Genomic DNA, 72089 nt, shown 5'->3' with positions numbered 1-72089 from the left:
AAAGTAACATTTTCAAGAGCAATAATAGGCTTATTTGGAAACGCCTCTCATAGGAGCTGTGGGTAGTCGTAGTTATTTCTTTCCTTTTGTATTCAGGGTGTTCAGCCCAACTTTTGCGCATTTAGACTAATTCTAGAGTAGGCTAATACAACAACCTGACTTCCACTTTAATCCAGTGTTCTCCAAACATCTAGCCACAAAACTACCCAGAACAGTTATTTATTAAGGTGTAAGCAAACTGTTCTCCAAGCATCTAGCCACAAAACTACCCAGAACAGTTATTTATTAAAGTGTAAACAAAAAGAGTGAACCCCCTAAACCCAACCGACCAAACCAAATGACCGACAGTTTATGAACCCGATAAATCGAACACAACAGTTCAGTTGATCGGTTTAGTGGCAGTCAAATCACCAAACAGACTGATCATGGTTAAAATATACATAATTTGATTATAACCTATATACCTAGATATTTCTCTTAATAATTAAGTTTTCAACTATTAAAACTACCATATAGATAGAAAATATTTGTTTTCAAATAGAATTTAGATATAATTATATGATGTACTAATATTTTTTGTCAAACAAATAAAATTTGATTTAACCGACTAAACCAAACCAAACAATAAACCAAATCCGATTTGTTGTGCAATTTTGTGTACAAATCAACCGAACCAAACAGCGTATACCCTGTTTAGAAAGTTGCATTATACTTAAATAAAATAAAAACAAAAGCCTAACTCCATAAACAACCCACACAATCATCTCAAAGAGATGAGATCATTTTCAATATTTGGAGAAAAGGCATCATTATATGTTAGAATCTATTATAAACAAGGCATAAGTTTATGCTGGCAACCATCAGTCTCACAAATAGAATTTAGGTTTATCCCTAAAATTGAGTCTCACAAATAGGATTTAGGTTTATCCCTAAAATTTCACATAGACCTTGTTCGAATTGTTTTTTTTTTTTTAACTTAGAGTGAGAAAAAAATAATGGTTGTTGATGATTTTAAAGAGGTGATGATTATTTTTGGTAAAAAAACTTAAAGGGTATTGATATATATAAATAAAATAATAAATAATAATTTAAAATATAGGGTATTTTAGTGTTTTGGTTAATGAAATAAGTGATGTAATTGTTGAGAAGTGATTGATTAAAAATTTGATTTTGTTTGGGTTATTTAAAAAACCTAAAGAGAACAAGGCCATATGCGCAACATATAGGTGACTAGCTATGTTGCACCGATACGGGTTACGATAAGACGTTATGGAAAATTTTAAAAATATATAAAATGTTTAGGACAAACAAACTATTAAAAACATTATATATATAATATTTATATAAATTTATTATTAAAATAAATAAAGATAGAAATTCATATTCATCTTTTATAATATTCATTACAATTTAAAAATAAAAATATAGTTATTCATCATTAAATTATAACATACTAACAAAATTGATTAAATAATAAACTAGGAATCTTATTTAAGACAGCAAGCACACTAGGCTAAATAAGAAACTACAAAAGAATCTTATCTAAGACAGCAGGCACACTAGGCTAAATAGAAACTATAAATCTTATCTTAGAGATCTTTTTTTTAGCACGGGTTACCAAGGGAGAAGAGAAGAAGACGAGCGGCGGCGATGACAGTTGAGCATGAGAGCACGAAGGCAGTAAGAAAAAATTTACAGCAGTGAGAAGAGTTTTTTTTATAAATAAGAGAGAATGAAATATTAGTTTAGGAATTAATTTATTTTATTAATATAATTTCTCAAAAAAATTTATTTATCATTTTTATTCTAAATTTTTTATTTTTGAAAAATTTACCCAAAATGTATCCAAGCCGTATTGGATTAGTCAACCCTAAAAAAAGTCAAAGAAGTCAAAGTTACATATTTTACCGTATCCAATACCTGTTTTTCCGTATCGTATCTGTCTCGAATACTCAAAAAAATATTCTAAGTATCAGTGCTACTTAGGTCACTAGGCTTTCCTCATTGCGTGAACTTGCAATGTGTAGTTACATGTAAGCTTGACAATTTAATTTGTCCCGATGGTATGGATCTGAATTGTCTTGTGTGGGACAATTTTTCCCGTAGTTGATCGGGATAAGGCGAGAATGGTGTATTTGCATGCCCCGCATCCGCTCCATAAGAAAAGTTACCTCTTACAACATAAGAGGTTAGGAATACATTCTCAGTCATATAAGTCATTGTTTAAAAAGAAAATAAAAAAGTGTCAAGTCTACTAAGCTTAGGAAGCTGATAATGCAAGAGACCCAAACTGAAACCAATCAAATTGGTGTAACACAACCTAAATATAGCAAAACATTCTCGCACATTATGCAGCTTTGCAACCAAGAAAATGAGTCGTTTACGCCTAAAAAAGGCTATTAAAATGATTTAAAAAACTAAAAACAAATCGAAGTCCAAACTGAAAAATCAAAAATGTTAACAAAACAAGGAAGGAGACCAATAAAGATATTAAAGTTCAAATTAGAAAATGTGGCGATCGACAAATTGCTTCATTGGTCAATTTCTCAGGAGTCAACTTTTTTTTTTGTGAGAATTAAAGGAGAACTAGCATTCAACTTTTTTTTTTGTGAGAATTAAAGGAGAACTAGCATGACACGCCACACAGCCATGGCCCCCACTTAAGCTCAAAGCGCTTCAGATGAATCTTTTTTTTTTTGTGAATGAAGGAAAACTAGCATGACACCCCACAGCCATGGGGTTCGAGATATTTTGGTATGATTATATTTTTCATTTATTGTTTAGTGATCATGTTAACGAATAAGCCTATATTATAATTGAGTGACAGATATTGCAATCTAGAACACTTGTGTTGTGTTATCAGATTTGAAATGAGCTTCTTTGAAAGCATACCATATTTCTTTAGCAGTTCATATAGTTAGAAGTTGATGCAAACCCTTAATTGGGTTTATTGTGAGTGTAAGGGGGGAATTGAGATACTTCATCAGAAAGGGAAGATTGAGATAGAATTTATTGGATAGAAAGGCTAAGAATTTGCTAAACATTATTATTAAAAAACTTATCTTGAATTACAATGGTCTTCCTGTATTTATAGGCTAATTGTAATTGATTAAAAAGTATACTATTAATAAGATCTATAATCAAACTGTTCCTAAGACCTTTAATCCTAGAATCCTTCGATGAGCAGGTCATGTGCTCTTAAATGAATTTGCTTGGTCAAATCTTAACCATTCGATTTATCCTTTATGTTTTCATCTCAACCCTTCATAAGTTAGGGTTTCATATGTGCTGGATATAGTCCTTCGTTTCGTAATCTCCTATCTTGGTGGTCATAGGTTGCTCAAGAATGATATAACAGTGTGGTCATCTACATTGTAGGTAGTTTGTCTCATTGAACTTGTATCTTGTGATAGGATTTGAGGATGACTCATTGGTAGATTGAGAGAAGAAATGTGAATACATTTCAGAGGATGAAGCTTGAAAAACCAATTGGCCAAGAGTTTGAACTCAAAAATATTTGAAGTTTAAAATACTTCCTAGTTATGAAAGTTGCAAGGACCAAAGAAGGATTCGTTGTCACTAAAATGAGGTATACCCTGGACCTATAAAAAAGAAACTAGAATGTTGGGTTGAAACTAACTCACACTCACTTGATCCTAACAAAAAAATGGGAGTTGACCTTAAAAGTACTCTAGCGGACAAAGGCAAGTCTACCAGTTACTTGTCTGTCAACTAATCTACTCGTCACACACTAGACCTAATATTTGTTTTGTAATAAGTACTGTGATTAAATTCATGCATAGTCCTACCGAATAACACATAGATGCAGTATACAAAATCTTGAAATATATCTTTCACTCCAGGAAAAGGCCTATTCTTAAAGAAAAGTAATGATAGAAGAAGTGAAATCTACATTGATATACTGTTCATATGTTTGGAGAAGTCTAGTAACTTCAAGAAGAAAGGAAAAAATAGAGGTGTCTCGAAGTAGTGTAGAAGCATAACTCAAAGCCTTAGCACTTGGCATATGTAAAGGACTCTAGTTAAAAGGATTCGAAGAATCTCCAAACTCTGGTTCATTATCTGCATGGTTAAGAACCCAGTTCTGACAGAACTATACATGTAGAGATAGAAAAACACTTTATATTGGAGAAGATTGGAGGCAAAAAATCTTGGTTTCTTACATTCCAACAACTAATCATGATGCATACACCATCGCTAAGGATCTTATACGAACGAGATTCAAATACCTAATTTGCAAGCTGGGCATGTACAACCAGCTTGAGGAGTAATGAGGTGTTATTCTAGCCTGTAATTAAGTAAATACGCTTTACCTCATATTTGGATGTAAAAGAATAAGTATATAATAATTGTATATAAATTAATAGATAACTATCCTCATATATCCTTGATTCTAAAATAGGATCTCTAGATCTCTACCTAAAATATCCCATAATTCTATAGATATATTACATTGTAATTCATATATTTTAAGGGTATGACTCTCACAATAACTTTAACACATTTTTTACCTACTCAAAATTCTGTAAATTATAACCTCTAACCCTCCTGCAAGTTGAGGCTTTTCCCTTTTCTCATTTTCTCTCTTTCCCCATTTCCTTCTCTTTGAATTGTGTTTGTAAGACAAGAGGTCACTTTTGTGAAGAAGATAAAAGAAAAAACACACTTATTAACACCTCAAGTCATGCTCTAAAATCATAAGATTAATTGTTCAATACAACAAACAAACTTTCTCTTAAGAATCCACAACTACAAATACAAAATATTGGTTTCCTAGAAAATGCCTAAACAACCAAATCTTTAAAAGAAAGTCTAACTTTTATGTTCAATTTTTTCTTTCACTTTATTTTTATCTTTTCCACTTGTTTTTTGAATTTTATTTTTTTAACCCAAATGCCAATCTGTTACATTTTGCAGGAGCGAAACAAATATCAGGGGCTTGTTTGATCTTGGATTATTTGAATAATCAACGAATTTTCAAATAATGTCTTTTGATGTTTCTTTCAAACAATCCATATTTTTAGGTTAAATGACCAATTATCTTTTACCTTTAATGATGGTGAAATATAGAAGTATATTTTAGAGTTTTGGGTATTTTAGTTGACTATTTGAATATGTGACTGAAGAAGTGATGGTTGATTTGATAGTGGATTATTTGGAAATAACCCACAGAAAACAAGGCAAAGATTGGATTAATACATACTAGAAGGAAAAGACACAATTGATTTTAATTTTTAAGCTTATGTAAATGAAAAGAATAGTAGCAAGAACATACATGTTCTTCATTGTGTGTATAAGTGACCTCCAGATTTCCACTTCCAGTTGCAGCCCAGACCTATATATACAGGACGTAAACTAATGAGATGTGGATAAAATTTCTCATTTTCTGAACAAGATCATCATCTGAAAGTAAAAAAAAGGCTGGGGTGAAGCTCTACCATTAGCATGAAGAAAAAGAACAACCTTAATTGTTTTATCCAACGAACATGATAGGAGGAATTGTTCCCAGCAAAGAATAGACATTACAACTGATTTATGATCTGCTAGCGTCTGCAAACACTGCAAATTATCGAGACTCCACACCTGAAAACATTGACAGTAAAGACAATCAAAACAGCACTATGCTTTGTATACAAGTAAATCAAGATGATCATCCACAGAAATTAACTAACTCTAATTGAATGATCCATCGAACCAGAGTATAGTCTGTTAGCTCCAACAATTAACGTCACAACAGCATGATTGTGACCCTTAAGTGATGCTGCAGGTTCAAAATTATTTGCAGCAGCATTAAATTTCCATGCTAAAATAGTCCCATCCTGCAAATCGTAGCTTCTTCTGAGAATTTTAATGTCAAAAGATAAATGAACAAAGAAAAAATATAAACAAAAAATCATATAAAAACACCAGGCCTTGTTTGATATGGGGTTATTTTCAAATAACTTCGTTTGATGTAGGTTATGAAAAATAAGGTTATTTGGGGTTATTTGAGTAAACATTAGGAGTATAAATATATAATGAATTAATATTTTCAAAAGAAAACCATACATGGCATTTTAGTATTTTAGTTGATGATTTGAATGATGTGATCAATGAGTATATTGTTTATTGGATAGTGGAACATTTGGAAATAATCTCAAATAACCAAGATCAAACAAGATCAAAGGAATTGTACCAATTCAACATGGCTTGATCTTTAAGTTGTTTAATAAATAACATTTAGACCTCATGTTCAAGACTTTGTTTGGAAATTGTTTGTATTATTAGAAGTCGTGTTTGCAACAACTTTATTAATACAAACTTTAACATTTAAAAAAATAAGCTAGGTTCCAAAATGAGTTAAGGAAGCTAACCAACAAATTCGAAATGTATCAATTATATGTAGGCCGAATTCACATACTAGGAAAAGCAAATTTATATATCCGACTGTAACCCCTTCGAGAAAAGGTGTAGAACAAAATTGAAAGAATAAGAAATTGACCTGTGTGCCAGAAAAGAGCATATCATTCCCCACAACTAATGAGTAGACTTGTCCAACAGGTCCACCAAGAGTCAGCATAGCATTTGTTTGGGTGTTCGATGCCTATAGTAAAGCAATGACAAGCAAAAAAAACGAGATGATTTAGAAGGTCAAGAAATATAAAAGCACTAATTTAATCTTACCTTGACCATATGTGGCAAACCAACAAATATCCAAGGACCTTCATTTAACATACAGCCAATTTCGCCCCCTAAATTGATGACTCCAGCACACTGAAAGGGCAAAAACAATATAAGTTTCTTACTTCATCATGTTTTGTTACTTCTGAAGCCACAGATTATTAAGAGCAACATCTTCCCAAGTAAGGTTTTCAGAACATTTTTCCAGATTTTTCTTTCTCATAGCAGATTTTTTCTCCATACTTCAAAGCAAGGATCAATCAATCTATATTCAATTCAACCAAAAGTCATTTTCTATAACCAAGTAAGACGAGATAGAACTGTAGAATATTCAATTATCAAAAAAAATAGTTCTCAAGGCTTCTTCCCCACACATGAAATTTTACACCCAAAATACGCATCATAAACGGTGATGGAAACTTACTTGACCAGATTGGCAATCCCAAAGTCTGATAGTCTCATCCTTACTTGCAGTATAAAGCTTATCCGAACCAGATGGCATAGTTATTCCCGTAACAACCTAACCAATAGCAAGACCAGTAATTGGCATAATTATAAACCATTGATTTAAATCAAAACAATCAAATTTAGCTCAATAGCTACACCTTCTGGTGTCCTTCAAGCTGTGTTAACAATGAAAAGTCGCCAGTACACCATGAATGCAAATATCTACACTTATCTCTAAAAGAACAACTTCCCTGACTCCAGAAGTTACACAACTTTTCTGTCTTCGTCACAACACGACTGCCACCCCCACCACTATACACTCGTCCCCATGTAGATGTCCCATTGAAATTGGGACTCCGGCGGATAGAATTATGATCATCGGAAAACCCTTGTGATCGTTTAACCAATGAAATACCATCATTGTAGTTTGAATAAGGTGCGGACAACTCTCTGTGCAAAAAAGGACATGAGAACCTATTGCATTTACCCGCCCGCCAATGATAGCAAACCTTGTGATTTCTATTGTCGCCTGACGGTCTAAATCGTTGGAATATTTCTTTGTTCCCATCAACATCCATGACTTACTGTACCGCAAATCAGATATGTGTCTATACGAGTCTAAATGCTAAAAGTGAAGACGTCAAGTGAGTTAAAGACGTGGAGAATGGAGAGTTGAGCGAATCTAACGTGATCATTACAAGAAAAATGAATTATCTGGACAGCTGATCCGTGCTCATATGAGCTGATTCAGATCGGACAATGATTTCTAATTGACGATGAAGGAAGAGGGAACGATATGATTAAGAATTTCAAAGAATTTGGTAAGATTTGCCCTGATCTGTTTTCTTTTGATTGACACAAAAAATCAGAAACCCTAATTCTCCCGCACTTTTGAAGCGCGAAGTGTATGGACATATAGAGAGGGAGGGAAGTGCTGAAATTCTGTTTTTTTGCAAGAGTTTTATTGTCTTATTTTTTTTTATTCTTTTTCTAATTCTTGTGATATTTTTCTTCTTACATGTAAATTTAAAATTAAGTTTTACATAGAAAAGATTGGTCTGAATTGGAAAAAAATAAATTTCAAAATAGGTAGGATGAGCACCCACCAATAAGCAGGTTATTAGTCGATTGTCTCGAGTAATAATAGAGAGAGCGACGTTGGGACAACGACTCCACAGTGACCCTCCACTTGGCAACCAGGTAAAAAAAAATAATACACGGTAAAAAAAAATTATAATATAAAAAGTTAAAGAGAGAAAGTCCCGAATATGTCCATGTTCGGGACAGAATGCTTCCAAAATGACTTATGTTTAGGATAACAGAATGCTCCCAAAATGACTTATGTTCCTGAACATAGTTTTTCTCTCTAACTTTTTACATGATAAATTTGTTTTCTCACTGTTGCTTATTTTTTCCACGTGGTTGCCAGATAGAGAGTCGCTGGAAATTCGTTGTCCTCAGCGTTGCTCTCCATATCCTTATTCTTTTTGCACAAGTTTTTTTGTTGTCTTTTTATTCTTTTCTATTTCTTGTGATATTTTTCTTCTACATGTAATTTTAAAATAAGTTGTACATAGAAAAGATTTGTCTGAGTTGGAAAAAATTAAATTTCAAACATGTAGAATGAGCACTCTACCAATAAGCAGGTTGATTGGTTGATTGTCTCAAATTTTAAATAGGGTTGTTTTTCACGGAAAATACTAATATTTTAAAATATGGTCTTTGATGACCAATTAATCAGGAAATATATCATTTATAATGCTTTTGGTGACAAACTCAAAGATGTTAGTTGGAGATAATGGTTTTGTGCCACATTAGGATTGCGTGTAAAGTTTATGCCTCCGTTGTTGTTGTCAACCGACTCGAAAATCTTTGAGTTGTCGCCTTCATTATCAATCCTTTATGATTTTGTACAATCATTTCGGTTTTAACTTCTTTTAATCCATAAAAAAGTGCAGCATCCACATTGATCTTCATTGAGCTTGGGTCATGTGATAGCCATCTATGGTTAGCTTTTCCTTCAATTGAGAAAATCTCAAAACATTTAAAAAATTTATTAATGGGTTGGGTAAATATGAAATTGGAATTGAAATTGGAATTGGAGTTAGAGTGTAAAATTCTAATTCTTAAATCTGGTAAATCATTTAAAAATTGAAAATAAAATTAGTATTTTAATGAAATTCAAAGCAATGCAATTTTATTATTCTCAATTGCAATTTTTTTGCAATTTTATTATTCTCAATTGCACTTTTTTTTAAGCTTGAAACTAAAATTTCAAATTTTATTTATTTTTATGTTTTTCAATCAAAAATATATAATTATTTTATCATTTACAACGTGGTAAATATGTTGAACCGATAATATTTGTTTTTAATTTAAGAAATTAAAATGTCGAACAAATATTTTTTTTATTTAGTAAGTTAATATTTCGAATTGATAATTTTTAATTTGGGGAGTTAACATGCCGAACCCGATATTTTATTTTTTATAATTTAGGAATTTAATCTGCCGAACTGATATATTTTTCTTTGAATTTAGTAAGTTAACATGTCGAATCGAACCCTCGAAAAAACATCTTAACACTTGAGTTATTCTAATAGGTTGTGTCAAACAAATATCTTAATAATATAGATAATATATATTCAAATTATTTTTATTATATATATTTTTTGAAACATAAGAATTGAAATTAAATTATAATTGTATAATTTTTTAACTATAAGAACGGTTCAATGTCAATTCTACCATTCTACTCGAATTGAAATTTGAATTCCAATGATAATTCTAATTTCACTCCTTCAGACTATTTAATTACGTAATAGTAATTAAATCAAACTTTATTGAATTTTATTCTCCTCAAATTATTTCAGAAGTCAAGCGACAAAACGATTGATCAAGAAGAATTTGTTGTCAACAAGTTCCGACATGTTTCTGACCACACAAATATTTTCACATAATAACATCAAATGTTTCGTTGCTTCCTCGCAAGAATTACAAATCCTACAATTAGACATGGAGGATAATTCTCTGTTTTCTACAATTCTCAGCAGTTAGGAGGCAATTATTACATGCCCAATTAATTGTTTTGATTTATAGGGGTCATGGAGCTTCCAAATGTATTTTCATGGGTTTTTTTTTGTCAACATTAATATTAAGTTGTTGTCTTCTATCCATCTCTTCCATTAACCGAATATTATAAGAGTTAATGAGAACATCCCTTAGTGTATAGTCTCTCAAATAATTTTATATGTAGTTTGTCTAATACTAATAGGAATGAAAATAATAGGCTTGGTTAGATTAACATCAAATGTATCAAGTGAGTTTATCCATTCTCCATGTGCATGACTAGGTGTGGCTATTTGGATTGACAATCATTTTCATGCACCATGATGATGAGATATATAGATAGCTCGGAAAGTAATTACTTTTGAGTACACGACGCTAAAATTCAATCGGGTTTGAAGCCTGTTTTGCTAAGAGGGCTTGTTTCCAAAACCAGAGGTTTTTAAACCATTCCAACATCCGATTTTCTTTTTCAACAAAGTTTATGTTTTATCATCCAATGAGTTTTCAATTTGTTTGTCACCAAAATGAGTTAACTTGGGTTTGGAGGGAGTCTAAGAAAGCTATTGTAGCTTAAATACTGACATAAGATGCATCAAGAATGCTTGAACCAATGATTTAATGAGTATATTCTTCCTTATTTGGTTGAGGAGACCTTGTTTTCAGCCAATCATCTTGGATTGAATCTTGTCTTTTAAAATTTTCAATAAGTCATTTTCTGTGGTCCCCAATTGAGTGCAATTGTTGTCTTTTATAATGCTAGCCAACATGCTGAACACATCACACATTTTCCATTGAACATTGGAAGGATAGGATGATCATTGAAAAGGTCAGATCCTTATTACAGGTCAATCGAGATTTCTAACATTTTCTTTCAAATTTTAGAATTTGGAGCTCCTTATTAAAGTTATACAAAATGAGATTATATCTTAACGATTTTAAACACAGTTAACTTATTATCTACGTGACATTTATATATAAATAAATAAATAAAAGATTCATGTCATAATTTAATTAGATTTTGATCACCAAATTTCAGATAATCAAGTAAAATATCTCAATTGAAATTCAATAATTAAATTAGTAACATAATTTTTTTTTTTATTTGTTTATAAATGTCGGGTATATAATAAGTTAACTAAGTTTGAAATCATTAAGACATAATCTCATATTGTATATTTTAACAATAAAGAGTCTCAAATAGTGAAGTTTGAAAGAAGATGTCTAAAATTCCAATTAACCTAAATAATGAATCTCATTTGACAATTCGGTCCAAATTTAAATATTATTAGATTTAAATATGTAATTGTTGATCATTTCATTATATGATAATATAGAAAGAAATAAAAAAAAAGTGTAAAAGCCATAAATTGATTAATATTAACAAGAAGTTCAATAACCATGTAACAAAATATCAAAAAAACACAAAATAATTTCCCAAACTCTTAGATAAAATAATTGATACCCATTATTAGGTGATGGAGACTGTCACGTGCATCATATATGAATAATAGAGCATATCTTTTTCCAAAGTCCAACTTCTCTATTCAATTCTATAATTGGGTGGTCAACAATTCTGTAATGTTGGATTCAGTAAGAATATTTTTGTAGTTACTATGGATATGTTAAGAAATCACAAATTTCTAGGAAAGATTAAAAAATATATATATAGAATAATGTGAAACTAAAATAAAATTATTGAATAAAATAAAAGAAATTCCGCTAGTGGTTGTGGCCTTGTCTAACATAGACAAGCAACAAAAATATTATGTATTACAAATACAGGAAAACATATGAATTGAAACACTATTTATTATAGGATTTATATGTAAACATATTAATTGTAATCTCTTAACATTTCTCATCAAATTCAAGGACTTGTCAGGATTTGTCGTATAGTTTTAATACTAATAATCATTTTATTCTCTCAATTTTTCATGTCTTGTTTGTTTTATGCTTTCGAGGTTTAATATTTTTGGTTTTGTTTCTTGTTTAAGCTTGCTTTTTTTTATTATTATTTTTTTTTTTTGTTAATAAGGTTTCATCTTTAGTTCTATTGATATATAATTTTATCGGGTAAAAATGGTTCCCAAAAGACCAAATGTCACATGTTCGATTTTCATTTATAACGCTTTAAATTAAAATGAGTGTCATAGTTGTGGGGTCATTTAATCCTCATATGTTAAAAAAAAAATAGTTGTCTTTAATGGGTAAAAAATAAGGTTAGATTAGTGAGAATTTATCCCACTTAAACTTTTATACAAAAAAAACTAAAATAACATTATTAAATAAAATAAATGAATTTTGTCTCCTATCATATTTTTTAGAACGAAAAATGTGGTCTCAAGGGGTTTAAGCACACATAACTCGCAAACATACTTCACAATTTAATCGGACACAAAATTTGTCGTCTAACGGATTCGAACCTAAAACCTCACAAAGAGGCTAAGAATATCCGTTTTTTGTTATCGCTAAACTAGAGGAGGAGATAAAAATGTTATGCTAGAAGAGGAGAATTTTGTCTTTTATGGTTATAGTACCAAAGAAGATAATGAAAATGCTTATGACTTAATAAATAAAAAAAAAAGGAGAAGCAAGAAAAAAACTTATGAATTGATAAGATTATTATTACTCAATCACATAATACATACTAATTGTCAATCTTTTATTGGATAATAAATAATAAAATATATCAGTTAATCAAATTAAATATTTTTTTAATTATATATTAATATTATATTATAAAATATTGTTTAAGCACATATATCGTATAATATATTTTAACATAAACCAATATTGATTTTTTGTAATTTTATCTATTACTAGGACAGAGTGTATGTCAGACATGCTCTTATAAAATCTTGAATTTCAGGTAATCTTGTTGTGATTCCCTATTTATATCGTAAGAGAATATTTTTCTAAGTTAAATGTTATCTTAAAAATATTATATATTAAAAATTTATATTAATTATTAAAAAATAAATCTACAACTTTTACAAATTTATTATTAATCTTTATTAGTGTTAGAAACAAAGAAATAATAAATTATACAAATATCAATCAAAGTCAACAATTTGACAAATACACACCAACCAAATAAATTCAATTCAAATTCTTGTGTTTTGAAAATGTGTAGAATTGTAATTTATATGTTTAAAAAAATATAAATGTAAATAATTTGTATATATATTATTTATATTATTAAAATATTTTTAATACAACCTATTAGGATAACTTAAGTATCAAGAATTTTTTGTGTAGAAGTCGATTCTAATGAAGAAAAAATAATATCGGTTCGACAGGTTAATTTACTAAATAAATAAAAGTATTGGTTTGGCAGGTTAATTTTCTAAGCTAAAAAAACAAAAAATTGGTTCGATATTTAACTTTCAAAATTAAAAAACATATATTAGTTTGAAATATAACTTATTAAATTTTTTTTAAAAAAAACATTAGTTCCTCAAAAAAAAATTATCGATTTAATACGTTAAATGTGCTGTAAATGATAAAATAATAATATATTTTTGTTTAAAAAATATAGAAAAATAAAATTTGAAACTAAAATTCCTAAAAAGAATAAAATTGAGAATTATAAAAATACTAATTTAAATTTCATTAAAATTTTAATTCCAATTCTAATTTTATTTATTTATTTTTTGAATTAAAAGAAACTAGCATGACACCCCACAACTATAACCCGACGCTTCAACTCAAAATATTTTTAGATATAATCGAACCCGTGATATATTAGTCTCTTAAGCCGACTCTTACTACTGTACTACCTTAATGAGTTAATTATAATTACAATTTTTAATTTTAAATGTTCTACCAAACTTATGAATTAAAATTGAACCTTCTAATTCTAATTTCATGGCGTATAATTTCATGGCGTATCATAAGAGTAATTGATGTTGTACAAGAAAATTGCACATTGTTTGCTTTGGAGTTATTTTGAAATTTTGAGTTCTAACATGGTTGAATTTATTTAATTTTGTTGTGTTTTCTAATTAATTTTATTATTTTTTGAAATTTAGGTTAAGTAAAATTGTAATTGCTTAGAAAATCCCTAAGTAGCATCGAATTGTGTAAACCAATCAACTTGAATATGGATGGCTGTAAATTATTTTAATAAAGAGCACAAGGAAATATCCTTCTATTTTAGGTCATATTAATTTAGGTTTGAAATTTTAATTTTTCATCTGCAATGTTAACTTTTATAGTAAAAACTTGATACAATATCCTTAATAATATTGGGGATATTATTAATAATTTTTCATATACCCTTAATAATTGTAATATCCTTAATAATTTTTCATTTGCACTGTTAACTTTTAAATTATTAAACCTTATTTAATATTTTTTATCTAGTGATACCCCGTAATTTTTAACAACGGTCCCAAAACTCATTCTATCTATATAAACTTAACTATATTTTATACAGATTTTTTGTCACTTTAACTAAAACAAATCAAATAAGTTTATTTAGGACATGCCGTAATAATTTGAGCAGAACAATTCAACAATTCATCTACATCTAGAAAGTCGTATGCTTTGGAAGAAGCTTGTACAGTTTGGAAAGGGGTTACAATTGATCAAAAAAATCGGATTTGGGACATTTCCTTTTAAATTGAATATGTGTGCGATTTAGGGTTCAACTGGGAGAGGCTTCAGCCACAGTAACGAATGGTTTATGGTTCGGTTGGCGAGACTTTTGCCTACAACAATGATGATTTAGAATTTGGTTGGGAAGACTTCGATTGGGGAGGAGGCTACAAGTGGGAGAGACGAAATGTAGGGGAAATGAAAATGATAACTTTTCTTTATCTCATGTCTTAAGCAAAATTTTAACTCCTTTTGAGATTTCTGTAATTTTTTAAAATAAATTTAACATTTTTTAACAAATATTTATACTATAGAATTTTGTTATTTAATAAGTTAATTGAACATTTATACAACTTCATGCGTAAATTTGTTCCCATGTGTTAAGAATCTGTTTCACACTTTGTAAGTTAGATTTGGAGCCTAGCTCTTTTTAAATGTTTTAAATATTAAGTGGGTCATGTAATGAATTACCACAAGTTTTGGAATTTTCAATTGATTGTGTGCAGGCTCTTGAGAGGATATTTAAGGTGTGCTTTGAAATTTTATTTCTTTTAAAAATAATATAGAGATGTATAATAGATTCATATAAAATTAATAAAATTAGCATAACTTAGTTGATTAGTTATCCTCTTTATTAGTATAGAGATGTGTAATATACTTTTATTTTATTTTATTATTATTGTCACAATTACTTTTATAAATGATAAAATGTAAAAAGTAAAAAGTAAAGAGTAATTTAAGTTTTATTTAGTATGAAAAAATTAGATTTATTTTACTTTTATTTAATATGAAAGATTTAATTTAATTAAATGAAACCTTTCTAAGTAAAAAGTAGATGAAAAAAAATAAATTTATGATAAAATTTTAGATCGAACTATATAAAAATATATTAACTATCCAACATTGATTTTGATTTAAATTTTGTTATATATATAACCAAAAGTCTTCCTAAACCTCTCAGTATTATAATTTTTTAAATATATCTCAAGTCTCAAACTTGCAAACTTTTTACAAAATTTCCGTATTAATTCCAATATTGGTTGAAATCATTGTTATTCAACGTATTTATCTTACTTTTTTAGGATATTATATAATAAAATTATTTGAAAATTAATATTTCTTTACAACCATAATAATTTCTAAAATTATCAAAATAAAAATTAAATAAAATGATATAAACTATGTAATTAAACTAGATTAATTATTTTTAATTAAAAATTACATGAAAAAAATGTAATTTTGATAAAATTTTAAATCAGGCTATAAAGTGTTTTTTTTAATCAAATTTTCTTAACAAAAAAAATAAATGATTTTGATTATGACAAAATAAATAAATAAATCTTGTAACACATAAGTTAACTTTTACAAAAAAAAAATACAAATAAATGATGTTGTCTCACTTAATTATCTTATTTAAAAAAAAATTGATAAGGATTGAATTTTTGTAGCGAGGTCATAATTATGTTAAAATTATATAAAATATTAATCTTCAAATTTTCATTTTATGTGAATGAAATCAATGGACAATATTTATAAATAAAAAATGAACAATAAATTAACATTTTACTATTTACTATATTTAGCATATATCAAGATAATTTTTAATTGATTATAACTATAACCCCGAAAATCTTTTATCTCAAAAAAAATTCGAGATTCGATAAATTTTAAAGTTTGTGTGTCGAAAATCTTTTATAATAAAACATTATTTTTAAAAAATCATAGAAATATGTTCCGACATTTTAAAATCAGTTATAATAATAATAATAATTAATTTTTAATCAAATTTAAATAAATTTTTAGATTTAGAACAATCAAATTATTGTTTGATTAAACGAAATCTGTATTTTAAATTAACTAAAAATTATTAATTAAAAAAATTATTTATTTGATAAAAGAGTTGCTAATTATTTTCTATTTTAAAATTAATAAAATATTTTGTATACGTATACATACAAATACAAACGTATATTTGATCATAAATTCTTTTGAATTTGATGTTGGTGATATTCGGAAAAGAGTTTTTGTACTATATCATATGTACCTATTAAAGAACGGTCTCTAGTATATAAAATTTTGGCATTTGAAAAATTAGTTTTATTACGTTTTATTTAACCAAAATTATACTTAATGTTATAGATATGCATACGTTTTTCTTGCATTTAAAATTATAGAATAATATTTAAATGTTAGTACTTGCGATTGATGTCGATCATTGTTGAGGAGAGTACCTGAAAAATATCAGTTTAAGGTATTATGATATAAAAATAAATTCCAAACAAACCCTTTATCAAAATATTTTATGAAAATATTCTAAAAAGTATTTTAAAATTGTTTTATACATATATTTTTTTATTTTTACAAAATATTGGGGATTCAATTTAAAAAAAAATGAAATTCAAAATTTGAACCAAATAGACTTTAGGATCGGCCCCTTCGGTCTAGGGGACCGGCCCCTCGGTCTCGGGTTAAAACCCTCGGTCATGGTCTGAGACCTCTCAATCGAGTGTGGGAAACCCTTGGTCGAGGTGCAAAGACTTTTGGTCTTTGTCTAAGGATCCTTGGTCGGGTGTGGAGAGTCCTCGATCGAGGTGCGGGGAGCTCTCAATCTTGGACTAGGAATCTTTAGTCGGGTGCGAGATTCCTTAGTCGAGAGCTATAAGTCTTAGGCTAGGAATCCTTGGTCGGGTGCGAAATTCCTCGGTCAGGGTGCAATGAGCTCTCAGTCCTAGGCTAAGAGTCCTTGGTTGGGTGCGAGATTTCTCGGTCGGGTGCGAGGAGAGTTCGGTCGTGGCTAGAATTCTTTGGTCAAAATCAAGCCCAAGCTAGATTTTTCTCGGTCGGGTGTAGAGGAGGGTTCGATTTTCTCGGTCGAAAATTGAACTTAGGTCAAGCCCTCGGTTCGTCGTCAAGAACATCAAACTACGAGTTTGATGAATTCGACTAGAGCCCTAATTCTTCGATCCAAAGGCATGGAGAGTTTTGTCTAGTCTCAATGATCATTCACAACATCATCCCGATGCATCATTCGATTGGGATGATGTTCCATTCAAATCAAACAGTTATGAAGTGAAAAAACGTATTTTTGTTTTGTAAGGTTTAAAAACATGAACACTGGTTGTTCATTTTGACTAATTTAAGAAATAAAATTTATATTTTATAAAATAAATTGTTTTTGATCAAACATGACCGGGATTGCTTGCAATTGGTCTAGATATACTCTTAACATCTCTAGAAACGTGTTGGGAATGTTTTTGTGTCGTTGTTTTATGAGTTATACATAAACCCAATTTTCAAAATAAATTTGGGTATTTTCGATTTAGATTGATTGATCCACTTTAGTTTTGACAGAAAACTTATAAATTATCTTTGTGTAAGACTAGTCGAACTGAAATGTAAAAATTACATTTTGAACTTGTAAATTGGATTACAGTATGATTGGAAGTTTTATGAATGCCTAGATTCGAGCTTTACAGCCTTACACAAAGACTCAAAATTTTCAAGAAAAGCTAAATTTTTTAGTGGCGGATTTCGTTTAAGATTGATTAGGGACTTAGAATTATGATCATTACCTTAAGTTTGCCTAGAGGAAGCTATTTATAGCTTCAGAAGGTCGTTTAATCGACCAAGTGCATCGAATTTCAATCAAAACCTATTAATGGTGTTTTGTCTATTCTTCATTCAATTGTTCGACGTAGGTGATGATGAAGCCTAGGGTTGTAGGTGAAATGATCATCGTGTTAGAGTGATCATTTCGACTTTCAAATTAGCCATTTTTGTTGAGTATCGGTCGAGTTCCACTTTTAAAAAATCAAAAGTTTTGGCCAGTCATCATGGTTGTTCGTCGTAAGAAAGAAGACAAACTAGAGGTTAAACGTCGTCGTTTTGGGCTGAAATATGAGCGCTCGGGCGTTTCTTCCACGTTTCGTCAGTGCGTCGTTGCGTCTAGGTGTTCCGTCAACGCTCAGGCTAACAACGTTGAACCACGTTAATTGTTCCGCTGTTTCGCGAACACGTGCTTCTTCCGTTGCAGCGGGCGACACTGCTAGCTGATATGCGTTGAATTAGTTTTCAGCGCTCATCCAATGATAGTAGGACATGTTGCATTGAATCTTCCCGATTTTGGCTGTAGTAGATCACGCTCCATTTTCAACCTTAGAGTTTGTTTGAAATTAATTTTTCATTCATCTTTTTTGCTTTATTTTCCACCTACAAAATATTTTTAATAAATATGAGATTTATTTATTTTATTTTATTTATATTTTGGGGAGTTTTATAAATAATTTATTTGGGATAAAATGGACACAATATTTATCATAAATTATTTATTTTATTATCTTTTGATCCCTTAAAATAATTTGAGATAAAATGAAATATAATATTTATCCCAAATTATTTTATTTATTTTTTCTGGCCATTATTTTAATTAATTGGAGTTTAATTATTAAAATAATTATTTCAATTAATTATTTAATTGTGTTTTTTTTCCTAAATTTTAATTATTTTGATTTTATTTATTTAAAATTTATAAATTTGATCGGTAAAATTTTAGTGCTTACAATTTGGCTAGCCTTGACAATAAGAGTGTTCGTTGGAACAAGAAGTGTATATGATCCAATCTAGATACCAATTTGATGAGATGAGTTTGCATGTAGTGTTTTAACCTTTTGGTGACTCATACTAATGTCCAACATACTTTTTAACTGAAGTATACTTAAGTTCACATTCAGTCATTACTGATATAGTAAACAACTTTTAAACCAAAAAGCTTCCCATTGTTGTTTCCATTATAGTGAGATATAATATGAGAGGCTTCACATGTCACATTTAACTACCAAATTTCAGTTAACCGAAGGTTAAATTAGTGAAATAAATATTTTATTTATAAATAACACGTAGATAATAAATTAATGGCGTTTTGAAAACGTTAAGTCGTTTTTAATAACTTTAACCAAAATTTGTGAAATTTTAAAAAAAATATATTTGAAATTTCAATTGATTTCAATAAAGAGCTCAAATTTCATAATTCAGCTTACAAATAGTTAATAAAAAATTCAATAATAAGAGTGATTATTAAGAGACTAAAATTTTATCCCGATCTGTTGGTTGTCGTCTGTTGTGCAGTTTGCTTCTCAATCAGGCTGGTCTGGGTTGGGTGACTTTTGTTGGCTCCTCTATTGTCATCTGCTGCTGTAGATTACTGTTATTGATTTCTCCTACAGGTCTGAATTGTTGCTGGTTGCTAAGGCATTTGGTTATCTGCTGCGCAGGCTGAGCCACGATCAGTCTCCGCTCGACCAGCCACCACTCAACCAGCCTCCTCAACCGACCTAAAAGCACAAGGAAAAATAAAGGGAGTCTGGAGAAATTGGTTGAAAGGGTTGCCACTTATTCTCGTTGTCGACTAGTCACAAAGCTAGTCTATCAACCGGTTGTGCCCGTCTCCCGACTCATCTCCCAACCGGCCATGACGCCCCTCTCCTAACCGGTCATGTAGCCTTCACCCCGACCAGCTTGGCTGATGTCAACCAAACCAGTAGCGCTACTCCTTCGACAGGCCATGTCTCTGCCACCCTGACCAATCATGATGCTATTTTTCCAGTCGGCTCACCTCAGCCACTACGGTATGTCACGACATCCTCACCCGACCGTTCAAATCCCCGATAGTTGTGGACCATAGGACGAAATGAAATCGTAAATCTGGCGGGTATTCGAAACCAAATTCTCAAGTCCCTTGCCTAGTGAAAGGAGCGAGCAAATCATTTGCCAATTCAAAATCCAATTCGAGCAAGATTGGAACTCATTCGACAAAGCCAAATACGAGGAAATCGTTCTATGGTTGGTTATTGTCATTATGGAGTTCTACAAATGCCTCAAAACTTATACATACACTACACAAATAAACGCAAATCGAACATGGCAAACCAACAAGGTTTGGGGCAAAAACGAGATAGTTAATGGAGGCAAGCTCAATGTGGATTATAGCCTAAAAATTAAAACGCTCGAATACCCACTCTAAATCGAACTCCCCATAGAAATTAAAGAGGGATGCGTCAACACTTAGAAGCGAGTTATCGTCGGTCACTTCATGGGCACCCACAAGGCCCCATTCCGAGCAATTAAGGCCGTCATTTTCTGACAATGAAGCAAAAATTGACTCAAAAAAGTCAAAGTCAACGATTTTGGCTATTTCTTCTTCACTTTTGGCACGGAGCCCGAAGCCCAAGCTATTGTCGACTCATATTTCACCTTCATGTTCAGCTTATGTTTCAAGCTCGCCAAATGGAATGAAGAAATGGACATCAATAGCAACCCGACATAATCCGAACAAATGTGGGTGAGACTGAGAAACATCCCACTGCACCTTTGTAATGTCAAAGCACTTTCCTGTCTCATTGGACTCATTAGAAAGCCGTTTAAGCTCGATCTCGACTTTGACTCTTTTGAACGGGTCACGTTTGCCCGCATTTGCATTTAGATCGACTCAACGAGTACAAAACTAGAAAAATTTGAGCTAAGATGCCGGAATGGAAACATGAACACCATTGAGGTAATGTACGAGCAACCGGAAAAAGAGGACGGGGATAAGCAAAAGAAGCTCATGGCCACCCCGAATAAGAGAATGTTAAGGTGGTCAAGAAATCTTATATCGAAATTCTCAAAGAAAATGAAAGCCACAACGAACACGTGAATGAGAACCAAACAAATCTGGATCCCATCGAGCCTAAAACCGAGGCCCTTTTCTCACTAATTAGGTTAAAAAAGCCTGGCGTCGACATGGATAATAGCGAAAGCCAAAGCATCTCGAAAACCATGAGCTCCGAAACCAAAGAAAGCTACAACGTTGTCAAAGAAACCACCTTAAGGGAAACAACTCATACGCTTAACTCCAAACTCAAGCTCAAAAGAAAAAAGTGACAATAGAAGCTAGCAAAGACGAAGAAGCCGAAACTCTATCCGGAAATATATCTCAAAAAGACTTAAGGGTGACAAGAAAGAATGAAAGAAATAACAAGGGCAAAGACAAGAAACCAGTCCGAGGAAATCAACCTCTATCGTCTTGTTTAGTTGATTGATTGTTAGTTTCATTCCTTATTCATTTTTGCACTTTGATTTAATGTCCGTGTGCGTTTCTTAGGTCAATTGTGGATTTTCCATGTCCATCGTGTGTTGACTTTGAACAAACTGATATAAGCTCAATTTCAACTCTTATACTCCTTTTATCCTTTTCGGGTTTTTTTAATTAATGGCGTAAATCATCTCTAAAAAAATAAAAAAATAATAATAATAATTACTACAAATATCTGAATATTATGTATTAGTTTTGAGGGGGTTAATTATATTTAAAAATAAATTAAGAGGCTAAACTAAATGATATAATTTAGTTTGTAGCATATTTGTAAGTGCTGACTATCCACTTGAGAAACAAGGTACCACCACATCATTACCACTCCTTCTTCCACGTGTCTTCTTTTCACACAGCTCTTAATAGACTGCTCTTCACGAGATTCTGCTCTCTCTCTCTCTCTCTCTCTCAGCTCCCATCTCTCATCACCTCTTCATTCTCTCTCGTCGTTGCTTTCACGTCTGCGGTCTGTCGGCGATTTCAGAGATATACGAATGAATCAAACCTCTCTGATGTAAATGACCTCATAATACTCCCTCTTTCTCTCTCTATACATCTATCTATATGTAAATATATATATATATATATATATATATATGTATGTGGTCCAGTCTTCTGAGGACGATCATCCATCGCACATCTTCGAATTAGACTTGCGCTTACTGATGCTGTACAACTCCTCGGACCTTTTCTATTTACGAACTTACCGTCTCTCTCTTTTAGTTCGATGAACAGAATGTCGCAATGTCTTCTAACTCTTTTTCTGCTCTCCTTATCCTGCCTTTTTGTTGCTATTACTGCAAGCTCTGGCGACACCGATCCGATTTACATGTAAGTTTCCCTTTTTTTTCTATGGAATTTGCCTTGCAATTGACATCGGATTACTATTTCGTCGGATTTTTTCCTTGTTTGTGGCGGGAAATTTTACTGATTTTTTTCCCTCTCTTTTGATTGTTCGTGGTGGAGAAATCTATTTTTGATTTGTTAATTCAATCGCTTGAGAAGATGAATTTTTGTTTGGTTCATTTTCTGATGCCCTTGTTCAATACTAATTTAGGGATTGGTAGAGTCACTATACAACCCACTCCTATTTGGTTTTTTATTTCAGAATCAGCTTCATGATTTTAGAAAAATCAGATGGAAGAAACAATGACTAACCAGAAAATTACTAGGAAGTAAATGACACCATTTGGAAGAACATTTTTTTCTTCTATTTCTGCGATTAGATACATAAGTAGATTTAAAAAAGTGTTTCCAACAAGGTAGGTCTTAGTCATGTCATGATCTAGGATGCTGGCTGGGGATGTTCACTTCTTCAATACAATAAATCTCAAATTTGTGGCTGCTGATGACATTGATACTGTCTGTATTAAATCGATTAAAGAAAATATTGGGGATGAAGATTAACAAGGTCTTATGAGTCCTGCTTATTGTAACATCTAAATCACAGTATTTTACCAATTGCATGTGTCAAAATTCCTGTGTGTAGAGAGTATTACGTAGTATGAATGTTCTATGATGGTCACCATATGTCCTAACAGTTCATGATAAGGGAACCAAGTACTCTCCCAAGAACTGACATCATGACTTATGGAATCTTTTACTGACAACTTTTGAATAGGTCTCGACTATAAGTATCCAATAGCAGATCATGTGCTGTTGACAAGACAGTTTCCAATAGGGAAATAATAGAGAAATTTATGTGAATGATCTGTAATTTTCAAAATAAAAGAAAGATGGATGTAACCAAGCAAATAATTATGTACTAACATTCTTGAAATTTGATTTTTTTTTCCCCTTGCCTATCCCTCCTGAAAGCTTTTTGGTTGAAACATTTTGATAAATGTATGAAATATAATTGTGATAAGGTTTTCTTGATTGGGAAGTTGAACCATGTCTATTCAGATCTTTTCATTAGTTTCTGGGCATTGTAGTTTCATCTGAATGTGTGATTCTCCAGGTTGAAACTACTTGCTTTATATATCTAGGGTCATGTTGTAGCTGTGTTTGCATCACTGTAGACAATCAACATCTTGGTTCTTTGGATTATTAGTCTGCTATCTGCTATCAACTCTGTTATCTTTTTTTCATAACATGTTTCTTTTAGTTATTTGTTAGTGTGTTACTATATAGTTGCGTTTTATATGTTTGATGGAACATTACTAATTCTGAGAGTTTGTTTGGTACAGTTTTTTCTTTTTGAAAAAAAACGAAATTTTGGAAATACCTTGTGTTTGACGAGAATGTTGATTATTTGGGTTAATGACTAAATCATTTGTCTTTAATATTTTAAAATATTCTAAGATTAAAATAAGGATATTTTACTCGATGCGTTGAATGATTTGACCCATGAAGTGATTGATTATGAGATAACAAGTTATCTGAAGTAAATCCAAATAACCCTTCATCAAACAAGGCCAAAAGATTTCTAAAGTGGATCAAAAGAAGGAAACACATGAATGATTAATTTGATTTCAGATTCATGAATTGCATAATATAAGCTAAAATAATACTTCTTATGTGTTCCATTGTCTCTGTTCTTCTAGTATTTGCTAGTATCAAAATCTGAAACCACTTTTTGTTTGGTGAAGGGTAATCCAAATAACCGATCACCCTTCATCAATCAAATCATCAACCGAATTAACCTTTTATTTTTTTATAACATTTAAATATTAAATACAAATGATATTTCCGTCATTTAACCCAAATAATCAACACTTTTTCATCGAACAATAACTTTTCTTTTCTAAGATGATTTATCTTGAGCAATGGATCCTCCTTTTGTGAATTGCTTCTATATCAATATTTCCTTTTCTTCATTATCGACTTGTTGAATTCATGGTCCATTGTTTCTGCTTCTTGCTAGATCTTGTGTTGAACAATGCAAGAAAACAGGATGTGTGGGGGAGAAATGCTTCCAACACTGTAAATTCTCCCCTGAGGGAAAACCTATAGATGATGGTCCCTGGTATGTGCAAGAACCTCTCTATCAGAGATGGAAGCATTGGGACTGCCAAGGTGACTGCAGGTACCATTGTATGATTGTTCGAGAGTCAGAACGGAAGGCACTTGGCGATGCACCCATTAAATATCACGGGAAATGGCCATTCAAGCATGTTTATGGTATCCAGGTTCGCTGCAAGTTATTTTCTGGTCCTAATCGTTTTAAATAAAATTTTCCTATACTTTTCTAAGAGATTACTTTGCCATTCATCGTCTTCACAGGAACCAGTTTCTGTGGCTCTATCTGCTCTTAGTCTTGCTATTCAATTCCATGGTTGGGTGTCATTCTTCATCCTCATCAATTATAAGTTGCCTGCGAGGCCAGATAAAAAGTCATATTATGAATTCACTGGCTTGTTGCACATATATGGAATTATAGCAATGAATGCTTGGTTCTGGAGTACAGTTTTCCACAGCCGGTAAGCTATGTTATTCTCTTTCTAATCTTGACTTTGCTCAATAAAATTGTTGCATTTATCAGAGTCTTGTATGCCTTTCAAATCAGAGAAAATCACTTATTTTTTGGGTTTTCATGTTGAGAATTACATAGATATATTAACACTATTAGGTATTAATTAGTTTATTATAATTCGAAAGAGACATTATTTCTTATGTTCATGCATCTCGATTAGATTTACTACAACGCCTGTTGTTGTTTTCAACGAGGGTAATTGAGCATATTCTTGGAAACTGGTATTTTTGTCACAATCTCTAACACAATAATGATCTCATTTGAAAATTGTCAAAGTTAATATATGGAAACAGGTCATTTTTGAATTGAATGATGGGATTGAAAAAGTGATGTATGATAGGATGGTGGATTATTTGAAAATAATCCCAAATAGACCACATAAAAAAAGCTCTTAGTTTGGACACGATTAATTTTTTTCCCCTTAGAAAAAAAAGCTATCTCCTATGTACTATTTAATGCTATTATCAGTGAGTTTGTTTAGTAATTACTGTCCTGTGGGTAACTATTATGTTGATTTTTTGGTTCAGAGATGTGGGGCTTACAGAGAAGTTGGACTATTCATCGGCTGTAGCATTACTCGGATATTCCCTCATATTTTCCATAGTGAGAGCTTTCAATATGAGAGACGAGGCCACAAGAGTAATGGTGGCTGCTCCATTGGTTGCGTTTGTAACTACTCACATCCTCTACTTGAACTTGTATCAGCTTGATACTGGTAAGCCCATTTTCGACCTCCTCTTCTTTTTGCTTAAGGGAAAAATTTACTCTTAGGTCTGGTTCGATATGTGTTCTTTGAGATTCTTTTCAAATAACCCACCATAACATCCTACCTCGTCTTATCAATTACATCATTCAAATCAGAATCAGTCGTCAAAGTACCCTTCATTTATTTTTATTATTATCTATACCCTTTTAATTTTTTTCACACAACTAACCCACTTTTCCATTACTCAAACCGAACAAAGTTTTATTGTCCCGTTTGAAAACACCTGGATACACAAACTGAGAAGTTCATTGGTTATTTCTCATCTCGCAACGTTTGTGTTTCTAGTGGGGCCGTTGATAGATGAAAAGGTAGATTATTTGGGCTAAATGATTAAAATTCCTTCAATCACATCATTCAGATCATCATCGGACAAAGTATCTTTCGTTTATTTTCGTTATTATCTATACCCTTTTATGTCTTTTCACACAAATAACCCCAAATAACCCATTTTTCCATAACCCAAACCAAACAAGGTTTTATTGCCCCGTTTGAAAACACCTGGATACACAATTTGAGAAATTTATTGGTTATTTCTCACCTCACAACATTTGTTTTTATAATGGAGCTGTTGATAGATGAAAAAAGTAGATTATTTAGGCTAAATGATTAAAATTTGATTACAACTCTTTCAATCACATAATTCAAATCATCAGTCAAATTACCCTTCATTTATTTTCTTCAATTATTTATTTTCATTATTATCTATACCCTTTTATGTTTTTTCACACAAATAACCTACTTTTCCATAACCCAAACCGAACAAGGTTTTATTGCCCCATTTGAAAACACTTGGATACACAAAGTTGTTTCTCATCTCGCAACGATTCTGTTTCTAATGGGAAGTAGATTATTTGGGCTAAATGATTAAAATTTGATTACAACTCTTTCAGATCTGCATACGAAAGTATGTCTGGCAATTGGAACAATACAGTTCATGATATGGGCAACATGGGCGAGTCTGACGCATTCCCCATCGCGATGGAAACTGTGGGGAGTTGTGATTGGAAGCTTTCTTTCATTGTTATTCGAGGTTTATGATTTCCCTCCATACTTGGGATATGTTGATGGCCATGCTCTTTGGCATTTAACAGCAGTCCCTGTTTCATACCTATTTTGGAGTTTCTTCAGAGATGATGCCGAGTTTAGAACTGCCACCTTATTAAAGAAGGCAAAATAGGATAATCTTGGATATCTCCCACTATTTTATAAACATATATATAATAGATATTTATATATATTTTTTATTTGGGGTGGTTTTTTTTTCTCTTCATGGCTAAGTGTCTCTACTGCAAGAAGATGCTTATTGTCATGAAGAGTTTCTTGCTTTGTTGATTTTTATTACTGGTAGGACATTATATATGGCTTGTTTGTTCTTTATATATGATAGTGTTGTTTCAATGTAATAATAGTGCATCTTTCTTATTCCTGGTTTTCATTTTCTCATTAGCTCGATTGATGTTCTTGCCATAATAGAATGGTAGTTATAACGAAGGTTGTTAAAATTTCAATTTTACTTTTAAAATCTTGCGATTTTATATTAGGTTAACGAGTCTGGGTTTAAGTAAATTTTTATGATTTTAAATTTATGTTAATAAAATTTTAAGATTTTATAAGTTTATAAATAATTTTGATTTTACGATTTAACGTTTAAAAAAATAAATTTATATTTAAAAATTAAAAATTAAAGTTATTTTTATTAAAAAAAAGTATATTTTTTAAATAATATTATTTACTTATTATTATTTTGTAATTAATTTTATATTTAAATATATAAAATTTTAAAATTGGTTAAGTAAAATATTTAATTATATATAAATAATAATAATAATATATATATATATATATATTATTTTTTTTAAATTAAACTCTTACGATTTTAAGTAAACTCTAGATTTCACAAGTTTGTCGTTAGGTCAACAATTTTACTTACGTAAACTCTCGATTTTGAGATTCTTGTTTATATATATAATACCTGATTTAATATATTGAAAGTATATTTCAAGATTAAGGCCCAACAAATAAAATAAATTCTCTTTATCAAACCTTAGTCGGATTTAGTGAGCTATTTGACCTAACTAGATATTATTATTTAGTTTCTATGACCAAAATATAGTATTATTTATTTTAAAAATACATTTATATAATAATATATTAATTTTTTTTATTAATTTTAATATAATTAATAATAAAAATTATTTATAAAATAATAATTAAAAATAATTAATATAAATACAAGGGTAAAATCGTCTTTTACATTCCTTATTATTTTTTGTATCACTAACCAAATACAAAATAATAAAATTTATATAATTTATACATATTTATACTTCCCAAACAATAATAACTTATATAATTTTTTTAAAATTTATATCTATATAATTAGTACCAAATACTAATATATTAATTCTTTTATTTAGTACTTATTACAAATAATTATTAAAAATAATAATAAACTGAATTAAAAAAAAATCGAATAAGAATATCTCTAACTATATGATTTATTATGATATTAGAAGTTATATAAAAACTAATAAAGAAAATCAAAATTAGAAGTAATTTCTATACGTCGGATCACATGTAACGAGCCACGTGTAAGTCAAAAGCCGAGCCGAGCCGACGAGTGGCTCATCCATACTCCACATTCTTATTGAGGTTTGTTTGATGTGGATTGTTTAAAATTATTTTTAAATATATTCTACTATCAAATCTATTATTCTTATTTATTTTACTCAAATAACTTAACCTTTTTCTAAACAATTTAAATAACTTACTTCTCTTCTATTTATATTTTTTTTTCTGAAAAGAAATGAATTTTGTTTATGTTTTGAGTAGAGGAGTGAACAAACAAAGTTTACAAATGAAGTCAAAAGGTTACACTTGAATATTTTAAAAGAGTGTGTAGCTTTGTTTAATTGGCCCAATAAGTGTGCTTGTTGAACAAAACAATTTGTTGAAAACTATTCATTTTCAAAGCTTTGACATTTTCACCAACAAAGCATAAATTTTGTTGTTTATTTCGATATTGATTATTGACCGTTTTTGAACTGTAAAAAAAAGTTTATACAACAGAAAATTTCAAAATAAGGAATGAGTAGACTTTTATTCAAGTTTGTAAAAACAAATTCAATGTCCATTGCTTTTAGATATTAACAAAATATGTTTTTTTTTTGTGAAGTTATTGTTGTGGCCAGAATTTATCCTTTGTGATTACAAATGATAAGGTAGGCTTTATAATCAATTTTTTTGAATGCTCCATCTTCAATATAAAAAAAATTGATTTCTTGAAGTGTACAAGAAAAGGGAGGAGAGACCTCCTTTAGTTTGAGTATTTTTTATATTTTTTTTACAAAATTTGAAATGGTTTCTTATACATTTATTTTTGTTTAAAATTACTTCTTATACATTATTTTTGTTTGAAATTGTTCCTTATACATTTATTTTTGTTTAAAATAGCTAACCTTTTTTCAGTATTACAAAATAAAAAACCTAACTCCAAGTATAAACAATTCTTATTCTATAATCGAAATTTGAACCCACTCGATACTAATTTAGAACCATAATTGCCTAAGTATTCATCAATGTTGCGTTTCTCATATTTTAATTAGAACATGTTTTAACTAATAAACTCATTTCGTCTTCAAATCAAATTACATTTATTCTCACTAAAGAAATAACTGTTCTTTTGGTGTAAGGCTTGTCTAGTCGGTCGATTCAAATATATTACGAGTTTTGTATTACAATATTAAATTTTATATTTCGTAATCTAAATCATATTATTTATATTTTAATTATAGGACTATCGGACATCTTTTCCTCTTTCAACATCAATATTCTTTATGTTTTATAGATAATTTTGAAGACACAACACAAACACACAATATTTAAATATGGAGAAGACGAATGAGTAACAAACTCGTCGCCGCCTTAGTCTGCAACATCGTTGTCTGGAAATAGAAAAAAGTACATACGTCGTCGTTTAGGAATGGAGTGAGAAAAGTTATTTCAAGACGAATGTAAAAACTTTGTCTACGGTAGGACTTAAAAAATAAAAAATGGATATAACAGTATAAGAGAATTTTGTGCATATTTTTAGCACAAATTAACGATTCTATAACATTTTAAATTATTTTAGATATTTAAGGTATAAATTTAAATAAAAATAAATGTATAAAAGAATAATTTCAAACAAAAATAAATGTACAAGAAGCAATTTTAGACAAAAATAAATATACAATGAACAATTTAAAACAAAATAATGTATATGATATATTTCAAACTTAGTTAAATGTATATGAAGTATTATACATATAACCCATATAACTATTATTATTTTTAAAAGTTAGAATATATATAAACTTAATAAATATGAGTGTTCAATATTTGGTCTGTACTGAATATTTGACTGAATTTGAATTCACCAAATTCGAAAAATCGAATTCGATTCCTTTTCGGTTTTCGAATCGAATTCTAAACCGATTCGAATTCAAATATAATTTTCGATTTTGATTTTCGAATTGAAATCTAAATCGAATTCATTTATTATTTGAATTCATTATTTATTTGAATTATATATTTTATTATATATTATAGAACTTATTACATATAATTACCCAACAAAACATTAATCCCTCGTTCCCTTACCCTCTCTCTTGTCGTCAAGCCCGTTCATCTTCCTGGTTAGTTCAGTTGTTCACCTCATCTCTAACTCTAAAAATTTCTATAACTTTTCACTTATCTAACTCATTCTTAATATTTTGGTAGTCACCAACACTATTTTATTTCCGTCATTTAGTTGTTAAATATTGAAGATCAACGGTAAGTCACTAATAATAGTTTAAGTGATTTTTATTTTTTTTAGATATAGTTTTAGACTTTTAGTAGATAAGATCTCTATTTTGAATTTGAATTCGAATAATTCGAATTCAAAATTGATTTGGTAAGGAAATTTTTAAAAAATTGAATTCGGTTCAAATTCGAATTTGGTTCGATTTGAATAGAATTTATTCGAATTCGGTTCGATTTTTGAATTAGATAAAAAAAAATTAATTTAAAGAATCCGATCCGATGAACTTGAAAACCGAACTAATGAACACCCTATAAGTAATAATAACTTATTTTTTAGTCTAATACGCAACTATAGGATAAATAAAAGTGGATAAATAAAATTAAAAGTTGTTTACAAAAACATTGCAAACAAAAATTAAATAACACTCAAATCAATTAACAAAAACCAATAATTCCTTATGCACTAATAACATATCTAAACTTATACCCAAAAATAAAATAAGATGAAAAAAACAACAATTATAACATCCTTAACCCCTAAGAATAAATGAGCATAACTATGAACATAGTTATAAGTGAAAATAACTTATTACAAGAAATAATAACTTATTATTAAAATAAAATGATATCAAACAAGGCTTTAGACTTACTCAACCGGGTTAAACTCGTTTTTGTAGGGTTAACAACAGGTACAGCCTGTATTAATAATTATTATTCATCTCTCCCGCTAGCTATATATAATGCCGATCTCTCTCCTTCTCTTTCTCTCTCTTTCTCCCTCTCAATTTTTCTCTATCAATTCGTCTTCCACAGAATCGCAGCTTTAAATCAGGTATGTTATCAGTTTCCTTTGTTCTTCTTCAGTTAATTTTCTCAAAGTAGGACATAGAAATGAACACTTATGTACTCTAATTTCACTATTCTTACAATTAGTTGCTTTAGGATCTTGGAATCTTTTATATTTTCTGTTCAATCTCATCTTTCATCGATCTCGTAATTTATGCTGTTTCCGAGTGTTTAATTTGTTAATGAATTTCTTCTTGAAGTATTCTCTAGATACAAATTGGGTTTTTAGTAAGAAAACTTAACAGGGTTGAGTTTGATCAGTCTTAAGAATTATCGACTTACAGATTTTGAATTAAGATAGATTATTGCTTAATTAATCGATTGATAGATGTTTTGGAGTCATGGAAATCTAGAAGAAGTTAAAGAATTTCCTTTGGAATGTTTTCCCTCTATGCTAAGAATTGATAATTTAGGGTTTCATGAAAAGTTCCAGTCTTTAACAGTTTGTTCTAAACTAGTTTGATTGTGAAGAGTTTCTTTTTGGTATTTCACTGGTAGGGTTTGATTCTGTGTTCAGTTGTAAGTGGAGGATAAATTAGTGTTTTGTGTTGTTTGGAATTTTAATATTGTATTTACAGGGTTCTTCTAAAGGTTGAATTGTGTCACCTGTTATGGGCTTTGAGCTTAGTTTTGTTATTATAAAAAACTAAGGGCTGGTTCTGGGGAGTTACATGGAATCTGGTCATCAGGGATCAGTGCCATCTATGACACCTTCCCTGGTAGGTGGAGATATATCACATTCTTCTTATAGTTCTGGAATCTTTTACCAAGGAGATGGGCAACCACAGTCTGTGGGAAATACTCATTTGAGTTCGTCTTTTGGGACTTCGTCAAATTCAGTTTTAGGAGTTACGCAAGCTAGTCTAGCTTCTGGGGATGCAAGTGATGTGATGTTGAACAGCATGGCAAACTCTGGGCCAAGTGTGGGTGCAAGTTCGTTGGTCACAGATGCTAATTCTGGACTTTCAGGAGGCCCTCATCTCCAGAGAAGTACTAGTTTCAATACGGATTCTTACATGCGCTTACCAGCATCACCCATCTCTTTCACATCCAACAATTTAAGTGTTTCTGGTTCCTCAATAATGGATGTGACCTCTGTGGGCCAGCAATGTTCCAATCAAGAGCCAAACAACCAACAAGTACAGCTAATTCAGTCTCAACAAGGTGCTACATCCTTGTCTGCAGCAAGGATGGGTCAACTTTCAATTCCTGCTGGTTCAAGGGTCCCTAGTTCTTTGATCCAGGACACATCTATGTCACAAATGCAAAAGAAACAACGAATGGAGGTAAAGAAAGAAGACATTCTACCACAACAGGTTCGGCAACAGCTGATGCATAGACAAGACACCCACGAACCTCAGCTGCAAGCTTTAATCCAGCAGCAAGCATTACGTCAACATCAGCAACAACAACAACTAGTGCAGTCTATGACGTCCATTCAGCGTCTACAGTTCTTACACCAGCAACAGCAGTTTTCATTGAGACATCAACAACAGTTTTCGAGACAGCAGCAACAGCATCCGATAAGACAACAACTTCAACAACCAAGCACACATCTATCTGGCATGAAACGCCCTTTTGAGAGTGGTGTATGTTCAAATCGACTAATGCAGTACCTATATCATCAGCAACAACGACCAGCTGTGAGTTGATGTCCTTGTTTTCAAATTCAATATTGCTCTGTTACAAATGCACAATTATTAACTTTGTATCGAAATGTCTGTTTATGATTCTCGACCTCCTGTAATTTCTTATTTCACTTTAACAGGACAATTCGTATGCATATTGGAAGAAGTTTGTAACAGAGTATTATTCACCACGTTCAAAGACAAGGTGGTGCTTGTCACAGTATGATAATGTAGGACATCATTCACTTGGAGTCTTTCCCCAGTCTACCATGGTTAGTTTCCCTTGCTTCTGAAACAAAATCTTAATTCCTTTCAGTTACCATGGGATGTTTATATTTTGAATCACTATAACATCGAGGGAGAATTTCAATGTACAGAATGATAAACAAATTATTGATGTATGACAACTTTTTTTTTTTATGGTGGAGAACTTATGCATTTTATTGGAACAAAATGAAGCTAGATTCATAGAGTGATCTTTTAGATGGTATAAACAACATATCCATTTTAATAACTGTGTATCATAGTTGTAAAGAGACAGTGTTATATTTGCATATCGTACACGATTATTCATTTATTTTTTCTGCGACTTATATTGAAAGATTCATCATTATGTATAAGTATGAATGAACCTGCTTAATATATCACCATTGGCAGCTCTTAGATATGTATTGTCTAATCTCAGTTTTTAAACTCAAAGCTAATCAAGATACTTCTTGTTGAGTTTACCATATGTACCATCTTCGTTTGGTTTTAAATTACCCACAAAAGAATTAGGGTTACAAGAGCTTGTTTGATGCAATCTAGATGAGTTTAAATAACCAAGAGCTTGTTTGATGTAGTTTTTTTTATAATTTAAATAAACCAGTTTTTAGAAAAGAAAAAGAGAGGCAAAATAATTCACAGAGATTAGAACAAAATCAATTCATTTCACGGATCATTACATTTGTTAATTGATTAACATGTGTTTACACTAGTTTGGATGTGGATGTTTTCTTGCTTCACTTGTGTTTTTCTATGCTGGAATCTTTGTAAGATAAACTAGTTCCTCATTATTTTTGTTCAGGATGCGTGGCAATGTGAAATTTGTGGCTCCAAGTCTGGTAGAGGTTTTGGTGAGTTCATTAAGAATTCCTTTTGATTTTGTTTTCATTTTTTGGTTGAAGAAGGTTGCCTAATGATTATAGTGGTCTTTTGTTTTTGGTAGCACAAGAATACTCTCGAGTATTTTGGTGGAGCACAACTTTTTCTTACTCAATTTTTTTTTCTGAAAAATTGCCATGTCATAATCTTAGTTTTACATTAACTTTTGATAAAACTGAAATTAACAAAACTGAACATTAAGTGTGGAATGTTGAATACTATATTTTAAGTGTGGAGCTAGTCAAGTGTCTGAAAAATAAATGCTGAATAAACCAAATTAAAATATCTGAATTTTAAGTAATTGATATTCAAATTGATTCGATAAAATGTGAGCTAATATTGGGAAAACACTTAAAAGACTATTTTACCCTTATAGTGACGAGATTTGATTAATTTTTAAGGGATAAAGTTGTGTTCTTACACTTATACTATATTAGTGAGTTAATTCATTCATAGCTTATTGAATTAAGCTAGGTATTCTAGCTTATTTTTTTAGCTAAATTTGAGCTGGAATTAAATAGTTAAGTGATCTTAAGTAACAAATACAAAATGAACTTATTTCAAATAAGCACCCAAGTTTTAGATTAAGTTATAAACACTGTTATCAAACACAGAGTGTTGAATTCTAAATGTCGTTTGTGTCTGAAATAAATGATGAATAAACCAAATGACAATATCTGAGTTTTAAGTATTTACATGCAAGTTGATTTAATAAAATGTTGAATTAATATCAGGAGAGTACTTAGAGACTATTTTACCCTTGTAGCAAAACATAATATGATTAATTTTTTAGGGTTAAAGTTTTATTTTGTACTGCTCTGACTAAATTATCGAGTTAAGTCATATCTTACGGAATTAACCTCTAGGTTAATTTGAGTTGAATCTAAATCAGTAAGGGATTTTAGAGCAGTTAATTATTTAGATACAACTATAATATCAAACTCTGCCTTGAGTGTCATAATTTATTTCTACATTCCAATCCTGAAAATATACTCAATTGTTCAAGATTCTGTTTTGTAAGTAGTTCTGATTGGCTTTTGTCTTTTCTTTTGGATATTTTGGATATCAACAGAGGCAACATTTGAAGTGCTACCAAGACTAAACCAGATCAAGTTTAACAGCGGTGTCATAGATGAACTTTTGTTCCTGGACTTGCCTACTGAAGTCAGATACCCCAATGGGGTAATGACATTGCAGTATGAGAAGGCTGTCCAAGAGACTGTATATGCGCAACTTCGTGTCATTCGCAAGGGTCAGCTCCGTGTGCTATTTACTCCTGATTTGAAGGTTTGTAAATTCACATATATTATTTTCTGTATTATGTATGCCCTGCCCTGTTAGTGCGTGATCGCCAACTTCTTTTCCAGATAATCTCTTGGGAATTTTGTGCACGTCGCCATGAGGAGTTCATTTCTAGAAAGTTAATTGCTCCACAGGTATATAACCAATCTTCTAGTTTATGTTGTTTTCTGGATGCAAAAGATTAGCTGGATGTATGTTTTCAGAAACACGTTGCTCTTCAAATGGTTATTATGATCTATGTGATTCTTATATGATATGTATTAGGTAGTAAAAGGCAGTTAATAGTTCGTTAAAGTAGTAATTATTAGCAGTTGGTAGTTATTTTTCAGTTATGATTATGTACTTTAATTAGGTCGCAAATTATTTTTTACCAGATTTTTTTATCAGTTATTTTGCTATACGTTGAATTTTCTTGAAAATTTATTTTTCTGAATCAGAAGCTGTTAAAACACAGAATTACTGTAATTCGAGAGTGAACCTGGTTGGGTCTTAGGTAACAAGCTAAAGGGATAGCAATTATAATTGAATTAAACAAGTAACGAAAATGACTTCAAGCAAATGAAAAGGTGTCGTGCCCTTTCCATCCTGCTGTGCGAGATACCTTCTAAACATAATACAATATCTTACATGTGTCATAGGATAATGATGTTCCTAACCACATTAATGACCCCATTTGGAAGCACTTGTGTAAGCTACATGATCTGGTTGAAAAATCGAGTAATAACTTCTGAATCTGATCCAGATACGTTTGGTATGAAAAAGTGTGGTTGGATGAGATACCAACATTTTTCATATTGGCTGAAAAAACTTGTACTTGAAAAAAGTGTTTTAGCTATTTGAGCCTTGGCCTTTATTTATTTTATTACTTTTATAAATAAATGTGAAATAAGTTTGTGTAGAAGCTTTGGTTGATGTAAACTTGCTATTTTCCAGGTCAATCAGTTGCTACAAGTTGCCCAGAAATGCCAAAACACAATCAATGAAAGTGGGCCTGAGGGTATCTCTCAGCAGGAATTGCAGGCAAATAGCAATATGTAAGTGATATAAAATGGTTTATCAAATTATGCATTGTACATTATTGATTTTCATTTTGATGCTTCAATTTTGAACTGTCCTGTTTCTAGGGTTCTGGCTGGTGGACGTCAGCTAGCACAGACTTTGGAATTGCAGTCACTGAATGATTTGGGATTTTCCAAAAGATATGTCCGGTGCTTGCAGGTTGAATTCTATCTATCCGTTTGTCTTGAGAGTTGTATACATAGATAACATATAAATATACTTCTAAATCTTCAGACAAGTTTCAATGTCCACCCATTTGGATATATAAGCTCTCCGAATTGCAAGATTTAAGCAAATCACCCTTGATTAGTTACCCACCACCCGCAAATATTAAAGATTAGGGCGAGCAGAGGAACATGTTTGCCACCATTTTTGGGTCAAAAATGTGCAAAGACTAAGAAAATTGTTATATATATATATATATTATACATTTCCCCTTTCTTTTTTATATTTTTATACTATACTGACATGCAATATTCAATAATAATAGCTTAGCTAGTCTTTTTTTTGTTATTGCAGATCTCTGAGGTGGTTAATAGCATGAAAGATCTCATGGATTTGTGTAGTGAAAAGGCTGCTGGTCCAATTGGTAACCAATCATTAGTGCTCTGAATAAGATTTTGACATATTTATTTTCTTCAAGCTTCATTTGCTACATCTTCTCTATCTGTTATCTTGAACACTTTCGTCTTTCTGTTCTTTTAAATAACTCAAATTCCTTTTGATGATTTTACACATTTCATACAGTTCCTTAATCACTTTGTTGCTCATGAATTTGCAGACGGTTTAAAAAGCTATCTTAAAAAACCATCCTTTACCAAGCGTCAGATGCCTACTACTACAGATATGGAACAACAGTTATCTTCTGCCCCCACAAACAGTAATAGCTCTCTCAACCCCGGACTCAATAATAACAGCCAGATGGCCAACATTAACAACAATCATGCAGCAGTTGGACGAGGATCTTTGAGCGTGGGGCCACCACCTCTGATGACCAATAACTACCAAACCATGCTGACAAGGCAACACTCGATGAATCAAAACTCCAATTCACTCCAGCTGCAGCAGCAGCAGCAGGCGGTATTGCCTTCTATGAATCACAATTCTAGTGGTGGTGGTGGTGGTCAGAGAGTGGCTGTGGGTCAGGCTGGGGGCAATTTCGTAAATGGTCAACGTTTCATTCCAGGCTATAATAGCTCACCTCAACCGATCAACCACCAGCAAGTTCTTTCTGGGTATCATAATCCTTCTAATGGGACTAATACAACAAAAACCGGACCAGGGCCAGCACCAAGCAGGAGCAATAGTTTCAAGGGTGGTCCATCGAACAGCGATTCGAATGCGGGTTCAAGGAATACTACTACTACTCCTACCACTTCTAATAATAATAATAACAATAATAAGGCTGCAGAGGAAAAAGAAGCAGAAGCAGCAGCATCGGATTTGTCGAATTATTTGAATTTGCCTGATAATATGTTTCAGGACTTTGCCGAAAGTGGGTTATTTGATGACAGTTTGGGTTACTCCTGGAAATCGTAATAACTGCTGTGGTTGAGAGATAACATAAATGGGGTCTTGATTTGATAACTATATGGGGGTCCTTTGTACAGTATGCATTATCATCATGTGTGAGAGTTTGTTACTTTTTTAAGACGCGAAATTGGGTTTTTTTAGCTTTGGATTTTCACCCCAAAGTGTAATTTTATTATTATAGGTATAAGACTTGATTATGAATGTTCTTGAACCATTTAACAGTGCCATGTGGTTATTTTTAATAGGGACTTTGTTTGATGAAGGTTAATCTGTTGTTTTGTTCTACTGTCCAATTTTATATATACATTCTCATTTAATCACATTGTTTGACAAAAATACTATATAATCTCTATTTCTTTTATTTTTGATTATATATTTATTTCCCTAATGTTTTTTTTATAATATAATAGAATAATATTTTTGTTGTATTTAATGGATATAAGAATTTTTTTATTCAGTGAAAAAAGGTTTATAAGAATTCTGTATAGTCATTGACTATGATTGTAATACCGAAGAACTCCACAACTATAGTATGGGGGTCGAGAAACAACATAAACAATGAAGACGAAGTCAAGTTTACGCAGTAACAACTTCTAACCGAATCAAACAACTTCTAACCGAATCAAACAATTCGTAAAGAGATCTATATGTAAGTCTCATGTGAGACTGGTCAAGTTTGATCTTTTTACTTCAAGTAAGAAGAAATTAAAAGAGTTGAATTAAATGTCTATTAATCAAACTTGGATCTACGTTTTCTTAAGCCTTAGCGTCTGAAACATAGACCTTATGTAGAACACTCAAATTTTACTCCTCTAATATAAAAATAAAATAAAATACCGAGCAAATAAATAAAATTTTAAAATTCAATCAGTAGGATTTTAAACAAATAATTAATTTCAAACTATAAAAACTCAAAATATACAAAAATAAATTAATAGCATAATAAATATGTTAAATTTAACTATTATTAATTTAACTAACTAGAAAGAATTTCGCACGGATAAAAATATATTTAAAATATTATTTATTTATAAATATTTTAAATAAAATTAATATTATTCAATTTTAATTAATTTAAATTTGGTTTTAGTTTGTAAAAATTAAGATTAATCTTCAATTTAATGTTAACATATATTTTATTCATTCGGCACCCCACTTAACCCCTCAATTGACTATCATTTTGTGACTTACACTTTTTCATATATCTTTTTTATCCTTTCGGGGAATCATCCACCAATTTTAGTCGACCTCAATTGATGACACATCACTTATCTCTCGTCAAACTCAACCACCAATCTTTAATTCCGACATTAGACTCGACAAACAACTCACTTGACCTCCATCTCATGACCTCACACTTTCAAATGCTCGCTAAATTAACCACTAATTCCGACCTATCACACGACAAACTACCCACCACCCTGTTAGAAATTAAAGTAATAATAATAATAATAGTTAAGAAGTCTTTGGTTGTTAAAGAGCCTCTTGGATTGTCCAAGACTCTTGATATTATCTAGTAATGAGACTCTTCATGTCTTTAGTTTAATGTCTTAGTTATGCTTTACTTTATTTAAAGATTGTAATCGTGTTCTTATTTCTATCAATTTCAATAGACAGATTTTCATTCAAGGTTATTTCCATTCTCTAAATTTTCTATTCACTTTCTAATATAATTCTTCACGGTTCGATCATCGAAGTCCTGATTGTGACTTCGTTACATGGTATCAGAGCTTTGGTAATATTGTTGAAGAAGATATCGTTGTTAATCGATATGGAAAGTGGTGGTCGTGTAGCTGGACTCAGTTTGGAGTTGTTAAACCAGTCAAACTACCAGATATGGAAACTTGTATGGAATCGTACCTGGTTGGGGAAGATTTGTGGGACATCGTCGTAGACGATGATGATGTAGCTCCTAAGGATGTTGCTGAAAATGCGGAAGCATCGAAGAAGCGGAAGAGACTCTACGCAAAGGCATAATTTGTGTTGAAGAGGTCAATCTCCCACAATCTGTTCGAACACATCATCGGTTGTGGATCTGCTCGTGAGATCTGGGAAACACTTGACTTTTCAATAAGAAGAACGAGGCTCGTCTCCAGATACTTGAAAACGAGTTGGCAGCCGCAAAGCAAATCGGATCTGTCTCGGAGTTCTTTCTTAAGGTAAAGAACACATGCTCAGAATTTTTTTTATTGAACCCATATGAGAAAATCTCAGAGGCTCGAACAAAGAGACATATTGTTCGAGGACTTCGACCAGAATATACACCATTCATCACCTCGATTTAAGGTTGGGCTCAACAACCTTCACTCGAGGAGTTTGAAAATCTTTTGTCATCTCAAGAGTCGTTGGCCGCACAAATGGCTGGAACGAGTATAAAGGAGGAGTCGAACAGTGCGTTGTTCGTGAAGAAATCGAGCTGGAAAAAGGGAAAGTCGAAGAAGGAAGAAATAGGTCAAGATTCTTCAAATATTCCTAAGAAGTCCCTTAAGTGTTTCAGGTGCGGCAAGATTGGACACTTCAAGAGAGATTGTCGAGTAAATTTGAATGGAAATTTTGTTAGTTCAAATCTCGGAGAAAATTCTAACCAGCGTGTTGAGGAGGACTGGGACAAGGCTTTTCATGTCGATGTGACGACTTCAAAGGAAAAGAAAACATAGGCTTCTCATGGTAAACAAGAGATCGATCAAAGGTGGATCGTTGATTTAGGGTGCGGACATCACGTTACTGGAGATGATTTAGTGTTCTCGTCGAGTCGAGTTCATAATGGGGGCGGTGACATTGTCACGGCAGATAACTCGGTTCACGAAGTTAAAAAGGAAGGATCGGTTGTCATTGAAAGTGACAAAGGATAATCTATTACTCTGAAGAATGTCTACCACATCCCAAGAATTCAGAAGAATCTCTTCTCGGTTGCAAATGCTGTAGACGCTGGAAATCTGGTGTTGTTCGGTCCACATGATGTAAAGTTCTTAAGGAACGTGAAAGAAATCAAGGCGGATGTGGTTGATACTGGAACTCGGGTAAATGATCTCTTTGTCCTTTCAGCTTCAAATTCATACATAGAAAAGGTGAACGACAAAAGCACCTCTTTTATATGGAATGCAAGACTTGGGCATGTCAATATGACTGAGCTCAGTGTTATGTCTCGAAAGAAACTTTTCGAAGGTCTACCTGAAGATCTAAGAATTGAGGAGGCAGTGTGTATGAAGGATGTCAATATGGGAAGGCTCATCGACTTCCATTCGACAACTCTGTATCGAGAAGTAAGGGTCCTTTGGATTGAGTTCATAGTGACTTGATGGGACAAACTCGAACTGCCTCATACTCGGGAAGTAAATATATGTTGCTGTTTGTGGATGATTTCTCCAGGTTCACTTGGGTGTACTTTGTGAAAGAGAAGTCTGAAGTGTTCTCTAAATTTCTCGAGTTCAAGGAGACGGTAGAAGGAGAACAAGAAAGGAAAATTCGAGTATTGCGGATAGATAATAGTGGGTAATTTTGTTCAAAAGAGTTTGAATTGTTTTGTAGGAAAAATGGCATAAAAAGAGAATTCTCCTGTCCTGAGACCCCACAACATAATGGGATAGCCGAAAGAAAGATTCGACACCTTACAGAGACTTGTAAGTCTTGGCTGCATATGAAGAATATACCAAGGCAGTTATGGGCAGAAGGCATGAGTTGTGCTTCTCATGTCATCAATCGAGTTCCGCTTATCCCAAATGAGTTCAAATCTCCATTCGAGATGCTTTTTGGTTTTAAGCCAAATGTTAAACATTTTCGAGTTTTTGGATCTACTTGTTATGTCCATATTCCAGAATCGAGAAGGAGCAAATTGGATGCGAAGGCAGTCAAATGCGTGTTTGTCGGCTATGACCAGAGAAGGAAAGGGTGGCGGTGTATGGATCCATCAACCCACAAATGCACTGTGTCAAGAGATGTTGTTTTCGACGAAATTTCTTCGTACTATATGAAGGATGTTGGAGAAATTATTCAGACTGATATTCCCATTCCCACGTCTACGAGAAGCTCCTGTAGTAGTAATAATAGTGACAGGGGGAGCCCTAACTTAGCGCAAGATACTTCAGCCGATAAAGGAGCCAAAGTTGAAAGGTTACCAGGAAGTCCACATCAGGAAGAATCAAGTCAACAACAGAATGGGGAATCTCGACCAAAAAGGAACATTGTAAGGCCCTGTCGATTCAGGGATGATAATTTTGTAACAACATTTTCTTGTTTCTTGGAAAACACAATAGACGACGAGGAACCCACTTCTTATAATGAAGCAAAAAATGTCAAGGAATGGGTGGCAACAATGGAGGAGGAAATGCATGCTCTCAAGAAGAATGAGACATGGGATGTTGTTTCGAAGCCTCTTGATACTCAAGCAGTCACATGTAAGTGGGTGTATCGAATCAAGCGAAAGGCTGATGGAAGCATAGATCGATACAAAGCTAGATTGGTCGCTCGAGGATTCTCACAGAAGTATGATGAAGATTACGAGGAGACATTCAACCCAGTTGCGAAGATGACGTTAATTCGCACTACGTTGGCCTTAGCAACAAGTTCTCGATGGAAGTTGTGGCAATTAGATGCCAAGAATGCATTTCTCTACGGAGAACTTGATCGTCCAATATATATGGAACAACCACTTGGATTCGAGAAGACTAATGGTCCCCAGTTGGTCTGTAGACTTAAGAAGGCACTATATGGATTAAAGCAAGTCCCGCGTTCTTGGTATGGAAAGATTACAGAATATCTTCAATTTTGTGGGTACAAGACTTCAGAATCCGACTCAAGTCTATTTATAAAGAAGAATCATGGACAGATGGTGGTGGTGATTCTTTATGTGGATGACATAATCTTGACGGGCAGTAACTATGATGAGGTTGCTCGTCTACAAGATGAGCTCTCGCTTCGTTTTGAGATGAAGAAGCTTGGTAAACTTGGAACTTTCCTTGGTCTGCAAATCGAAAATTTCGATAAAGGGTTGTTTGTATCGCAGATCAACTATGCAAAGAAGTTGGTAGAAAATTTTGGTATGACTGATGGAAAAAAGAGCTATACTCCTCTCGACGTAAATCCCAGACTTAGTCGAGACGAAGGAACATGTCTACCAGATCCTCGTCCTTATCGTGCTCTTGTGGGAAGTTTGATTTATCTCACTAAAACAAGGCTTGACATTGCTTATGTAGTTGGAGTGGTGAGTCGATACATGCATGAGCCAAGGAAACCACACCTCGAAGAAGCGAAGAAAATTTTGAAGTATATTAATACCTCGCTAGATATTGGTCTACTATATGAGAAAGATGCGAAATTTGTCTTGCAAGGATATGCAGATGCTGACTTTACTGGAGATCGAGACGATCGAAGGTCCACATCTGGGTTTGTTTTTCTTTGTAGAAACACTAGCATATATTGGAGTAGTAGGAAACAAGGATCGGTATCCTTGTCTACAACAGAAGCAGAATACAAAGCATCAACTCACGCAGCAAAGAAGTGCATATGGCTCCGTAGACTCTGGGACGATTTTCATGTCAAGTTTGATCATCCAGTTCCTATACATGGAGATAATTTGAGTGCTATTAAATTGACTTCAAATCCTGTGTTTCATGCGAGGACAAAACACATTGAGTTGGAGCATCACTTTATTCGTGAAAAAGTACTAGAGGGAATCATTGAGATGGTTGTAGTAAGGAGTGAAGACAATGTTGCTGATATCTTCACAAAAGCACTTCCTAAAGGTCCTTTCGAAAATCTACGATCTAAGTTGGGACTAGTTCATCGGGCATCACTTTAAGGGGGAGTGTTAGAAATTAAAGTAATAATAATAATAATAATTAAGAAGTCTTTGGTTGTTAAAGAGCCTCTTGGATTGTCCAAGACTCTTGATATTATCTAGTAATGAGACTCTTCATGTCTTTAGTTTAATGTCTTAGTTATGCTTTACTTTATTTAAATATTGTAATCGTGTTCTTATTTCTATCAATTTCAATAGACATATTTTCATTCAAGGTTATTTTTATTCTCTAAATTTTCTATTCACTTTCTAATATAATTCTTCAGGATTCGATCATCGAAGTCCTGATTGTGACTTCGTTACACCAACCTCCATATCGTGACCTCACACTTTCAAATGCTCGCCAAACCAACAACTAATTCCGAACTCACACTCGACAAACCACCCACCACTCGTCCTCCATCTCGTGACCTCATACTTTCAAATGCTCGTCAAACCAACAACTAATTCCGACCTCACACTCGACAAACCACCCACCATCCGACCTCCATATCGTGACCTCACACTTTTAAATGCTCGCCAAACCAACAACTAATTCCGAACTCACACTCGACAAATCACTCACCATCCGACCTCCATATCGTGACTTCACACTTTTAAATGCTCGCCAAACCAACAACTAATTCCGAACTCACACTCGACAAACCACCCACCACCCGACCTCCATCTCGTGACCTCACACTTTCAAATGCTCGTCAAACCAACAACTAATTCCGACCTTAGACTCGACAAACTACCCACCACCCGACCTCACACTTTCAAATGCTCGCTAAACCAACTAATAATTCTGACCTCACACTTTCAGATGTTTCGTATCCTTTGTTTAAAAATTGCGTCATCATATGTTATAGTCAATAGTCTCAAACATGAAATGTGAACACTTTAACCGTCTGAGCACTTGAGATTATTGAAATAATTTTATTATTTTATGTATATATATTTTGTATTTAATATTTATTAAGTTATTTATTTTATTAACAAAAATTTTTTTTTTGTACTAATAAAAAAATATTATATATATATATATATATATGATGGGAGAAAAAATGTATAATAAAAGATAAAATATATTTATATAAAATTAGTGATAAAAATAATAATACATATATAAGTAACAGCATTTAATATATATATATATATATTATAATTATTAATAAAAATATATATTTTATGAATATATATATATATATAATTAATTAATTAATGAGGAAAAAAATAATTAGGAAAAAACAAAATATAAGATAAAATATATTTATAATTTTTAAAATCTAAAATTTAATTAAGAAAGAAAGAGTAGTTTAAAAAAAATATATAATAATGTGGATTGTTTTGGTATTTGTTGACTTTAAATATCATATTATATATATGTTAAAAAAATATAAAAATTGTCGGAGTTAGCCGAAAAATCCCGGCCGACCAGCCATAAATAAATTAAAGCACTAGGCAAGTCATAAAATCTATTGAAAATACAACTCTATTCAAAGATATTACCAACCCATAAAATCTATCACCTTAATAGATTTGTAATTCCCTCATCTCATCCACACACCTAAACTCTAAGGTTCGTAAATCAAAGCAATTGATTTACTAGAATTGTCTACCACATTTCTTTTCTTTAGTGGCTGAGAAGATAATTTCTTCTTGATTTGATTGCTTAAGTTTGAATCGCTTGATGATTTAATGTATACCTATCTATGTTAAAACTTATCTTCTATATGTTTTGGACAAAACAGTCTACAGAAAATTTTGCATAGAGAGATTTTTTTTTTCCAAAATAGCTAGGTATTATTTTAATGGTGTTTCGATGTATAACATTAGATCGTTCTTATAATTTAATCAACATAAACTCTTAATTAATGTATTTTTGTTGGTGTTTGATTGTACATCTAAATATTATTATTATAAATTCTTTGCTTTAAATTACTCATTCGAATTAAACAAAATATTTTAAACAGTAAAAAATCATAACATGAAAAAGTCAAAAATAAAAATAATAACAGTTAATTAGTTCGAAAGTCCTCCCAAGAGTAAAAAGATTAAAAAAAAGTGTGCTAATGGTTTAGTTATTTCAACCTGTATTAAAACCACGAATTTACATGGTCTGCCACGTTTGCATTATATTTTGTGGTCGTAAGTTAGACAATATTGAAAACTTAGAAATATAGTTTTCTATTAAAAAAGTATTTAGCTTTTTTTAATAAAAAAATGTCAGGTGTGCTTTATAAGGTCATGTGCAGCGCCCTATAAGACCATGTGCATCACATTTTTTGTGTTTTAAAAAATATTTAATTTTTTTCAGTCTAAAATATGTGCAGAGTGCCCTATAAGTGCAGCGCCCTATAAGGCCACATGCAACGCCTTATAAACAATATGCAGCGCTCTGTAAGGAAATGTGCGTGCAACACATTTTTTATGTTTAAAAAAATATTTTTTTTAGTCTAAAATGTCATGTAACGCTTTATAAGGCCATATACAGTGCCTTATAAGGCTATATGCAGCGCCCTATAAGGTCATGTGCAACACATTTTTTCTGTTTTAAAAATATTTAACTTTTTTCAGTCTAAAATGTCATATGCAACGCTCTATAAAGCCATATACAACGCCTTATAAGGCCATATACAATGCCCAATAAGACATGTCCAACACATTTTTTAATAGATCTGTCACCAAAAACTCAATTCTTTCAATCTCCCTTCAGTACAAAAAGAGTATATAATAGTGTCCGCACGGCCTAGGAGGAAGAAGAAGACCAGTCGAAATAGAGAAGAAGAAACACTCATTTTTTTTTTTGAGTTTTGAATGATTCACTATGCTTAAATCTTTTGACTATTAAAACTATGTTATTTTTCTCCATAACATTTTATTATTAATATTTTACTTAAATATAAAAAACAATAATATATCATTTTTGTAATTAGCTATCATAACATATTTTGAAAACGCATTTTTTAAACAGTTAAAATCGATACTTAGCTAAGTCATCCAACCAAGGACCATGAGAATCTTTATTTTGAAGAGATAGATTTACAAATTGTAATGAGGGCGTTATAATTTTATACAAGTTGATTATGTTTTCATAACAATAGAGAATTTTGTGTTACTCTTTATACGAATTTCTATATTAGAAAATAATCTTATTTTGTGACATCATTTAAATATAAGGAAATTTGATGAAAAGGCCTTGACCCCTAATTCCAAAAAAGGCCCACGCTTGATAAACTTTATAAAAAGGGCCTTTTCGCCCTGCGAAATATCCGTCTTGCCCCTCGCGCGCCTACTCACCGTTCAAAGACGAGAAATACCACTCACGCATTTTCGTCTAAAACGCATTTATGAACTCACGCGTTTTAGATGAAATGCGTGAGTGATATTTCTTATTAATGGAAAGACACGATTTACATCTATCACATTTTATTGTAAAATGCGTTTGTTAACTCACGAATTTTACAATAAAATGTGATAGTTATAAATCACGTCTTTCATCGTATATATTCATATTTTGCCCCTCATTTTAAAAAAACATTTTCATTCACGACTCTCGACTTTCTCACTTTCCATTCAAGACTCTCCAACTTCGTATTTACAACTCTCGACTTTCCATTCCAACTTCCAACTTCGTTCAACATCATCATCGATCAACTCTCATCATTGTTCGTCATCCGTCTCTTCGATCATATATTCAGGTGAGTTTAAGGTATATGGTTTATGTTTAGTCTGTAATGTTCTTATTATTCTGCCGTTTATATTGATGGATATTGATGTATAATCCTTAGCTTTTAGGGTTTATGTAGGTTTTAAAGTTTTATGTAGCTTTTAGGTTTATGTGTGTATATGATGTTGCTTATTCAATGTTCTTCACTCACGAGTATTATATCAGCGTATTGTTGTTCTTCTACATGCATGCATGTTTTAGGGTTTATAATAACCGCGAATTGCTATTCACGAGAACTATAATGTTCTAGAGTTGCTTACTCCAATGTTGTTCTTTTTTTTAGATGGAGTCCACCATAATTCCTGACTTTGCTGATAGGGTTTCATGGAAAACTAATATCTCAAACATTGTGTTAATCTTTCAACTATAACCGAGCCTTTCGAGTTCTTTGATTCAAGAAACGGGTTCTTGAATGTTGGGACAAGGATGGAATTCAATTCTCAAACGCAGCGGACATAGAGTGAGGAAAGAATCTGAGGTTAAAGAGAGAAGAAACCGGGGTGAGGAGAATACCACTAGAATACACCTAGTAGTCCAAGAAAGGGGTTGAGGGCCAAGAGAATAACTTAGAGCCAACTTTCACAAGTTCAATTTCATAACCCAAAAAGTGGGGTGGGCATCAGTATTTAAAGAGGCTGAATTACCCAAGAATCGATTACAAACTTGTTACAACAACTTCTAAAATAACAGAATTCGGTTTTAAAGAAATATAAGAGAAGACAAAAGATGAATGATTAAACAAAACATAAAACTGGCCCAAGTGTTCCATAGGACCGAGGAGGGTACACTTTCTTATTCGTGGATCGTAACATCATCTCCCCCATCAGAAGTTCGTCGACCCCGACGAAGAGAATGTTGTCTTGCTTGCCTCATTGCTGCTAGCATCGCTGGGCATTGAATACTTATAACTTCTGCATCTTCCCAAGTTTGGTCTTCTGTTTGGGCCCCATCCCAATTGACTAGCAGCTGTTTTTCATTTTCCCATGCACCATTATGTCTTGTTCACCCACAATTTTTCCGGTTCTATTTAGTTGTGTGCTAAGTTGGGGAATATTTTCAACAGCATGAGGGGTACCTTGGAATGATTTTAATTGCGAGACATGGAAGACATTGTGTATCCTGTTGTCGGTCCCGAGTTCCAACTTGTAAGCAACTTCCCCAATCCTTTCCAACACTTCAAATGGCCCAAAATACTTTGGTGAGAGCTTATGGAATAACTTCTGGACCAAACGTTGTCTATATGGCTGCAACTTCACCAATGCCCAGCTACCCACTTGCAATGTGACATCTTTTCTCTTCTTGTCCTGCTGCTACTTCATACGATTCTGGGCTCTTTATAAATGGAATTTTATGACTTGGAGTGAGGCTTCCCTGGCCGTTAGCGATACATCCACCTCTTCCACTCTCGAGTCACCTACTACATACGGTGTGTGGACCGGAGGGGGGTATCCATATATGGCTTCGAAGGGTGTTGTTTGTATTGCTGTATGGAAATTAGTATTATACCACCATTCAACCAAATACAACCAATGTATCCAATCTTTCGGAGTTTGGCTAGCCATGCAGCGTAGATAAGTGACCAAGCATTTGTTGACTATCTCGGTCTAGCCATTCGTCTGGGGGTGATAGGCTGAAGATAAAGCTTGTTTTACTCCTTGTATACTTAAAAACTCCCACCAAAAGGTGCTTAAGAGCACTTTGCCCCGATCACTGATGATGGTTGTTGGCATTCCGTGGAGCTTGGAAACGTTGTCCACAAATAATTCAGCTACTGTCCGGGCAGAAAAGGGATGTTGCAGACTCATAAAGTGGGCCATCTTCGATAGTCTGTCAACTACCACAAATATAACACTTTTACCTTTTGACTTAGGCAGGCTTTCAATGAAATCCATGGAGACCGATTCCCAAAATCGATTGGGAATTGCTAAGGGCTGAAGCAGACCCTTATATGCTGAGTTATCAGGTTTATTTTTTTGGCAAACTTCACAGGTTCGGACAAATTCTCTAATATCTTTAAGCATTCCTGGACAATAGTAAACAAGCTGCATTTTCTTCTAGGTGACCAGAGTCCCCGAATGCCCCCTTCTGCTCCCAGGTGCATTGCTACAATTAAGGTATTTCTGAGGTCGTTATTCTTTCCCACCACCAGCCGGTCCCTTTTTCTTAACAACCCATGGTCGTATGAGCATTCTGGGTGAGAATCAACATTAACAAGAATTTCACGAATGACTTTGGCTAAGTTGGGATCTTCTTCATAGCTTTCCTGAATTTGTTTTTGGACAGCAGTGTGATAGACCGAAATTCCTGCACATTGGACACCTGCTACCCGCCTGGACAAAGCATCTGCCACCAAGTTTTCTTTTCCCCTTTTATATTGAACAATAAAGTCATATCCCACCAATTTATAGAGCCATTTTTCTTGTGTCGGGGTTTGAACTCTTTGTTCTAACAAGTATTTAAGAGCTTCATGATCGGTCTTCACAATGAATTGCTTGTACCTGAGGTAAACTCTCCACTTCTCCACCGCAAAGGTCAAGGCCATCAGCTCTTTTTCATACGTAGATGATTGTAACTTTTCTGGTTCAATTGCCTTACTTATGAATGAAATGGGTCGACCTTCTTGCATTAGTACTGCCCCTATACCAACTCCGCTTGCATCGGTCTCTACTAGAAAGAGAATATTGAAATTTGGAAGCGCCAGGACCGGAGGGGAAAGCATACGCTGCTTCAACAATAGGAATGCATCTTCAACTTCTTTATTCCATTCAAACTGACCTTTTTTCAACAGGGCCGTGAGTGGTCGTGCTATGGAGCCGTAACCTTTTATAAATCTTCTATAGTATCCGATCAGACCAAGGAACCCTTTCAATTTCTTAGGAGATTCTGGAACTATCCATGTGCTCATTGCTTCTAACTTTGTTGGATCCATGGCTACACCATTCTCGTCAAGGATATGGCCAAGATAGGAAATTTTCTTGCACCCAAAATTACATTCCCCCCTATTAAGTAATAACTCGTTATGTTGCAATATTGAAAGTACCTTATGTAGGTGTTGGATATGTTCCTTCTAGCTCGACTGTATACTAGGATGTCATAAAAAAATGTTAGCACAAACTTCCTTAGAAATGGTTTCAGGGTCGCGTTCATTAAGCTTTGGAAGGAGGACGGTGCATTGGTTAGGGCGAAGGGCATCACCAAAAACTCATACAGGCCTTCGTGAGTACGGAATGCTGTTTTGTGGCAGTCACCTGGGTGCATCCTTATCTGGTGGAACCCTGAGCGCAAATCGAGCTTGGAAAAGAACCTAGACCCATGCAATTCTTCCATTAATTCTTCAATGACCGGAATAGGAAATTTATCCTTAATGGTTGCTGAGTTGAGCCGCCTATAATCAATACACATTCTCCAGGATAAGTCTTTCTTTCTGACCAACACCACAGGGGCGGAAAAAGAGCTGTGGCTTCTCCTTATGACTCCCCTGTCCAGCATATCGTTGACCAAATGTTCAATTTCTGTCTTCTGCAGGGAAGGATATTGGTAGGGACACATGCATACAGCTTCCGTGCCTTCCTTTAATGGGATGCGGTGATCTTATTCCCTGGCGGGTGGTAAGTCCTCAGGTTGCTGGAATATTGGGCTGAAGTCATTTAGAATTTGTTGAAGGTCTTCAGGAATATCATCTGGTGGCCTTGTAGAGAGCGAGAAAAATTGTGCTTCATTTTCACCTCTTATTTGGATCATGGCAGCAACATTGCCTTTCTTTAATAACTTCTCTAGGTGATCACCCTTCATTAAATTGATTTGTGTATGGGGTATGCCTTGCAAGACAGTGGTTATCCCTTCCCTTTTAAAAGAGAGTGTTAGTTTTTCAAAGTCCCATTTTGAAGGGCCTAGAGTAATCAACCATTCGATTCCCAGCACAATATCATACCCTGTCATTGTCAATACCTTCATATTTGCTTGATAAAGCTTACCTTCCATAGACCATTTTAGACCTTGGCAGAAGCTTGAGCATAGAATGTTAGAGCCGTCTGCCACTCGAACCGATAGCACTTGGGTGGGAAGTATGTCATGGTTGATGTTCTTCATTATCCTGCTATTAATGAAATTATGAGTGCTGCCTGTATCAATTAGGATCACAACCGATAGGTTCCCAACTTTACCAAGAATATGGAGCGTTTGAAAGGTTTTAGAATCCGTCAATGCATGTAAGGATATGGCTAGTTCTTCCGCTGCGTTAGGCCGCAAAGGAGAATCATCAAGGTCTACCTCCAGAGCAGGATCTTGGAGACTTGGGGCGACTTCTTGATCATTGGTCGAGACCATGAATAACTTTGATTTACACATGTGGTTTGGTTGCCATTTTTCATCGCAAGAGTAGCATAGGCCCTTCTTTCTCTTTTCATCCATTGAAACCGGGTCTAATTGCTTAATATGACCCTGATTTGCACTCGAAGATGACCCATATGATGAGCTCGGCTTGATGTATGGAGTTCTGTTCGTGCTTTTCCAACTTGGTTTGACGTTGCTCGGATTGGGCAGTAGTGGTGGCTCAGCGCTGTACAAATTCCCATTGCTCATTAAGGACCGATATGTTGCTTCTTGAACTTTAGCCATGGCCATGGCTTTGTTTATAGAATCCGGGAATCGCATCCTGATACAGTTTGCAATTTCCTCCTTTAGATCGGACAAGTAGCAATCTATGACGTATTCCCTTGGCATGTTGTAGAGTTTTTGAGAGATCGACATATATTGCAGATTATATTCTTGAACCGACCCAACCTGTTTCAGATTCATCAACTATCTCATTGGAGTGTCGTGTATAGAGGGCCCAAATTGTGTCATAAGATCTCTCTTGAACACGTCCCAAGATAGGGCCTCCATATGGTCTCGATTATGGAGATAAGATCCATACCACATTCTTGCTTCGCCAGAAAAATGAATGGGGGCGATTTCTAATTTAGTAGCATCCCTAGTTTTGTCCACCCTGAAAAATTGCTCAGTGGATATTAGCCAGCCCTCGACATCCGACCCATCAAACCGAGGAAAATCGACATTGGTTAGCCGAGTGGGAGGAACATAGTGTTGGTCGCGGTTCTGGCCAGGGTGCTGGGGCCTAAATGGGGAAGGACCGTGGCAAGAATTATCTTCGCAGGGTCTGTGGCGGGGTTCTTGCACATTTCCAGATGCCCCGCTCTCAAAGGCTGCCATACGTTCTTCAGCCGCATCAAATCTTCGGTCTATGGCAGCTTGTATCGCATCTGTTTGTTGGGACAAATTTTCAATAAGGGCCTTGAGCGCATCCATTTCTGATTGCTGGCGAGTTTCTACCATGTTGAGAATCGACTAGCTCTGATACCAATATGTTAAGCTTTCAACTATAACTGAGCCTTTCGAGTTCTTTGATTCAAGAAATGGGTTCTTGAATGTTGGGACAAGGATGGAATTCAATTCTCAAACGCAGCGGACATAGAGTGAGGAAAGAATCTGAGATTAAAGAGAGAAGAAACCGGGGTGAGAAGAGAATACCACTAGAATACACCTAGTAGTCCAAGAAAGGGGTTGAGGGCCAAGAGAATAACTTAGAACCAACTTTCACAAGTTCAATTTCATAACCCAAAAAGTGGGGTGGGCATCAGCATTTAAAGAGGCTGAATTACCCAAAAGTCGGTTACAAACTTGTTACAACAACTTCTAAAATAACAGAATTCGATTTTAAAAAAATATAAGAGAAGACAAAAGATGAATTATTAAACAACACATAAAGCTGGCCCAAGTGTTCCATAGGACCGAGGAGGGTGCACTTTCTTATTCGTGGATCGTAACACATTGCCACCGAGTTTGCTGTAATGGATCTAATGGAAAGGGTAGAGCAAACTCAGTTCCGTTTTTTATTCAAAGGAGCCCCGACATTGCAGTTCTTAGAACGATAATACATCAGATGCTCCTCAGGAAGATCAGCTCAAATTCTATGGAGATGACGTTCCTCATGAATGGAGAGGAGCTATGCTTCGGGATGAAGGAGTTTTCCATGGTCACATGCCTCAATTTTGGGAGATTCCTTGCGGTGGAAAACATTTTTAATGAAGTTGAAGAATGTCCATCTTTCATTGTAAAATATTTAAAGGTAATATGATTGTTAGAACAACAGACCTTCACTCAAAATTTGTGTCCTACTCTGATAAGGAAGATGCATGTAAATTGGGCTGGTATACCTAGTTTGCCATTATCTCTTTGCCCTTGATCCAAAGAGGATAATAAATATTAAACTCCTTAGCATGGTCGAGGACATCGATACTTTCCTCCAATTTCCATTTGAAAAGTTGTCATTTAGAGTAACCCTAAAGGGTTTGAACAGGAACCTGCAACACTACATGTCGCTATATCTAGAGAAGAAGAACGCCATGGGGAAGAAGAACAAAGACAATAATGTCGATATTTCTTATACCGTATATGAGTTCGCACTAGCCTTACAAGTGTGGACCTATGAGGTTATTAAAACATTTGTCACCAAACTTGCAAGAAATACGATTCTTCAAGCGCATGAGCCTGTCTGCCCATGCCCAAGGATAATACAGTACAAATTCAATAGGAAGAGCACCATCTCTAATCTTCACACTACCCTACAAGGCAAGATTGTCAAGAAGATTGAATTGTCTGAAGAGGAGAATATCTTATATGCTAGGGAGGATTTTAAAAATATGAGAGGTAATTTTTATGATTGTTTATTTGAATTTGATTGCAGAAGGAGGAAATTTAAAGATATTCAACAAGTTCCTCCCAAACCTGACATGAGAAAGAAAAGACAAATTACTCACCCCATCACCTCACATTCAGTTCTTGCCAAACTTTCCACGAGGAGAAGAACCCGAATCCCCATCCCTAGCAACTCTTATTCTGTCGAGAGAGCCAATGGGACTCAAGAAGATGATGATGCCTCTCAAATGACTCCAACATCAATAGATCACCATGATAATGATGACCCTTAAATGACTCCAACAACAACAGCTTCCCAGGATGGATGTAGATTGAATCAACTGACGAAGAAGCTAAATAAACTAAAAACTAAAATGAGAATTAAAATAAATCTCATAAAAGAGATGTTAAACCAATTACAAGAATAGTTTGGCATATTATCAACCACACTAGGGAAGAAACAGAGCAGGAGAAGATTGAATGAAGAATATGTGGATGTGCTTGTAGAAAAAAAAGGTGAATGAGGAAGACAAGGATGAGGAAGATTTGGAGAAGATGAATGAGGAAGATTTGGAGGTGGATGAGGAAGATTTGGAGAAGGTGAATGTGTTGATTGAGGATTTGGTGAATGATAATATTTAGGTATGTCTAATTCAAACATTTGATCTAATTCAAGTATTTTGTCTTTTTTTAGGATGGGCTTGTGGAGAAAAAGAATGAGGATGTGGTGGTGCAGAAGGAAGACAAGCATAAAAAAATGAGGGTCAAAGACCCAATCAATGTCGATCCTATGGAGAAATTTGATCCGAAATGCAGAAAGAGTTGATTAAAGAGTTGGGGAAAATAAGTAAATGTAAACAGTTGGAGCTCAGTACTGGCGCTGTAGACTATAAATTCTTCGATACAATGCTGATGACAACTAAGTGTCTAACTGACGTGGAGATCAATGTCGGGTGTGCTTTGCTAAGAAAAAGAGCAATAACCTACCCTAAGACGTACACGAAAGATTTCACCATCGCAGATTGTCATCTCGCCCATTTGTTTTCATCACACTATGACAAATTTGTTGCTGATGCTGATAAGCCAGAAAGCCATGATTTTGATGTATCCTTTTATGAGTACTACTGGGGTAAGGAAGAAAGACATATGCTCATGTGGAGCATTGTTGATGACATTTACTTTTCCCTCAACCTCGAAATGAAGCACTGGGTACTATGTGTTCTGCGAATTAAAGAATGGAGAATCGACGTTTATGATTTTAGTTATGTTTATTAGAAAATCCTTTTCAATATCACTATTTTCATTTATAAAGAAAGGAAATTTTTGGGAAGATAATGAGATTTAAAAATGTTCATTACTTGGTCTTAAGTTTAAACAGGTCTTTCTTTAACTCTTTCACTTTATTTTAATAAGAAAATGTTCAAAGGTTGTATTATCTGCATCACTAATAATTGGGTCTATATCACTTTATCCTGAGTGGAATTAGGAACAGATAATACATTGTTGTTAGCATTTCCTAGAGTTTGAGAAAAAAACAAAATTTTGATTTACATCTTATGTTTTAAAAGTTGAATCAGATTTTTGTTTCATGTGAGTTATAATATGGTTCTTCAACCAATAAATCATTTAACTCATTTAAGTCATTTTCAAATTCTAACTCAACATAATCGCTTTATCCAGATATATTCAACAATAAAATTTTGGATTAAATTTGCTACAGGAAGCATGTAGTTCCATTTGTATCCTTTCTTATCAAACTATTTAAAGTTTATAGAAAGTCTTTACTGTAAAGACTCTAACTCATTGGTAAAACGTACAAAATGCACTCAATGTTATAGGCCCGAACCATTTAAAAAAATTAACTATATTTTGTATTAACAAGTCTTGTTTGAATCATAACTCATGATCTTACCAGCTAATCTACTTTCAACCAACGCGACGGGAAAACATTTTTGCAACATACAACAAAAATTAATAAAGAATCAAAACTGACCATGAAGAGTACAATAATTGATTGTTTTGGAACCATAATCAATGTTTTAACACAGGTATGAGAAATACAAAAGGAAAATAGAGCCCAATTAACATCCTTTAGCAAAACATTACTCTAAGAACCTATGAATGTCTAAATTCAAATGCTTCATGAGTGGATCAGTATTTATAATTTCTAGATGATATATTGGTCTTCCAATGACCTCTATCCTGAGGCATACCTTATAAAATGGAATGATTGGCTCACTCTGAATATCACGATACCAAAAAACCTCCTGCATTTGAATTGTCCAAGCAATAACACTGTTTAGTCTAGTAGTCTTTATGAATAAAACAAAGGGAGTAACATTTCAAGGAATTACCTCTTTTCGCATTTGCCTAGCAAGACCTGCAGCCCGAGAATGTCTAAGAAGGTATGAAACAATATAAAATATGCCATCAAGGTGTGTTGGCAAATCAATTTCGATGATCTCCAAACTAGGCAATTTAAGTCTTGTTAAATTGGTTAAACTATAACCAAGAACCTAGGAAATAAAATAGATAAATTTGGATTAAGATGGATAGATCACTAGAGGTCATGCATCTTAAACAAATATAAAGATAGATAATATACCTCAATTGTTTTGGATCTAAGTTTGAAATGCTTCGCTAAATGGAAGTGTTGTAACATCATCAACACTCGTAACCCCCTTTCTCGAGGGCATACATTATGTCCCTTTAAACAGTTAATATCAATTTTTTCTATTGATGGGAAGTTACTAAGTGCCGAGACATTGATATAGGCACCACCATAATATTTGAATGAAAGGAGTTTAGGAGCTTGAATTCTAAGTTCAAAAACTCTGATTACACGCTGAAATGAAATGTCCAAATTTAAAAGTTGATGGCCGATAATAATAAGAACATTCAAATAGTTAGCACTAACATTATTAAGAGTAAGATTTTTTAAATTTGGACAAGCAGAAAATGGTTCGGCTGATGCGAAAGTTCGGTCATTAAAAGTTGCACTGTCAAGAAATAAAGATGTTAGCACTGGAAAATTGAATGATTTTGGTAGAAGACATGATTCATAAGGAATGTGCAGGGTTTCGATTGCTTGACATTCAAAAATAGGACTCAACAATTTGCTGCAATTAGAAAACTTGAATGATATGTGTTTTACAGGATGTAAGATCACATACTCAACAACAGAACTTAGTAGTGCAGAATACATAAAATTGTCAACCCGAAGATCTATTGAAAATATGGTTGACACCTTTTTCAGTACCTTGTTGATAAAATTTGCAAAAAGTTCGAAACTAAGATAGTTTTTCTCTTCGAATAAGAATTTGGTAGCCAAAGTCCAGAGACATTGGTATCGTTTTGATAACAATGAACATTGAACAATATACTTCGTATCAAGAAAAGAGAATATATAAAAGATCAAACAATCGGGTAAATCACTTAAGCGATCCTTCCTTTGAACTCTTCGATTCCTAAGAGGAACCATTTTCTCCTTAATAGTACAGAAAAAATATTGTGAATCTGGATTTGTTTTGTGAAAGAGGTACAGTCCTGCATGTTACAATCAAAAGTATATAATTTTTCAGAGCATGATTAATTATTAGATGTAATAAGAAAGAGTTACTTATCCTTATAAATATACTTACCATATGTTAAAGAGTCAATAGTTATAATCAGAAGTTAAAGAGTCAGTCTTTATACTATGGAAAATACCAACAATTGTCATTGTATCTTAATTACTGTTAATCAATAAGTGTATAAATCTACTCTAAATACAATTAACAAAGTATCATCTTGACTCTTATTTTCTTTATTGTCTCTTTCAACTTGATAAGTAACATCATTGTATTGTTACTTTTCAAAATCACTCAAACTAAGAGAACCAAGCCAATTTCTTTCTTCCTACATTCTATCTATTTTTTCTTACAATCTACGGATTAGATTAATTTATTGTATATTAAATTAGTTTATTATATGAAAATCGCAAGTGATAACTATTTTTAAAGGGAACTAATTGTTCAGCTTTTTTTTGGGTAGTAACCCAGCTCCTAGTGGCACAATTGACAATGATCTTTGTCACTAAGAGTGGAACTAGGTTCGCTGTCCCAGTCGCTCCCTTTATCATTTCTCCATTAACGATGTTTTATAAAACTGAAGATCACAGTAGAGAAAATCAATGCCCTAAACTTTGGTGTCACCGATCATTTTATAGTTAATCTAGAAAACTTATATATCTACTATTTTTATCAAGTTACTATACACATTATTATTGTAAGTATGGCGTGTTAACTTCACCAAGGTAATCCAATAGTAAGAGTCGCTTAAAAGACCAAAAGGTCACGGATTTGATTTCATCTAAAAACGTTTTGAATTTAAGTGGGGTGTCACGCTAGTTCTCATTTAACTAAAAAAAATAATGGTGTGTCTTTACCAAATTTTAATAACGGGTACTCTATTAACTAAACCTCTACACTTACAAAATATTCTCTATTTACCTCAAATTACAAAGAATTTATTAAAAAAACTATATTCATTTTTGTAAGGTATGTCACCTTACAAAATCACATAAGCAACATTTTAATCGGTCACAAACATTTTAAATAATAGTATTGGCATTTAACATCGGCTATCTAAGTAGGAGTGAACAAAATAGTGCTTTTGAATTCAAATTCCAACACATCACATGATACATAATCACATTCACATGTTCTCCTTTGACAATCATATTCGTACTTCATATCCTAGACCTCCTCAATCATCCTCTAACCCCTACCTCCTTCTATTCAAGATTCCCCATTCCAGGTCCTGATTGCTCCTTACATCCAAGGCTACTTGAGTCAAAACAATACATTCCTTCCATAAGCTAAAGGTTGTTGAATTATTTTGACATCCGAGTATATCATAATATTTTAACCCAAACTCAAGGTTGATGGAACTATTGAACTTCAAAAAACATTTTCTAACTTGTCATTACTTGTCAATATAGCACACTCATTAATTTGACATCAACAATGTATTTCTCTATGTGCCTTATTTGAAGAAGTATTTATAGAAAACCTCATAGTTTTACTCATCTAGATTTGTTAAATCATGTTTTCCATCTCAAAAGCTATATATATAATCAAGCATCCTCAACGTGAGTGGAACTCCACTCTCCACTATACTCTATCCATCATTGAGTTTGTTTGATCCAAGTCGGTCACAATCTTGTCATTCTATTATAATGGCGATATATGTGACTAATTATTTGTCTACCTGGTTGACATCATATTTTTTAATAATTAACTATCTCATATCTCTACTTATCACTTAATTAAATACAATGAAAAAACATTAGAACAAATCAACAGCTGATCCACTAACATAAAGTGGTCTGGTCTACAAAGATAATCTCTCGACACCAATTCAGCATTTGGCTGATTTAAAGGAAGAGACCGACGACGCGAGATAGAATTCAGAAATACATAAATATATTTAATGTTAACTGTCAATCTGTGAAGGGAACGAGAAAAACATAAACCATTTATTTGGGGAATGTTCATTCATATATATACCTTGGTCTAGTTTTGCAAGGAATATGAATATATCTAACTTCTCAGGAACATGGAATGAAATCAAAGAAATGATAATGATGAGAGAAAGAGAGACAACTTCAACGCAAATTTGCTGAAATACTTCTATGAAGCACTGATCTACAATGTATGGAGGGAAAGAATTGTAAGAATTTATAGTATAATGCGCAGATCAATGGAGAAAGTATGGGAATATATATATAATTGTTCACAAATTACTAATAATACGATTATAACTAGAAGAAAAATTACTAATTTAATTTCAAATAGTAAATATTTCTATTCTTAAATCGAAATATACTAATTATGTTTTCTCGTTTTTGTCAATTCAAAGTAAAATTTAGCACCAATCATGTATTATTCATCGATCAAACTAGTAAATTCATGTAAAATTATTTAACACTTATAAATAAAATCACAAGAGATATTTCAGATAACGAGATTAAGTCTACAAATATAGAATAAACATGCTTCAAGAAATGAAAGATTTATAGAAATATTATGTACCCCAAGGAATTTTACCTGATTTAGATAGATAGATTTTGGTCGATATAATAGTATATCGAGGAAGGAAAGATCTTGAACTCAACAAATCTCTACGCCGTCAAACCCTATGTCTTCTCGAGGCCAAAATTTGGTTTATATATATAAAAAATTAACAATGAGAAGATTTTCGAAATAAAGTTATAAAATTAAAAAAAAAAAAAAAGACTCGCAAAGAACCTAACAAAAAAATTTGGATGATATAAAATGAACAAAACCTATTGGGCTCAATTGAAGAAGATCGAAAATTTGTTAAAGTCTAAATTAAATAGTTTTTGTAGAATAATAAAATTAACATTTAGTCTAAAACGATAGATTAAAAGCCCAATAATAACTACATAATGTTAAAAATTAATTGATTTGAAAAAAGTTTTAGTCAAGTTTAGCCAAATCATTATTTTTAAATTCAATAATTGAAATCTCGTCATTTATATTACCCTCGAATCTCGTAAAAGAATGAGGCTGAAATGATAGATTTGATTAAAAAAATGTATTTATTTAAAATAGTTGCCTTTTGATTTTAAAGTCACCCCTTGATTTATTTTAAATATCAAAAACATATTTTACGTGCACAAACGTATAATAAAAAACAAATTTTAAATTCATTATTTGATGACATTCAAGAAAAATGGTTTTTTCACTGTGTCATTCATATCAATTACAAAACTGTCTCTAAATCACATAATTTTCTAGATTTAATAAATTAGATTTTACATTTTATTTATCAAATTTTATTTGTCTAAATCTTAGACATTTATTTATGTTTGACATTTTAAATTTAAAATATTAAAATAATTTCGATACATGCCGATGTGGAGAATTGTAAAAAATGATACCCGAAAAATATCAAATTAAAGTATTTAGATTTAGAAGTAAATCGAAACAAGTATTTAATAAAAAAAAAAAATTTAGTTCAATTTTTTTAAAAAGTCTTTTTATTATTTTTTAGATTTTTAAAAAATAGTTCGAAGTCTTTAAAATCTTAAAAACAAGAAAATAATTAAATATCAAATCAAACAAGTCCTAGGCTGGATTGAACTTGGCGTAAGGTGGAATGCCGTTTTTTTTTTTGCAGTCTCGTCGTGGTTTAGGAGCGGTCTCGGCATGGTTTGGATTGGGTCAATGTGCCTTCCTCCTTCGGCCGGGCACCAGGCGAGCGTGCACACGAATTTTCTCGGTTGCCAGACAAGCACTCAATTGTGGGGCTAATAAAAAATTTCCCATGTCGGAAAGGAGCTAGCGCACAGGGTTTTTGGTCACCTAACTAGTTTTATCGGTCGAAAACTAGGCCAAGGCTGAAACCTCGATTAAATAACATGATTTCAAAAACCGGAAATTGCAAGTTTTGGTATTTTCACTTGAGTCCTTAAACTCCAAACCAAATACATAGGAAGGTTCCCATGAATTTTTAGAACACTCTTACAATAGCTTAGAGCCAACATTCATCACGTAAAGGCTTCATCAGAGTCTCGACGAAAAATGAAAATGTTGGTCGAAAAAATCAATTTTTGTGATTAAGAGTTTTAATTTGAATTCTAAAATGGTAGAAATCTTCCTTAAGCTTGTTAGAAAAGAAATCAATGGCTTAAAACCAACTGACTTAGCTTTTGGATTTATTTTAAAATTGGAAATGGGAGCTTTTTATAAAATAAATGATTTTTTAAAAGCATGACCAAATCAATACAGATTGATCTCAAAATGTCTTTAACATCATTAACAAATTGTTAGAAAATTCATTGAGTCTCCATTTTTGTGCTAGAACTTAAGAATAAGATTCCATTTTTTGAAATTTTCAAATCAAATTTGGCTAATTTTTATTTAGGTTGATTTTATATGGTTTCGATAGAAAGATTCAAATGACCTTAGAATCAAATCCAAAACAAGAAATTGAGTAACACACAGTATTGAAGAATTTATGAACTCAACTATGTAAAATTTAACTTTTGTTCATAACATGAATTGTAACATGAATGATTGCTTACAGTGAGTTGTAAATTACTAATAGACACTTGTTGAAGCTTTTGACGGAGTTAGAATCGAGCTTTAAAACTTTATACGAGATTTTTCAAAACCAAAAAATTTGAAGAAAAATTTTAATGGTGGTTTTGTGTGGTGGGTGGTTGAAGGCTTATGATTGGGATTCTTGTCTTTGTCTTTATTGGGGTTCCTATTTATAGGTAGTTCGAGCTAGCAAGTGGCTTGAGTTGTTTGAATTTGGGACAAAAACTATTAATGGATATCAACTTGTTTAGTTGAATACAATCCCCATAGGTAATAAGACAACCTATGCGTGTATGAGAAATGATCTCACTACTATTAGGATTATTTTTTATTTTAAACTTTCTCGTTTGGTCGAGAAACAAAGAAGATAAATATTGATCACTTTTCAAATAAATTGGTCGTAATGTATGCTGACGACACGAGGAAGAAGACGAAGCTAGGTTTTGGACGTTGGTCCCTCCGTTGGCGTTCTGTCGCGAGCTAGAAGTTAGCTTGTCGTTAGTCCTTCGGTTTGGGTCTATGCCTTGTTTGATTTGTGCCAAATAGCATACCCTATTTGGCTCTTTGTTTTTTTTTATTTACAGGTAAATAAAATAGACATAAATTCATTTTAGTCTATATTTTGTTTTTTTAATATTTTGTGTATTTTCGGGCCTAATTTTAACTATTTTGAAATTACATGGATATAAAATTTACTTTTTACGATGATTATGTATTTTATTTTGGCCCGAATTTTAATTATTTTTATTTTATGAACATTTATGCAAAATAATTATTTATCTTATTTTTAGATTTAAATATAATAATTATTTTGGATTTAATGAATACAATATTTATCCAAAATAATTATTTTTTTTATTTTTTTGTTTTTATTGTTTTGGATTTTATGAATAAAATATTTAACCAAAATATTTTTTGTTTTAATTTTTGTCATTATTTAATTATTTGAAAGGTATGAATATAACATTTATCCAAAAATAATTACTTGTTTTACTTTTTGACATTTATTTTAATTTTTTGAATTTACAAATAAAATATTTATTGAAAATAATTATGTGTTTATATTTTTTAACTTATTTTAATATTTTAGATTTATTAATACAACAATTATCCAAAATAATTATGTGTTTTATTTTTTTCCTTCATTTTAATTATTGTAAATTGATGAATACAATATTTATTTGTTTTATTTTTGGAATTTGTTTGAATTATTTTGGATTTAAAAATACAACAATTATCCAAAATAAATATTTGTTTTATTTTTGACATGTGTATTGAGTTCATAATTTTTTAAAAATATTTTAACAAGTCAATACTATTTGATAATTTTATAAATCAGGATAGTTAAATTTTAGTGTTTATAAATTGTCGCTCTTAAATCAAGTTTGGATAAAATAACCTGGTTTTGAAAAACGTGGATCCATGTTTTACCTAAAGACATTATATATTTTTCTCATTCAATTTATATTTGTCATGAGTTTATTGTGAAATTGGTTTTGGGAAAACGATAGCACCTTTTAATCCCCGAAAATCTCTTTGTCACGGAAAAGTTAGAGCTTCGGAAAATTTTAACATCGGTTTGTGTGTCGATAAGCTTTTTAATAAAATATTATTTTAAAAAATTTATAAAATTATATCCTAACATTTTAAAATTAATTACAACAATAACTAATCCTATTTTATCAAATTTATACCATCTTTTAAATTGAAGATAATCAAATCATAATTTGATTTATTTATTTTATGAAAGAGTCGTCAATTTAATTTATTTTAAAATTAATAAAATATTTTGTATATGTATACAAACGCATACTTGACCAGAAATATTTTAAATTCGGTGTTTGATGATACTCGAGAAAGAGTTTTCGCACTATATCCTCCGTACCAGTTCAATTACAGTCTCTACTTAATAAAATCTTGACTTTTGAAAAATTGTGTTATCTTAAGTTTTATTCAATTATTTTTCAAGTCCAAGACATCTACATGTTTTTTTTGTATTTAAAATTATAGAATAATATTTAAATGTTAGTACAAGTGATTGATGTCGACGACTATTGAGGAAGATACTTGAAATATCAGTTTAAGGCATTATGATTTAAAAATAAATCCTAAACAGACATTATCAAAATATGTTTTGTGAAAATATTCTAAAAAATATTTTGAAGTTGTTTTCTATTCTGTTGGATATTTAGAAAATGATTTGCAGCTTCAAATTAAAAAAACAATTTTAAAATTTTAAAATCCCAACCAAACAGGCCCTAAGACCGGTCCTCTCGGTTGAGGGTGTCGATCCCTCGGTCTAGGGCTAAAACCCCTCAGCCCTGGGCCGGGACCTCTTAGTCGAGTGTGGGGAGCCCTCGGTCCCGGGCTAGGAGGTCTCAGTCGAGGTGCGAATGGTCTTCGGTCAAAGCGTGGGGAGCTCTCGGTCTTGGACTAAAAATCCTTAGTCGAGGTGCGGGAGTTCTTAGTCGAGGTGCGGGGCTCTCAGTATAAGTAAGTTATTGGCAAATATATATATATATATATAATATATTAGTTCACAAATTACTAATAATACGATTATAACAAGAAGAAAAAACTAATAATTTAATTTCAAATAGTAAATATATCTACTCTTAAATCGAAATCTATGTTTTTGTCAATTCAATGTAAAATTTAGCACCAATCATGTAAATTATTCATCGATCAAACTATTGAATTTCATGTAAAAAATTTAGCATTTATAAATAAAATGACATGAGATACTTCAGATAACAAGATTAAGTCCACAAATATAGAATAAATATGCTTAAATAAATGAAAGATTTATAGAACTACACCCAAAGAATTTTAAATGATTTAGATAGAGAGATTTTGATCGATATAATAAGTATATCGAGGAAGGAAAGATCTTGAACTCAACAAATATCTACGCCGTCAATACCTAGGTCTTCTCGTGGCCAAAATTTTGTTTATATATAAAAGAAATTAACAATTAAAAGATTTTCGACATAAAGTTTTTAAAATTCCAATAAAAAAGACTCGGAAGAACCCAACAAAATAATTATGATGATATAAAATGAAGAAAACCTATTTGGCTCAATTGAAGAAGATCAAAAAATTTGTTAACATCTAAATTAAATAGTTTTATTGTAGAATAATAAAATTAACATTTCGTCTAAAAATGAGACATTAAAAGCCCAATAATAATGACTTAATGTTAAAAATTAATTAATTTGAAAGAAGGTTTAATCAATTAATCTCGTAAAAGAATGGGGCTGAAATGATAGATTTGATTTTAAAAAAATATATATTTAAAATAGTTGGCCATTAATGTTGAGAATGGTAGAAAATGATACAAGAAAAATATCAAATTAGAGTATTTAGATTTAGAAGTAAATTCAAACAAGTATTTAATAAAATATATATTATTTATTTTAGTTAAAAAAAAATTAAATGTCTGTTAAATATTTTTTGGATTTTTAAAAAATAATTCAAGGCCTTTAAAATCTTAGAAACAAGAAAATAATTAAATAGAAAATCAAACAAGTCCTAAACGGGATTGAACTTGGTGTAGGATGGAAAGCCGTTTTTTTTTATTTTCAGTCTCGTCGAGGTTTAGGAGCGGTCTGGGCATGGTTTGGATTGGGTCAATGTGCCTTCTTCCCTCGTTTGGGCACCAGGCGAGCGCGCACGAATTTTCGGTCGCTAGACAAGTGCTTGATTGCGGGGCTAGTCAAAGATTTCCTATATCAAAAAGGAGCTAGCGTATAGGGTTTTTGGTCGCCTAACTAGTTTTCTCGATCGAAAACCAGACCAAGGATGAAACCTCGATCGGATAACATGATCTAAAAAACAAAAATTGCAAGTTTTTGATATTTTTATTTGAGTCCTCAAATTCCAAACCAAATACAAAGGAAGGTTCCCATGAATTAGGTTCACCATGAATTTTTAGAACACTTTTTGAAAAATTGTAGAATAATATTTAAATGCTATTACTTGTGATTGTGATTGATGTCGACGATTATTGAGGAAAATACTTGAAATATCAGTTTAAGGCATTATGATTTAAAAATAAATCCTAAATAGACCCTTATAAAAATATTTTTTGTGAAAATATTGTAAAAAATATTTTGAAGTTGTTTTATATTTTTTGGATTTTTAGAAAATGATTTGGGGCTTCAAATTAAAAAATAATTGAAATTTTAAAATCCCAACCAAATAGGCCCCAGGACCGGTCCTCTCGGTCGAGGGTCATGATCCCTCGGTCTAAAACCCGTCGGTCCTAGGCCAAGACCTCTCCGTCAAGTGTGGGGAACCCTCAGTCCTAGGCTAGGAGGTCTCAGTCGAGGTACGAATGGTCTTCGGTCGAGGTGCAGGGAGCTCTCAGTCCTGGGCTAGGAATCCTCAGTCGAGTGGGGGAATTCTTAGTCGAGGTGCGGGGAGCTCTCGGTCCTACGCTAGAAATCCTCAGCCGGGGCTAGAAATTCTTGGTCAAGGTGCTGGAGTTCTCAGTCGAGGTACGGGGAGCTCTCGATCTTGGGCTAGGAATCCTCGGTTGGATGCGAGATTCATCGGTCGGGTGTAAGGGAGCGTTCAATTTTCTCGGTTGAAAATCGAACTCTATCTACAAGTTTGATGATTCTGATTGGGGCTTTAATCTTTTGATCCAAAGGCATGGGGAGCTTCTTCTAGTCTCAATGATAAATTATAACATCACCCCGATGTATCATCCAATCGGGATGATGTTTCATTCAAATAAAACAATTTTGAAGTAAAAACGTGTTTTTAATTTTTAAGATCTATTGAAGTGTATGGAGTTTGTCAATAACTTCCTTATACCTTATAGGATCGAATGAAACTAAAACACGAACACTGAATGTTCGTTTTAACCAATTCAAGAACTAAAATTTTCATCTTTGTAAAAAAAATAGTTTTTGATCAAACATGATTGGGATTGCTTGGAATTGGTTTGGAGATACTCATAACATCCTCAGAAACATGTTAGAAAGGTTTATGGGTTAATGTTCTTGGACTAAGGCTCAAGAACAGAAACTCAATTTTGAAAATTTTCAAAATCAAATTTGGGTACTTTCGCTTTAGATCGATTGATTCAGTTTAGTTTCAACATAAAGTTTGTAAATGATCTCATAATCGTTTTCTAATCAAGAAATTGAACAATCAAGAGTATATAAAACTAGTCAAACTAGAATATAAAAATATCAATTTGAATTCATAAATTGAATTACAACATGATTGGAAGCTTACTTTGAGTTGGAGAATACTCTTAAACCCTTTTCGAAGCTTTAAGAATGTCAAGATCCGAGATTTATAGTCTTATACAAAATTTCAAAATTTTCAAGAAAAGCTTGAAAATTTTAACGACGGATTATGTATGGGATTGTTTGAGGCTTTGGGATTGTGATCATTGCCTTCGGTTTTCCCAAAGGGAGCTATTTATAGCCTCACAATGTCAGTTGATCGACTAAGATCATCTCCAACCCACCTACAAACTCAATTTCATTATAGGTTTTAACCCTCCAACCCACCTGCAAACTCAACTGCATTTTGAATTTTCCTACAAAATCTCTCTCTCTTTGAAACCCAAATATGCAGGGATACTGTTCACATACTCAAAAAGTTTTCAAAACTTTCATCTCAGTCCTTTTAGTTTGTTTTTAATTCATTTATATAACTTATTTATATTTTAATTTGTTTACATATTTTATTTATTTATATTTTAATTTATTTATATGTTTAATTCATGATAATTTCAATTTGCTTATATGATTAACTTATATTTATATTTATTTATATTTATATTTTTTACGTATTATAAATTTATAATAATAAACAATATTGATAAAAAAATAAAAAAATAAAAAAAAATTAATAAAATAAAACACGTAAAAAAACCGTAAAAATACAATAATCCATTACATAATTATGAAATTGAAAAAGACATTCCGATTACATAACTAAAAAATTGAAAAAAAAAACATTCCGATTACATATAAAATACAAGATGGATAATTTGTTTTATGCAGTTGTATAAATAATTGATTTATAATTAATTTTATCGAAATTTTCTTTAATTGAATGAGAATTTAAAAGTAATTATTAAGTTGTGTAAAGTTATGGGTTCAATTTGTAATTTTAGATAAATATATAGATAATATCGAAAAAATTAAAAATTATTATAAAAAGGAATATTCTAAGAATATTCTTTTGAGTTTGAGTTTGGGTTTTTGGGTTGAAGATGAATTACTGTTTGATGAGATGTTTACTGCATTTTGGGTTTAAGAATAGGTATTTGGGTTGGAGATGGCCTAAGTGGATCAAATTTTAGTCAAAACGTCATTAATGTATTTTGTCTGTTCTTCATCTAGTTGACCAGTATAGGTTATGATGAAGCCTATGATCATAGGTGAAATGATCACCATGTTAGGGTGATCATTTCAGCTTTCGAGTCATCTATTTTGGTTGAGTATCGACCGAGTTCCACTTTTGTAAATTCAAAAGTTTCGGCCGATGATGATGGTTGTTCGTCGCGAGAAAGGAGACAAACTAAAAGGAAAACAACGTCGTTTTGGAATGAAATGCGAACGTCGGGGCACTCCGTTCGTGTTTCGTCAGCTTCCCATTGCGCCTAGGCGTTCCGTTGTGTCTGGGCTAATGACCATGAGGCGCCAGTTATTTGTTCTATTGCTACTTAAATGCACACTTATTTTGTTGCAGAGGGCAACGCGGTTAACTGTTAGGCATTGGATGATATTTCAGCGCTCATCTAATAGTTGTGTGGTCTGCTGCACTGATCTTCTTGATTTTGGCTACAACAAATCTCAGCATTTTTTCAGCATTGGAGCTTGTTTGAAATTAATATTTTTCAAATCATTTTGACTCCATTTTTTACCTACAAAATATTTTAAATAGACATAGTATTTATTTTATATATTTTTGGTTTTTAATAAATAATTTTGGATAAAATGGAAATAATATTTTATCCTAAATTATTTATTTTAATTTCTTTTGACCCATTAAAATTAATTTGAGATAAAATAAATACAAAATTTATCTCAAATTGTTTTATTTATTTTTCATGGCCATCATTTTAATTAATTGAGCTTTAAATATTACAATAATTACTCCAATTAATTATTTAATCATGTTTTGGCCTTAATTTTAATTATTTTTATTTTATTTATTTAAAATAATTATTTTAAAATTTATAAATTGAGTAAAATAAAATTTTACTGCTTACTCACTTGGAGATGAAGGTTGTTGACAATGTCTTTCCATTCTTGTGTGTGTCAATCATTGGTAATATCATGTATAATGAGATTTAAACTAATTAGGGTTAACTTTGTCTAGAGTCACTTGGTTCTTTGTGAATCATCTATAAATGATTCTCTATATACTATCAACAAAAAAAATATATATTTGATTGACACAAATATTAACAAGCTATTCGCGTGAGCTATTAACAAATAATATTTTAGGCTAAACATTTATAAATGATCATAGATACTACCGACAAATAGTGTATTTGGTTGACATGAATATTAACAAATTATTCATCAAACTATGAATAACATGCATAATATTAAAAAATTGGATAATACTAATATCATAGATTATTTGTGTAGGCTATTAATAAATAGTAATTTTATTTTGATCATTAATGAATGTTAATGTATACTTTTTAGTTTATTTGCACTGGTGAAAAAGGGGTCAAAAACAAAGGTAAAAACTCTCGGTTTTGACCTTATAACTTTCGGTATAGACACATTACCGAAAGTTTTGGTAACTCTCGCCATCCCTCGGTATTGACTCTTTCGTTAAAAATAATTGGGCATTTACCGAGAGATATCGTAGAGTTTTCGGTTTAAATACCCTAGAGTAAAACCGAAAGTTAATTGAAAAACTTTCGGTTTTTTCACATAGAGAAAAACCGAAAGTTTTACACATAACTCTCGGTTTTACTCCTTAGGGAAAAACCAAAGGTTTTCCAATTAACTCTCGGGTTTCTTGAAATAGAAACTGAGAGTTAATTAGAAAACTTTCGGTTTTTCCCATATGAGTAAAACCGAGAGTTTTCTAATTAACTCTCGGTTTTCTTCAATTGTAAAACCGAAAGTTAATTAGTAAACTTTCGGTTTTACTCCTGAGGGAAAAACCGAAAGTTTTCTAATTAACTCTCGGTTTTCCTTAAATGTACAAACCGAGAGTTAATTAGAAAACTTTCGGTTATACTCCTACGGGAAAAACCGAAAGTTTTTTAATTAACTCTCGGTTTTCTTCAAATGGAAAAATCGAAAGTTTTCATATAACTCTTGGTTTTCTATTTGAAGAAAAACCGAAAGATTTCAATATTACTTTCAATTTTTTTCCTGTAAAATTTTAAAAATATGCTAATTATTTTGCTCGCAACCAAAACTTGTTCATCCAAACCAATATATCAATAATAAAATAAATGATACATACATTAAATGATCATTATCATTACAAAATTCGCAACCAAACTAATCATCTGAATAATCTGTTATAAATTCAAATCGAAACAACTACTAATGAAAACATGTTTTCAATCTAAAAACCAATGAAAACGTACTAGAATTAGCTTGTGGGGGGAGGAGGTGGTGGTTGTTGTTGCCTCATAAATAATTTAATTATCTCCATTCTTGCATTCATTTCTAACTTCTCTCTCCATTCTTGCATTTGTTTCTTCCTTTTTCGCTTGCATTTCATTGATTATGCGCATTCTTTCTTCGTCCCTCTTCTCCAATTCCTCCAGTTTGAGCGCCAATCTTTGATTCTCTTCATACAATCGCTCATTGTTTCGTTGTGAACTGTTTGCACTTCGACGATCCTCACGAAAGTGTGTGGGCCGGATGCCTGATCCCATTCCGAACACTCCCCCGTGTTTTTGTTCTCCGAACACCCTCTCCGTCAATTCAAAATCATATATTCCAGGTTTGTTACTAAGAACCTCCTCCATTTCAACCTGAACAATTGAAATAAAGTATCATTTCTATAATAAAAAACTAGGCATATTCAATTCACTTACAATTTTCTCTTGCATGTGTTCGTCTGAGTAGGGTGTTGGGTTTTCTTTTGTCGATTTTGGGGTACGGGTCCTCTTGAATACTTCAATGACAGACGGTGCCCGTTCCATTTCAATCGCCTGTTGAAATAAATAATTTATATAATTAATAACAATCTTTAGATTAAGTTATTACAAATAATGTATTTACCAACTCTTCTTCAATTTGTGCAAACGGTCTACTTCTCGTATGATGTGAGAATTTTAGCTTCTTCCTGTTAATTATATTTGTACG

At 32.3% G+C, this 72089-nt stretch overlaps 3 protein-coding genes across 9 annotated transcripts in view; 2 read left to right on the top strand and 1 right to left on the bottom strand.

The window, feature by feature from the left end:
* Positions 1-7885, bottom strand: part of LOC124919832 (zinc finger CCCH domain-containing protein 48-like) — an 8530-nt gene extending 645 nt beyond the window's left edge. The window contains exons 1-8 of one of the 6 annotated variants that reach the window (XM_047460174.1): positions 7287-7884; positions 7106-7201; positions 6685-6774; positions 6503-6604; positions 5694-5840; positions 5485-5604; positions 5297-5356; positions 4320-4624 (exon numbers count right to left, since the gene is read on the bottom strand). In XM_047460174.1, coding sequence (XP_047316130.1) covers positions 4529-4624; positions 5297-5356; positions 5485-5604; positions 5694-5840; positions 6503-6604; positions 6685-6774; positions 7106-7201; positions 7287-7706 — 1131 coding nt within the window. In that variant the 5' untranslated portion in view covers positions 7707-7884 and the 3' untranslated portion in view covers positions 4320-4528. Of the gene's footprint in view, positions 1-4319; positions 4625-5296; positions 5357-5459; positions 5605-5693; positions 5841-6502; positions 6605-6684; positions 6775-7105; positions 7202-7286 lie in introns of those variants that run through there. The other 5 variants (XM_047460175.1, XM_047460177.1, XM_047460178.1 and 2 more) reach the window with 5 other exon arrangements.
* A 14393-nt stretch (positions 7886-22278) lies between these two features.
* LOC124919831 (post-GPI attachment to proteins factor 3-like) lies at positions 22279-27582 on the top strand. The gene is made up of 5 exons (XM_047460172.1): positions 22279-22750; positions 24786-25050; positions 25145-25341; positions 25922-26109; positions 27051-27582. Exons 1-5 carry the CDS (start codon positions 22647-22649, stop codon positions 27335-27337), a joined length of 1041 nt encoding a protein of 346 aa, XP_047316128.1. The 5' UTR covers positions 22279-22646; the 3' UTR covers positions 27338-27582.
* Positions 27583-31688: 4106 nt separating this feature from the next.
* LOC124919829 (probable transcriptional regulator SLK2) lies at positions 31689-38751 on the top strand. Of its 2 annotated transcripts, none has more exons than XM_047460170.1 (10): positions 31689-31777; positions 32370-33434; positions 33560-33691; positions 34486-34534; positions 35635-35849; positions 35930-35998; positions 36798-36898; positions 36989-37082; positions 37443-37512; positions 37705-38751. In XM_047460170.1, the coding sequence occupies exons 2-10, from the start codon at positions 32463-32465 to the stop codon at positions 38460-38462; spliced, it is 2460 nt and encodes an 819-aa protein (XP_047316126.1). In that variant the 5' UTR covers positions 31689-31777; positions 32370-32462; the 3' UTR covers positions 38463-38751. The 2 variants fall into 2 exon arrangements, with proteins under 2 accessions (XP_047316126.1, XP_047316127.1); XM_047460171.1 differs by lacking the exon at positions 31689-31777 and having other exon boundaries at positions 32393-32510; positions 32632-33434.
* Positions 38752-72089: the final 33338 nt, after the last annotated feature.

This window comes from Impatiens glandulifera, chromosome 1, assembly GCF_907164915.1.
Source record: "Impatiens glandulifera chromosome 1, dImpGla2.1, whole genome shotgun sequence".
In the NCBI taxonomy this organism is placed as follows: domain Eukaryota; kingdom Viridiplantae; phylum Streptophyta; class Magnoliopsida; order Ericales; family Balsaminaceae; genus Impatiens; species Impatiens glandulifera.
This window is presented reverse-complemented; position numbering and strand designations above follow the sequence as displayed.

Bases quoted from the DNA above. Each gene is read 5' to 3' on its own strand.
- LOC124919831 (XM_047460172.1), top strand. From the start codon at position 22,647: ATGAACAGAATGTCGCAATGTCTTCTAACTCTTTTTCTGCTCTCCTTA. The intron at 22,751-24,785 runs GTAAGTTTCCCT...GCTTCTTGCTAG, and splicing joins GACACCGATCCGATTTACAT to ATCTTGTGTTGAACAATGCA. The intron at 26,110-27,050 runs GTAAGCCCATTT...CAACTCTTTCAG, and splicing joins CTTGTATCAGCTTGATACTG to ATCTGCATACGAAAGTATGT.
- LOC124919829 (XM_047460170.1), top strand. From the start codon at position 32,463: ATGGAATCTGGTCATCAGGGATCAGTGCCATCTATGACACCTTCCCTG. The intron at 33,435-33,559 runs GTGAGTTGATGT...TCACTTTAACAG, and splicing joins ATCAGCAACAACGACCAGCT to GACAATTCGTATGCATATTG. The intron at 36,899-36,988 runs GTAAGTGATATA...TCCTGTTTCTAG, and splicing joins TTGCAGGCAAATAGCAATAT to GGTTCTGGCTGGTGGACGTC.